We start from the raw sequence: 72,089 nt of genomic DNA, 5'->3' as shown, positions 1-72,089 counted from the left end.
GTATTTTGTAGTCGCTATACAACGTGTTTGTAAAAATATTTTGGCTGTGTTTGTAAAAGTTTAAACTTAAGATTCCGGTTATGTAAATATATATATGTTTATAATGTTTAATAATTCCAATCAAAATTTTAATTTGGCATAATTTTTGAAGAAAGATCCTTGATTAGCACGGTATTATATTAATTAGAAAATCACTGTAGCATGCCTAAGTATCATGGTATCACACTTTTGCAAGTGCAAGTTGTTTTTCTTGATGAGGAATTTGATTTCTCATTTCAGATTATTGCACTCGTTAGTATCATGACCGTACTCTGCATGGAAGTGACAGTATTTGGTGGTATCTCTCTTGCTCATATCTTTCTTCATGGGAGAAGGTCTTTTGTACGACACCATAGAATGGTTTCCATTATTTGACCTTTTACCACTTTGACCCAAACTGTTATTATTTTGAGAATTATGATTCTGTTGGATGGATGTATTGACGACAGTGGTGTGTGGATGGCTCTTTTTCTGACCTACTGTGTCTACACACCGAACCGCTTCTTTAAGCTTTATAAATCTGTATGCTTGGTCTAAGAACTCTCCCATTTATCCTATAGTAAGCCTTTTAATGTTTTTTCATAATTCTCCCAAAGGTTCAATTCCTCTTATGATGGCGGCTAGCCTCACTTCTTTTGTTAGCCCTTTCACCTTTGTGGCCTTAGTCATAAATATGTTAATATAGTCCCTCGAAGGTTATGTTGGTATTTATTTTACTTCGACCAGGTCTTCTAAGTGAGAAGGGAGTTGCGTAGAAGAGGAGAAATGTGCGTGTAACTATGCCATGAAAGAATTCCATGAATTCAACTTTCCTAGAGCTAACTTGAAATACCACTGTTGGGCAGCCTCCGCCAAGGTAGCAAGAAAGGTTCTACGCCGTACATCACCCTTCACTGCCTGCAAGTCCATTTCCATTTCAAATTACTTGATGTGGGAAAGAGAATCTTCCTTGCCCGTGTACATTTTCCATGTTGGCATTTTGAACTTTGGCGTCAGATTGAGGGAATTAATTTTTGGTGAAAAAGGTGATCCCCTAGTTTGGTCATGTTCTTAGTCTATGAGTTTTGGGTGGTTAGGCTTTGTAAAAGGCTCTCAATCTATTTGGGCTTGCACCACTCGATCAACTTGACTTACCTGTTGATCGACTTGTGTCACTTATGGATCCCCTAGAACATTACCAAGCACATAATTTTCCACATTGATTGTCTGAACATTGGGAGGGATGTATTGTCTATCTTTTCCCCTTCTGTAATTCAAATTATCACTCAAATCATGTATGGGGCCCAATGTGCTAAAGACTAATTCACCTAGAGGTCTCCTTGCTCGGTAGTTATCAGCAGTTGACTGGTTTGGTATATCCGTCTAAGGACAGATGTTATACTGACTATTCCCCCGAGATAATGAGCTTGTAATATTTGCTCATCTACCGTGTGGCCCACAATTTGACTCTGTGACCTTGGATTGGACAGCCTATTTCCTTGGATTTGTTGAGTGTTACTAGCCAGATGTTCTTCTGGCCCGTTCTGTGGTTCGTTAGGGATATTGATGTCTGTTCTTATGTTTGAATCCTTCATAATCAGAGTATTTCCTACTGGTTGCTTTCTAGTTAGCTGATAAGCTCGCCTGATCAGCACGGTTGCCTGCCTTGAGCGATTGATAATTGCTTCATGTTGGGCTCGCATGATCTCCATTTGTTGATCCATCCACTCCTAGAATTGGTGTTTTTACTGCTCGAAGGCAAAATTCACAGTTGCTCGGGTATCGTGCTGATTGTGGTGAAGAGTGTTTGTATGCTCTTGCATCTGCCCTAAAGCATCTCACAAATTTTGCAGCTCGGTATCATTGCCAATCACCACTTGAGGATTTCCAATAGATAGATTTTTAGTACATGAGCCAGTCTTCTCAGCATGCGTACTAGTAGTTCTAGCTTCTTGCATGCCCAGAGTGAATCTAGTTAGTGGGGTTGTCACCCCATGCCCTACTGATTAGGGATCTATTAGAGGTTGAGTAGTGGTTGGATCAGGATCTGTCCTCACTAGATCTCTTCGATTTGGTGGAGTTTACACATTGGGATTCGTAATTATCGGATCCGTTGTCTCATTAGGATTTCCCCTCCTTGTAGTTATTCCCATGTTCTTGTGACTTAAAGAGAATCATAACACAATCGTGTTCTTTTTGCTCTTAATGAAAGCACTAAAATATTGACCTCAATTTTAGCCAACGATACTGAGTCATTTAAAGTGATTAGAAATAATAAATAAAAATAATTAAGCAATAAGAACACGAATTTCCTATAGAGGTTTGTCCCCGTGATAATGGTATTACCCTACTTCCCTTTTTCTTGTATTAACTTGTAAGAAAAGAAGCAAGAAGTTTTTGATCTTCCTCGGAAGCTTTTACAAAGGTTTTAGCAGTATAAGTGCTCTATTGAATGATACGATTTTGGATTCCTGAATTGTGAAATGGCTCTACTATTTATAGGAAAAAGTTACATTAGTTTAATTTCCCAAAATAATTAAGAAATCAATGAGAAACTTATTTACTTTCCTAAATCAAGAGAAAAAAAAGGAAACTAGGTAGGTTTCCTCTTCTTTCTTGTCAGTGCGTATCTATTCCAAAAAATTAGGGATTTGATTGATGTTTAAACGATTGAACATTTAAAGTATCCTTGAAGATATTCTAGCTGCATTTACTCTGGCCAACGTATGCGAGCTGGTTGTGAGGTTGATGCTGGTTGGACGGTGTAATATACTCTGTCCGGATATTCCAACTCCTTCTTCAAATAAATTTTCCATGAGTAATAAATCATTTTGGACGGTACATTATGGAGCATATTGCCCGTCTAGTTTATAAAACATTCTTCACGAGTCACTCAGATAGATGCTACATTATCCCGTGTGGAAATTGAGATAAAAGTTTTGCTAATGACACAACCTTTATCTATTGTTTGGGCCTTGGCATTCCAGACCTTCTCATTTCTATGCTTCCATAAAGACTGTAACGTCCCCGCTTCAAGCCTCCATTGGGCCCTTACACCCACGGACTAATGGCTCTTATACACGAGTACGACACTCTGGCTGCTTCATGGACTGATGATTGACCCTACAGACCAACACGAGTGTTTTCAGCGTGCTTTGTCCTCACTCACACGCATCTTAGGAAAACTTCCCAGGAGGTCACCCATCCTTGAAATTGCTCCAAGTCAAGCACGCTTACCTGTGGAGTTCTTTCGTGATGGGCTACCGAAAAACAAGATGCACCTTGTTGATATAAGTAGTACCAATCAATCCATTTAAGTTCTCTTCAACTGTGTAGTCCCATACCTACACAGTCTCAGAATCATCCCACTTGACCTTCCCCAGGCGGTGTGGGATTGCACAGCTTACCCGGTATTTCCCCTTACGGATCACGGGACTACTGACTGTCACAATCACCCCCCTTACGGGGTCCGACGTCCTCGTCGACCACACTTCCGGCTGGGTCAAGGCTCTGATACCATTTGTAACGTCCCCGCTTCAAGCCTCCATTGGGCCCTTACATCCTCAGACTAATGGCTCTTATACACGAGTACGACACTCTGGCTGCTTCATGGACTGATGACTGACCCTACAGACCAACACGAGTGTTTTCAGCGTGCTTTGTCCTCACTCACACGCATCCTGGGAAAACTTCCCAGGAGGTCACCCATCCTTGAAATTGCTCCAAGTCAAGCACGCTTAACTGTGGAGTTCTTTCGTGATGGGCTACCGAAAAACAAGATGCACCTTGTTGATATAAGTAGTACCAATCAATCCATTTAAGTTCTCTTCAACTGTGTAGTCCCATACCTACACAGTCTCAGAATCATCCCACTTGACCTTCCCCAGGCGGTGTGGGATTGCACAGCTTACCCGGTATTTTCCCTTACGGATCACGGAACTACTGACTGTCACAAAGACCATCATATCATTCCTACTTGTGTAGCATCATCCCAAGTGACCAAACCATGTTGAAACCAGGCTAGGAAAACAAAAAATATAGCAGATGAATCTTCAATTCTCACCCTAGTTCTTCGCTAGCACCCTTGAGTCACTTGGCATGACACAAGTGGATGTAATATGGATTTTGGGGCAGAATTACACCATGGGCATCGAGTATCTACCTGAAAATACTTTATACGAAGTTGAGTACGTGTAGGCAAGCAACTTGAAAATCATTCACTTTTGGAAGAATTTCGAGTTGCCACAACTTACGCCGAAAACTAGAATTATCATTTGCCATCCAATTACGCTTTAGCTCCTGGATCATTGAGTATGCAATTTGAAGCTCCGAGTTTTCACTTCCGCAATACCAAGTTTCTTGTTGAATGTTGTTAAAGTGATTAACTCTTTTTTTTTTATCAATGTGGACACTCACTTGTAATGTTTGTGAAGACTATGCTTTAACATATTACATAACATTTAAGAATATTTAGTAAGATTTAGTATATTCAGTATCAGTTTTTTTAGTTAGTTTAATTGATTAGTTGGTTATAACCGTTATTCTTGTTAGTTAGCCTATCAGTATTGCTAACCAAATATTGGTTAGCTTATTTTTTATTTTTTCCTTGAGCTGATCTCTATATAAACATCTCACTACTCTGTATTTTCTTAAATTAATTCAATACAATCTTTTACTTTTTCTCTCTTTAGCAATATGGTATCAGAGTGGGAAAGTCATCCTTTCTTTCAATCATAACTCTCTCTTCCATTCTCACCGTGCTCTCCTCTCCAGCGACGTTCTTCCAGATCTTGTGTTCTCAAGATGAATAACAAATGAGTTGTACCTCCTTCATATTCTTTCTCCCCTATTACTTTTTCGATTACTCTTTTTTATAATCTATTTCTCTTCCAGCAATGTCTTCAGGAGATCAACTAGCACACACTAGAGACAATGTTCTAGCTCAAGTTGCCATTGACAATTCATAGAATCCAGGTGCCCAGAACAACCATGGATTACAAGTTATGGAACCAAGAAATCCCTTAAAGGCCCTACGAATCCCTACTATCTGCACCATGGAGATAATCTAGGAAATGTGCTAGTTTCACAACCATTTACAGGTCAAGACAACTACATTTATTGGAGTCGAGCTATGCAACTTGCCATTTCAATTAAGAACAAGCTTGGTTTCATGGATTGTTCTATTCCTAAACCCCCTCCTTCTCATCAAATTTTATATAGTGCTTGGATACAAAATAACAACATTGTAATTTCTTGGATTTTAAATTCAGTTTCAAAAGAAATTTCCTCTTGTATATTGTATGATGAATCTGTTGTAGCTATTTGGAATGACTTGAAAGTACATTTTCATCAAATAAATGGTCCTCACATCTTTAATCTAAGGAAAGAATTAATGAATTTGAAGTAAGATAATCAAAGCATGAGCATGTATTTCACAAGGCTGAAAACTATAAGGGAGCAACTTTTAAATTACAGACCCATATGTACTTGTAACAGGTGTACATGTGGAGGTGTTAAAAAGATGCAAGAATACCATCATATGGAATACATTATGTCATTTCTTATGGGGTTGTCTGATTTCTATTCTCAAGTCAAAACCAGTGTCCTTCTCATGGATCATTTACCTAAGGTGAACAAACTTTTCCATCTCATTTCTTAAGAAGAAAACCAAAGAGGGAATCTAAACTCAACCATTGATCCTATTCCCAATCTAACGTTTGTGTTCCAAGGCAGCAAACCTCCAAACAACAAACCAGATTCTCAAGCTCCAAGAAATCATCTACTAAAAAAGGAATAAACCCTTTTGTACCCACTGCAACATACATGGCCACACCATAGAAAAGTGTTACAAGATACACGGGTATCCTCTAAGGTATAACAAGTCAGGGAAATTAGAGGATGCTACAGTCAATCAAGTGGAAACTCACAGTAAAAAATGCACAACATCAATGGACAAAAATACTTTGCTTCCCAACTCTCAAGCACTCAGTACCAACAGTTGCTAAATCTCCTTACAACACTATTGGGTTTTATGCCCTAAATAAAACTCATTTCAATATAATCAGATTTACTTATTAATATAGATCAGAAATAACATTTAATGTTGCATGGTTCGCATGATTTATTTCATGATTATATGTACATAATGTATAAATTCATCTGAAACCCTTTTCACATACTTGATCCTGTTTATTGTGCCGTCAACACATTGGAAAGTAAACATGACTATGTGAATAAAGTTTCCTAGATTTATCAGACATAGGGTTTTACTGATATGATAATCTACAACAGAGTTTACTTGCATTTGGAGAAGTGCTATGTTCTTTCCAGAGCATTGGTTAAAGTAAAGCTCAGGTTGGATGCATGAAGTATGCATCGGAAGGGACCGATATTGAACTTTGACTTAGATTTATTAAACTTACCGTAATATCTATTCAAGTCAATATCGCCTAGTTGATCCTAGATCAAATGATCTTAATCCTGATATGATTAGGCTCAATCTTGAAAGGCTATTCGTGTTCTTTGATTTGTTAGTTAAGCCTACTTTTAGGTCAGGGTGATACGTACATTTTGGGAACACGGTAGTGCAATTGAGTGAGAGCGCTATCATAAACATGAAATCTATAGCTTCTATCTGGCGAATAGTAAGCAAAGGATGATCTCCTTCGAGCTTGACCAAACGAACATAACTGGTGGAGTACTCATTTCACATAAGCTGAAATATCATTTATATGGGGTCAAGTGTTTTAAGGAATAAATACATTGTAGGGTGTAACGGTAATTTAATCCCTTTACAGTGTAGATCATTCATATAGAGGATCATTGATCACATTAGGATTATAACAATGGATAACTAATGATGCGTCTATATGGTGGAACATATAGAGCATTCTATATAATTGAGAGTGCAATTCTAAGTTCTATGCGTGGATTCAACGAATAATTAATAAGTTAGTGAATTTTAGTGTTAAATTCTTGATCTACTTATTGGAAGCTCGGTTATATAGACCCATGGTCCCCGCACTAGTTGAGATAATATTTCTTGTAAGACTCATGTAATTGATTTTGATTAATCAATTATAATTCTCAAATTAGACTATGTCTATTTGTGAATTTTTTCACTAAGTAAGGGCGAAATTGTAAAGAAAGAGTTTTAAGGGCATATTTGTTAATTATGATAGTTTGTATGGTTCAATTAATAAATATGATAAATGACAATATTATTTAATAATTATTTATAGTTATTAAATAGTTAGAATTGACATTTAAATGGTTGAATTAGAAAATTGGCGTTTTTGAGAAAATCAGATGCAGAAAAGATAAAACTGCAAAATTGCAAAAAGTGAGGCCCAAATCCACTATGTAGGACCGGCCACTTTTGTAGGGTTTTTCCCTATGATAATTTCATTATTTTAATCCCAAATAATTCAAACCTAACCCTAGTGGAATGCTATAAATAGATAGTGAAGGCTTCAGGAAAATTACACTTTTATCTGACACTTTCTGAATCAGAAAAATCTGAGCCTTCTCTCTCCCTATCTTTGGCCGAACCCACTCTCTCTTTCTTCTTCCTTCAATTTCGAAAATCTTAGTGTATGAATAGTGCCCACACACAGCAAGTGATACCTCAATCATAGTGAGGAAGATCGTGAAGAAAGACTTTCAGCAAGAAGGAGTTTCAGCATCAAAGATTCAGAGAAAGAGATCCTGGTTCAGATATTGATAATGCTCTGCTACAGAAAGGAATCAAGGGCTAGATATCTGAACGGAAGGAGTCATTATATTCCGCTGCACCCAATGTAAGGTTTACTAAACTTTATAAGTGTTTATTTCATCGTTTTAGAAAGTTCATATTTAGGGTGTTAATAAACATACTTGTGAGTAGATCTAAGATCCTGGTAAAATAAATTCCAACAAACACAACATACTGGTCTCCTGCCACTGATCCTAACACATCAGGAGGTAACATCGGTATTGTAATGACCGCTCTAGTATGTGGATTAGTAAAGGCAATTAGCACTAAATTATATTATTTTATTATTATTTATGAATTTATTTATTTGTGGACCCCAATATTTAGAAATAAATATTAGAGTTATAATTTCTCAATTCCGGAGATTTTATTAAACTCTAAGGGTATTATTTAGTTTATATGTGAAATATGTTAATTTTGTAATTTTTGCTCGGCGACAACGGAAAATGCGATGGATGGCTAGATTGATCACATGGGTAAGTTTGGAACCCTATTTCATAGTGGGAAATATTTTAGAGAAAATATTTTATCGGGATTGAGCGAGGTTATGGAAATTGACCATTTTACCCCTAGCTTTAGAAATGCTTAGGTTTTAACCTCAAGGGTATTTTAGTAATTTTGTTTGGGGTTGGGTGGCTGCCTAGAGGTGTGGCACGTGGCCACTTATGTTCAGCCAAAGGAAAATTTAATTTGGAATTATCTCATTTTGTTTGTAAAAATAAAGAAAAAACCAAAATAGGAAGAACTCTCTCTTCTTTCTCCTTTCCCTCTTCGAAACCAGCAAGGCTAAGGGAATTTGCTGCTGAATTTTTGAGTTTTCAGCTAAGGATTCAAGCTAGGTTCAGGTGGAGGTAAACCCTAAACCATTAGTTGCATGTTTTTAAGCTTTTTCTTTGGTTTGAGTATGTGAAATTTTGTTATAGGAGCTGTTAGAGTTTGATGTTGGTTGGGTTTGAATTCTAGGGTTAGGTTGAGTTGAATTTATGCCATAGTAGCTGGTTTAGAGGTTGATTGTTGGTTTTATGCAATTTTAGGTTTAAAATTCAAAGCTTTGAGCTTTAATGGCATAATTGGATTTATTGGTTTGTTCTTTGAATTACTGCTTGGATTCTATTGTTTATACATTGTATAGGTATACTGGAGAGTTTGGTAAGGTTTGGGATTGAATTGAATCAAGGGGGATGATTTTTGGTTCCCAGCAGTAGAACCGGAATTCCGGCCTGGGGTGGCTCGTACCAACCGGTCGACCGGTTGGTGACCCGAACCGGATGCGGTTGGGAACTGTCCGCTTTGTTGGGGGAATTTCCAGAACCCTAGTTTTGGCCAATTTTGAGATATTTAGGGTATTGCCATGAGGTTTATCGATAGGGAAACTTTTAGTTTCAAGTTTTAAGTCCCGGAAAGTGATTTAGCGAGTCACTCATCTGTATTACTATTATTGTGATTAGGGCATCCATCTAGCACGTGAATTCCGTTCAGGTCGGCCAACACACTTGAATTCGGAAAACAGGTAAGAACTGTGTATAATGTGTGATATGAATATTCGAATGTATGTATTTGTTAATATATATGCATGCTTATTTGTTGTGATTCATACACTACCAACACTTGTACGGTTGCGATACAGAGTGCATTGGTAAGGTGTATGATGTTTATAAGTACATCATGGTGTTACCAGCACTTGTACGGAAAAGTACAAGGTGTCTGTGGTACAACACTTAACGGTACTCAATGTGCGGTCCATACCCTACCTACACTAGTGTACGATGGTATACTGAGTGCATGTGGTACATGGTACATGGTCGTATCCTAGTTAGAACGTTCATACTCATCTGTTAAGCTCTGTAAATAGGTGTATGGGCGCCTATTTACAGGTCGGAAATTATATGATGTGTTATATGCATTTCTTACTGAGTCTGTTGACTCACAGTTTCTACTTCTACGTGTAGGTAAAGGAAAGGCTATGACTGAACAGGAGTGAACCCGAGCTCAGATGGGATTGTACATGTCAAGCAGCGCGACCTGGAGTGTTCGGTCTCGGGACATCTGGGAATTGTATTTTGAAAGTCGCTGTGCGACCTGAAAATTATGGATTTTGAAATGTAAAGTTTAAAAAGTAAATTTTACAAAGTTTGAAATCGGGATCCCGGAATTTGTAAATATTATATTATATTACAAAGTTTATTAATTAATATAAAAGTTTTAAATTGACACGTTTTTTTCAAGAAAACTCTTCGATTAGCGAAGATTGCACTGTAATTGAAAAAGCACTGTAGCGTGCCTTAGCATTAGGGCGTTACAATTTTGGTATCAGAGCCGCCAGGTTTGTCTACCGAAGCTTGCTATGACATGTACAATCTTCATCAGAGAAAGCTCGATTCACGATTCAGTAAGCCCGTACTTGTCTAGTATTTTAAATAATTGTGAATGTGAGAGCATGTTAGGAAGCATATTAGATTTTAATTAATTATTTTAAAGTGCGTTGCCTTAGAATCCATAAGTGCGGTAGAAAGTTTGTAATGGGATCGTTGCCTGACCAGACTGACTTACTAATTGATAGGTTTGTCCTATAGTATGGACACCTGGTGCAATATGGGGAGTCTGGATAGTGTGGTCAGGGCTAGTAACGGTTGGAGAGAATGGAGTTTGAGTTCTCCCCGCAACCAAGGTGAAAGCCTTTGGATGGCTTCTAATGGGAGTGATGGTCGTTCGTCACAGGCTCCGTGGGGGTTGGAGCAAAGATTCGCAGAAATGGAAGCGATGATTCAACGACACGATGAGGAGATTCAGAGGTTGAAACAACAAAGGTTTCCTGTACTATCTTTACCTCATATGCCAGGCATTCTCAATTCGGAATTACCAGCAGAGCATAGTATGGCTGATAATCAAGTGGGATCATTGCATGGGAAAATTTGGATAAATGAACCTACAGTCCTTCAGGGAGATTCAGATATGAAGAATGCTCTCTGGACTGGGAGCCCTAAAGAATGTATTTTAAGACCTCAAGAGATTATGCCACGAAATTTGGATACCGCTTGCTATATTTCTAGTTATGGCAGAGGTGGTTGGGACTCCATGGTAGAGCAGAAGAGTAAACCTACGTCGTCAGTGGTGGGTTTAAAACGAAACAAGCGGTTCCGAGGAAATCAAGGCAAGGGTGTACGCCAGGATTATTCTTACCCTGAGTGCCCGCGATGCAAGAAACATCATCCCGGAGAGTGCAATCGAAAAGCATGCTTCCTGTGTGGCATGGTTGGGCACTTTAAGAGAAATTGCCCTCAGGCAAAGAATAATAAGCAGAAGCTGGAAGTAAAGCCTGTACTTGCTCAGATGTAAAGCCCGCTTAGTTAATTTGGAAATTAGCAGTTATTTATGATTAATCAGGAAATTAATTATAGCTATTTAAATAATTTATCATTGTTATTTATGGAATTCAGATATGCATAATTATGTCATCAGCAGTTTTTATATTTCGCATTTCCGGTGTCCGGTATTTTGGAACTCGGCGTTTGGCTCAGTAGAAATCACAACTTAGTATGTTAGTATTTTGGGGACGGGTTTTAGACATTGGGAATGTCGGGAATGGCCGGGAATTTAGAATGTCCCAAAAATACCCCTTTAGTATGATTTTAGTGATTTTATGGTGGAGGGGCAAAATGGTCTTTTTGCCCCATTAGTATTTTTGTCTTATGTGAATTAAATGAATTAAATGTTATTTTTTTTAATAACCTTTTTGGCTGAAATGATTAAGTGTATATGTTGAATGTTATTTTCCTTTTTATCAAAAATCATTAAGTTTAGAAAAAAATAGAAAATTGGAAGCTTTTCTCTCTTTTCTCTCTCTTTTTTCGGCTGAGAACTTTGGGGTTCAAGAGCTGGATTTTGTGGTGATTCAAGCTTTGGTTTGCAAACTTTATTGATCTCTTGTGTGGTATGTGTTTCCTAGTCCCTTTCTCCTTAAATTCTTGAAGAAAAAATGATGAAAATGGATGAAATTGCATGTGATTGTGAAGTGTTCTTGCTGCTGTGATTTTGTTGTTAATTTATGGATTCAAAGCATGATTTTTGATGTTAAATGAGTTGTTTGAAGCATGAGTAGCTAGGTTGTTCAAGCTTTTAATTTATATGTGAAAATAGGTGATTTTGTGAGAAAAATGCTTTGTTTAGTTTCTGTGTTATTGCTGGATGTTATTGTTAGTTTGCAGAGGTGTTTTATTGCTTAGTTAAGTAGAATTAACTAGGCTAGGGTGCATGCTAGTGGGTTTAACCAAGTTTGAGTTCTTGAACTCAAAGCTTGGTCTTCAATGGTGAAATTTGCTTGTGAGGTTTCTGGGTAGGTTTGAGGCCTTGGAATGGTCATTTGGGACCTATAGAGCAGGTCTGGAAAGTTTGGGATCAATTGGGTTCGAATTGGTCAAGATATGTGAATTTTTGGTTGCTGCCTGCGAGGAACCGGAATTCCGGTTGAGCATCCGGAATTCCGGATGGGGGTTCAGATTTTTCCAGAACCGGAATTCCGGTTGGGCAACCGGTCTTCCGGTTGGGGATTTTTCAGAACCCTAGTTTTCCTCGTTTTTGGGTTTTTAGGGGTATTGCCATGCTTTTTATCGATAGGGAAACTTTTAGTTTCGAGTTTTAGTCCCCGGGAAGTGATTTAGCGTGTCACTTATAGTGTTGTGATTTTTATGGTTTAGGAGCCGATGTCCGTCGTTCGGCTTCGGTTCCGGTCGGGTTGACCAAGCACACCCGAAATCGAATCCGTGTAAGATTAGTATAACAGTATGCATATGTAGTTTACATGTTTAGCGTGCATGTAGGAAGCCTGTTAGTTTACATTAGATATGTATTTAGGCTTCGAACCACCCAACCCTGTCACGTCGGTACGGTGGAGTATGACCAACGGCGGAGTATGACCGGTTCGACCGATCAGCCGACACTTGGTTGGTGGTTCGGTGCTATTGACCTATCCCGTCGGTACGGTGGAGTATGACCGGCGGCGGAGTATGACCGGTTCGACCGATCGGGAGGATACTTGTCAATAGTACCGTCCCCCGAACGTTCAAAACTCGCACCATGTTGGACATGGCGGTAGTGCTCGGTACCATGTTGGACATGGCGCATAGCGGGACTCGCATCGTGTTGGACACGGCAGTCAGTTTTATGTATGATATTAGTATGCTTTTCTTACTGAGTCTGTTGACTCACAGTTTACGTTCATGTGTAGGTAAAGGCAAGGCAGTTGCTGATGGACCGTGAGCGAGCTTATGAGGTTGTACATGTCGGGGCGGTTAGGCCTGGAGCGTACGATCCTCGGGACAGCAGGGCTGAGATTTTTGTAGCGGTCGTTAGATGACCTTATTTTGATGTAAAAGTTGAATAGTAAAAACGTTTGTAAATATTTTAATAAATCGGGATCCCGAGACTTTTTGGTAAAATGGTTTATAAGTTTAATGAAAAAGCAAAATTTTAATTAATCACGTTTTTCCATAAACCTCGTTGATTAGCAACGAGCTGCACAGTACGTTTAAAAAATCACGTAATACGCCTAAATTAGTTAGGGTGTTACAACTTGGTATCAGAGCCGCCAGGTTGTCTTCCGAAGATCGTCACGACATGTACAATCATCATCAGCAGTTAGCTCGGTTCACGGTTCAGTAAGCCTTTATTGCTTTAGTAGTTTATTTTATTCAGTTATGAAAAAAAAAGAAAAGCCTGTTAGGAAGCATGTTAGTAGCCTGATAGTAGAATAGGCGCATGTTTCATTTCTAATTTCCAAATTAAGCGGCATTAGTAAGCTCGCCTTGAATACGACCTGATATGCCAACTCTTGGTTTCGCAGGCGGTTCTAACTAGATGGACGCCAGGCGGACTACCAGGAGTCGAGGCAACTCCGTGGGGTCGAATCAGGGAGAGGGAGCTCGGTTTCCCCCACCTGCTCGGGGCCGAGGTAGAGGTCCCCGAGGCAGGGCTCGTGGTCGGGGTGATGAGAACCCGCCACAGGCTGCCCAGGCTCCTCCAGCCGATCAGGGAGCCCCAAACTGGGAGTTGCGGTTTGCGGAAATGCAAGCCCGGATCGAAGAGCAAGACCTCGAGATTCAGAGGTTGAGACAGCAGGGTGCTCCTGCAGTTCCAGTGCCAGTAGTTCCAGCGGCACCAGCCCCTGCTGCCCAGGCCGAGATGGTAGTGGCGGCCCACAGATTGGAACCTTTATATGAGCGGTTCCGGAAGCAAGCACCTCCGGTATTCCTGGGAGGTCCAGATGTGTCGAAAGCCGAGCAGTGGCTTACGGTGATCACCAGAATCTTGAACTTTATGGGTGTCACCGGCAACGACAGAGTGGTGTGCGCCACATTTCAGTTCCAGGAGGACGCCCTGGTATGGTGGGACATGGTGTCTCAGATCCATGACGTCACCGCCATGACTTGGGAGAGGTTCCAAGAACTCTTCAACGCGAAGTACTACAATGAGGCGGTTAGAAGCGCCAAGAGGAAAGAGTTCGTTCACCTGATCCAGCGGGAGAACATGAGCGTCACTGAGTATACTACTCGGTTTGACCGGTTGGCGAGGTTAGCCTCGGGAATTGTGCCAACCGACTTCAGCAGAAAGGAGAAGTATCTGGACGGGTTGAATCCCAAGATCAGGCATGACCTGATGATTACCACTGACGACGGCACCACCTACGCTCGGATGGTGGAGAAGGCACCGCGAGCCGAGGGCGCAAGGTGGGATGTATGTCGATTCGGCCCGGTACTCGGTTGGTGGCGGAGCTCCTACCCCTCCCGCATCGGGATTTAGCGGGGAGTAGTGGTTCGGCCATTGATCGAGGAAGAGGGCACCCATCGCTTCCGGCGGCTCGAGTCGAACAAGAGGTTCCGGGGAACCGCAACGCAGGGAGTCGTCCTGGTGGTAATGAGACTCGCTTCTCCTATCCTGAGTGCCCTAGCTGCAAGAGGCACCATCGGGGTGAGTGCAAGGGGCAGGGATGCTTTCATTGTGGCATGCCCGGGCACTTCAAGAGGGAATGTCCCCGGGCCCGGCCGAAGCACCGAGAGCTCCGGCCGATACCCACTCCACCTGGTATTCGCGATCACGCAGCCGATGGAGATGCCACCATCGGTTGTTACAGTCGATTCTTATTAACGACTCGCTTTATTCAAAGGTCCGTTTGATTCGGGGCTACACGTTCTTATGTGGCGGCCGAGTCTTTAGTAAGTTGGGTAGACCCTTTGATAGATATGAATCGGGGTTTGGAACCCCGTTACATTGCACAGGCGGAGAATTGGTTATCTCCAATAGGTGGATTAGGTCTATGCCGATCAGGATAGATGGTAGAGAGTTGAGCGCTGATCTGATAGAGATGAGCTTAGTCGAATTTGATATTATTTTAGGAATGGATTTCCTATCTAAATATTCGGCGAGCATTGGATCGTAAGAGGAAGATGGTGGTCTTCCAACCGGAAAGTGAAGAACCGTTCGTATTTGTGGGTTCGGTTCAGGGATCTCGGATCCCGGTGATCTCGGCTATGTCAGCGAGAGAATTATTGCACGGTGGGTGCTTAGGGTTTCTGGCCGTGGTGGTGGACACCACTCGGCCAGACACCATTCGGCCAGAGGACATCAGTGTGGTTCGGGAATTTTTGGACGTTTTTCCCGAAGAACTTCCAGGGTTACCACCTCAACGGGAGATTGACTTCGTGATTGACTTGGCACTGTGGGTGGATCCGGTTTCTAAAGCCCCGTATAGGATGGCTCCAGCTGAACTTAAGGAATTGAAGATTCAGCTCCAAGGGTTGCTTGACATAGGGTTCATACGACCCAGTGTGTCACCCTGGGGAGCCCCGGTTTTGTTCGTGAAGAAGAAGGATGGATCTATGAGGATGTGCATCGACTACAGGGAGTTGAACAAGCTGACGGTGAAGAATAGATATCCATTACCTAGGATCGATGACTTGTTCGATCAGCTTCAGGGGAAGACGGTCTTTTCTAAGATTGATCTCCGTTCGGGTTATCATCAGTTGAGGATCCGAGAGGAGGACATTCCAAAGACGGCTTTCCGCACTAGGTATGGACACTACGAGTTCCTGGTTATGTCATTCGGACTAACCAACGCTCCTGCAGCATTCATGGACCTGATGAATAGAGTATTCAAGGATTTCCTCAATATCTGTGTAATTGTGTTTATCGACGACATCCTCGTGTACTCTCAGTCAGAAGAGGAGCATGAGTTACATCTTCAGATGGTACTGCAACGACTTCGAGAACATAGACTCTACGCCAAGTTCAAGAAATGTGAGTTACGGTTGTCTCGTGTGTCCTTCCTAGGACACATTGTGGGTAAGGACGGGATCAAGGTGGATCCCGGAAGATCGAATCCGTCGTGATTGGCCGAGGCCGAAGACAAGTGACGAGATCGAAGCTTTTGGGATTAGCCGGGTACTACCGTAGGTTCGTGGAGGGGTTCTCCAAAATTTCTATGCCCCTAACCGAGCTTACAAAGAAGAATCGCCGATTTATCCGGACAGATAAATGCGAAGCTAGTTTTCGTGAACCGGCGCAGATTGATTACTGCACCGGTACTAGCTTTGCCTTCGGACGAGGAGAAGTTCGTGGTCTATTGTGACGCATCCAAACAGAGTTTGGGGTGCGTATTGATGCAAGCCGATCGGGTTATCGCTTATGCCTCCCGTCAGTTAAAGGATTATGAACGGCGATACCCGACTCATGATTTAGAATTGGCCGCAGTGGTTTTTGCACTGAAGATTTGGCGGCATTACTTGTATGGGGAGAAGTGCGAGATCTATACCGACCATAAAAGTCTCAAGTATTTCTTTACTCAGAAAGATTTGAACATGAGACAAAGGCGTTGGTTGGAATTAGTGAAGGATTATGATTGTGAGATCCTTTACCATCCCGGGAAAGCCAATGTAGTGGCCGATGCCCCGAGCGTAAAGGGTCCCGGCAAGTGGCTAGCATGGTTCAGGATCTCACCTCGCCTAGCGAGAGGATATGGTTAGATCCAGCATTGAGTTTGTAGTAGGTCAGCTTCACAACTTAACGCTGCAATCTGATCTGTTAGAAAGAATAAAGGTTGCTCAGACGACAGATCCGGAGTTAGTGAAGATCCGAGATGAGGTATTGGCTGGTCAAGCCAAAGACTTTTCAGTGTCAGCTAGTGGAATGCTTTTGTATAAAGCCAGGGTTTGTGTCCCGAACAAAGGTGGACTTGAGGAACGAGATCTTTGAGGAGGCTCATTCTACTCCATATTCTCTACATCCCGCACCACCAAGATGTACCAAGATTTGAAACCGTACTTCACGGTGGAGCGGTATGAAGAAGAATTTGGTAGAATTCGTTTCGAGATGCCTCACGTGTCGCAGATCAAGGCCGAACATCGAGACCAACAGGGTTGTTGCAGCCTCTAACCCTACTCAGTGGAAATGGGAGGATATTACGATGGATTTTGTGGTCGGGTTACCTAGGACCACGGGTATGTACGACTCCATCCGGGTAGTGGTGGATCGATTTACGAAATTCGCTCATTTTCTCACGGCCGAACAACGTTTACAAAGTGGATCGGTTGGCGAGTTATATGTCGTGGAGATAGTGAGACTTCACGGGTACCGAAGTCTATAGTTTCGGACAGGGATCCGAAATTCACCTCCAAATTTTGGCAAAGTTTGCAACGGGCAATGGGTACGAAGCTAAAATTCAAGACGGCATTCCATCCTCGGACGGATGGTCATCCGAAAGGACAATTCGGATATTGGAGGATATGCCGAGAGCCCGTGTTATGGACTTTGAGGGTTCATGGAGTAAATACCTACCGTTAGTGGAATTTTCATACAACAACAGTTACCAGAGTACGATAGGGATGGCACCCTACGAACTGTTGTACGGTAGGAAGTGTAGATCCCCTATCCACTGGGATGAGACAGGGGAGAGGAAATACCTCGGTCCAGAATCAGTCCAACGGACCAATGAGGCAATAGAAAAGATCAAAGCTAGAATGCTTGCCTCCCAGAGCAGACAGAAGAGTTACGCAGATCCGAAACGTAGGGATGTTGAGTTCCGAGTAGGGGACCATGTGTTTTTGCGAGTATCTCCGATGAAGGGGATCAAACGTTTCGGGAAAAGAGGCAAGTTATGCCCTAGATTTACAGGACCTTTCGAGATTCTCGAGAAGATAGGTCAAGTGGCATATCGGTTAGCATTGCCTCCAGCTTTATCAGCAGTGCACAACGTATTTCATGTCTCAATGTTGAGAAAATACGTTTCAGACCCCTCTCATATACTCAGTTATGAGAGCCTTCAGCTTCAGTCAGATATGTCTTATGAGGAACAGCCAGTGCAGATCCTGGATAGAAAGGATAAAGTCCTTCGGAATAAGACCATAGCGTTGGTCAAGGTTCTCTGGAGAAACAGTAAGGTGGAAGAAGCCACCTGGGAGCTAGAATCAGATATGCGAGCTCAATATCCAGAGTTATTCAGGTTAGATTTCGGGGACGAAATCCTTTTAAGGGGGGAATAGTTGTAAAGCCCGCTTAGTTAATTTGGAAATTAGCAGTTATTTATGATTAATCAGGAAATTAATTATAGCTATTTAAATAATTTATCATTGTTATTTATGGAATTCAGATATGCATAATTATGTCATCAGCAGTTTTTATATTTCGCATTTCCGGTGTCCGGTATTTTGGAACTCGGCGTTTGGCTCAGTAGAAATCACAACTTAGTATGTTAGTATTTTGGGGACGGGTTTTAGACATTGGGAATGTCGGGAATGGCCGGGAATTTAGAATGTCCCAAAAATACCCCTTTAGTATGATTTTAGTGATTTTATGGTGGAGGGGCAAAATGGTCTTTTTGCCCCATTAGTATTTTTGTCTTATGTGAATTAAATGAATTAAATGTTATTTTTTTTAATAACCTTTTTGGCTGAAATGATTAAGTGTATATGTTGAATGTTATTTTCCTTTTTATCAAAAATCATTAAGTTTAGAAAAAAATAGAAAATTGGAAGCTTTTCTCTCTTTTCTCTCTCTTTTTTCGGCTGAGAACTTTGGGGTTCAAGAGCTGGATTTTGTGGTGATTCAAGCTTTGGTTTGCAAACTTTATTGATCTCTTGTGTGGTATGTGTTTCCTAGTCCCTTTCTCCTTAAATTCTTGAAGAAAAAATGATGAAAATTGATGAAATTGCATGTGATTGTGAAGTGTTCTTGCTGCTGTGATTTTGTTGTTAATTTATGGATTCAAAGCATGATTTTTGATGTTAAATGAGTTGTTTGAAGCATGAGTAGCTAGGTTGTTCAAGCTTTTAATTTATATGTGAAAATAGGTGATTTTGTGAGAAAAATGCTTTGTTTAGTTTCTGTGTTATTGCTGGATGTTATTGTTAGTTTGCAGAGGTGTTTTATTGCTTAGTTAAGTAGAATTAACTAGGCTAGGGTGCATGCTAGTGGGTTTAACCAAGTTTGAGTTCTTGAACTCAAAGCTTGGTCTTCAATGGTGAAATTTGCTTGTGAGGTTTCTGGGTAGGTTTGAGGCCTTGGAATGGTCATTTGGGACCTATAGATGCGTGTCCGGAAAGTTTGGGATCAATTGGGTTCGAATTGGTCAAGATATGTGAATTTTTGGTTGTCGCTCGCGAGGAACCGGAATTCGGCTGAGCATCCGGAATTCGGATGGGGGTTCAGATTTTTCCGAACCGAATTCCGATTGGCAACCGGTCTTCGGTTGGGGATTTTTCAGAACCCTAGTTTTCCTCGTTTTTGGGTTTTTAGGGGTATTGCCATGCTTTTTATCGATAGGGAAACTTTTAGTTTCGAGTTTTAGTCCCCGGGAAGTGATTTAGCGTGTCACTTATAGCGTTGTGATTTTTATGGTTTAGGAGCCAGTAATCCGTCGTTCAGCTTCAGTTCCAAAGTTGACCAAGCACACCCGAAATCGGAATCCGTAAGATTAGTATAACAAGATGCATATGTAGTTTACATGTTTAGCGTGCATGTAGGAAGCCCGTTAGTTTACATTAGATATGTATTTAGGCTTCGAACCACCCAACCCCGTCACGTCGGAGACAGCCGGGAGTATGACCAAGAATGGAGTATGACCGGCTCGACCGATCAGCCGACACTTGGTTGGTGGTTCGGTGCTATTGACCTATCCGTCAGTACAGCCGGAGTATGACCAAGAATGAGTATGACCGGCTCGACCGATCAGGAGGATACTTGTCAATAGTACCGTCCCCTGAACGTTCAAAACTCGCACCATGTTGGACATGGCAAGAGTGCTCGCACCATGTTGGACATGGCAAGCGGGACTCGCATCGTGTTGGACACGGCGGTCGGTTTTATGTATGATATTAGTATGCTTTTCTTACTGAGTCTGTTGACTCACAGTTTACGTTCATGTGTAGGTAAAGGCAAGGCAGTTGCTGATGGACCGTGAGCGAGCTTATGAGGTTGTACATGTCGGGGCGGTTAGGCCTGGAGCGTACGATCCTCGGGACAGCAGGGCTGAGATTTTTGTAGCGGTCGTTAGATGACCTTATTTTGATGTAAAAGTTGAATAGTAAAAACGTTTGTAAATATTTTAATAAATCGGGATCCCGAGACTTTTTGGTAAAATGGTTTATAAGTTTAATGAAAAAGCAAAATTTTAATTAATCACGTTTTTCCATAAACCTCGTTGATTAGCAACGAGCTGCACAGTACGTTTAAAAAATCACGTAATACGCCTAAATTAGTTAGGGTGTTACAACTTGGTATCGTAGCCGCTGTGTTGTCTTCCGAAGATCGTCACGACATGTACAATCATCATCAGCAGTTAGCTCGGTTCACGGTTCAGTAAGCCTTTATTGCTTTAGTAGTTTATTTTATTCAGTTATGAAAAAAAAAGAAAAGCCTGTTAGGAAGCATGTTAGTAGCCTGATAGTAGAATAGGCGCATGTTTCATTTCTAATTTCCAAATTAAGCGGCATTAGTAAGCTCGCCTTGAATACGACCTGATATGCCAACTCTTGGTTTCGCAGGCGGTTCTAACTAGATGGACGCCAGGCGGACTACCAGGAGTCGAGGCAACTCCTGCTGTCTCAACTCCGTGGGGTCGAATCAGGGAGATGTATACTCGTATGTAGTATCGAGAGTATTTAATCTTTTAGATAGACTTTATGATTTTCTTATAAGAGGGTTTGGAACCCTAATGCCTAGCGGGGAATTGGTTATCTCTAATAGGCGCATTAGATCTATGCCGATTAGGATCGAAGATAGGGAATTGAGTACTGACCTTATAGAATTGAAATTAACTGAGTTTGATATTATACTGGGAATGGATTTTCTATCCAAGTATTCGGCCAGTATAGATTGTAGGCGTAAAATGGTGACTTTTCAGCCGGAAGGTGAAGATCCATTTGTTTATGTTGGGTCAGTTCAGGGGTCTCGAATCCCAGTTATTTCTGTGCTGAGGGCTAGAGATTTACTATGCGATGGTTGTGTAGGATTTCTAGCAGTGGTGATTGACTCCAGCAGACCTGAAACATTTGGGCCTGAGGTAGTCCGGGTGGTGAAAGATTTTCTTGATGTGTTTCCCGAGGAGTTGCCGGGATTGCTTCCACAGCGAGAGATTGATTTTGTGATTGATTTGGCACCTGGAGTCGAACCTGTTTCTAAAGCTCCATATAGGATGGCTCCAGCAGAACTCAAGGAGCTTAAGTTATAACTTCAGGGGATGCTTGATATTGGGTTTATTCAACCCAGTGTGTCGCCCTGGGGAGCTCCGGTTCTTTTTGTAAAAAAGAAAGATGGTTCCCTCAGAATGTGTATTGATTATCGGGAACTAAACAAGTTGACGATTAAGAACAAGTACCCGTTGCCCAGGATCGATGATCTGTTTGATCAGTTTCAGGGAAAGACAGTGTTTTCAAAGATTGATTCACGGTCAGGTTATCATCAACTCAGAATTCGGGAGGAGGACATACAAAAAAAAAACTGCTTTTAGAACCAGATATGGGCACTAGGAGTTTCTGGTAATGTCATTCGGATTGACTAATGCTCCTGCGGCCTTTATGGATCTCATGAATAGGGTGTTCAAGGATTTCCTCGATAACTGCGTTATAGTGTTTATCGATGACCTTCTTGTATACTCTCAGTCAGAAGAGGAGCACGAGCATCATCTTCGAATGGTGTTACAGTGACTTAGGGATCACAAGTTGTATGCCAAGTTCAGAAAGTGTGAATTCTGGTTGTCCGAAGTGTCCTTTCTAGGTCATATTGTTGGGAAGAATGGAATTATGGTTGACCCAAACAAGATAGAATCAGTGAAGAATTGGCCGAGGCCCAAGTCTGTGACAGAAGTTTGAAGTTTTCTCGGGTTAGCAGGGTATTATCGCCGTTTCGTCGAGGGATTTTCCAAACTTTCTATGCCCCTAACCGAATTGACCAAGAAAAAAAAAATCAGAAATTTGTGTGGTCAGATAAGTGTGAAATAAGCTTTCAGGAGTTGAAGCAACATTTAATAACAGCTCCGGTGTTAGCTTTGCCATCAGATCAAGAGAAATTGGAAGTTTATTGTGATGCGTCCAGACAGGGTCTGGGATGTGTTCTGATGCAAGCTGACAGAGTCATAGCCTATGCCTCTCATCAATTGAAAGGTTATGAGTAGCGTTACCCAACTCATGATTTAGAGCTCGCTGCTGTGGTTTTGGCTTTAAAGATATGGCGATATTATTATTATGGTGAAAATGTGATATTTATATCGATCATAAGAATTTCAAGTATGTTGTCACCTAGAAGAACTTAAACATGAGACGGAGAAGATGGCTGGTTTTGGTTAAGGACCACAATAGTGAGATTTTATATTACCCCGGGAAGGCCAACGATGAGACCGATGCGTTGAGTAGAAAGAATTGCAGGCAAATTTGTACTACTGTTTTGATAGCCCTTAACTAGCCTCTGAAATGGTTAACGCAGGGATTGAATTCGTAGTTGGAAAGTTACACAGTTTAATACTTCAATCTGATTGATTAGAAAGGATCAGAAAAGCGCAATGAGAATACCCTGAGCTAGTTGAAGTTCGAGACCATGTAATGGTCGGTTGACCTAAAGACTTCTCGAACAGTGGAATATTGTTATTTAAAGCTCGAGTTTGTGCTTCTAATGTTGAAACGATCAAGAAAGAGGTACTTGATGAAGCTCATACCACACTTATTTAATGCATCCAGGAACCACCAAAATGTATCAGGATTTAAAACCCTATTTTTGGTGATATGGGATGAAAAGAGAAGTGGTAGATTATGGTTCAAATGTTAACCTGCCAACAAATTAAAGCTGAACACCAGAGGCCGGCGCGGTTACTGCAATCTTTTGTCCTTCCTAAGTGAGAGTGGGAGGACATTGCAATAGATTTTGTAACTAGAATACCTAGAACTAGGGGAATGTATGATTCAGCAAGGAACATAGTGGACGGATTCACAAAAATCAGCTCACTTTCTACCAGTGGCAGCTACATATTCAGTGGATTAGTATGCTGAGTTGTATGTAAGGGGATCGTTTGTCTCTATAGGGCCCCTAAATCTATTGTGTCAGATAGGGATCCAAAGTTCACATCAAAGTTTTGGGTGAGTCTTCAGAAGGCTATGGGTACCAAGTTAAAGTTTAGTACAGCCTTTCACCCTCAGACTGATGGTCAGTCAGAAAGAACTATCCAGATCTTGGAAGACTTGTTGCGAGCCTGTGTCATGGACTTTGAGGGTTCATGGAGTAAATACTTGCCTTTACTTGAATGCTCCTACAATAATAGCTACTAGAGTACTATAGGGATGGCTCCCTATGAAATGTTGTATGGTAGAAAATGTCGTTCTCCTATTCATTGGGACGAGACAGGAGAAAGAAAGTACCTAGGTCCAGAGTTGGTGCAGAGGACCAATGAAGTTATTGATAAGATCAAGGCTCGGATGCTTACTTCTCAAAGCAGGCAGAAAAGTTATCCTTATCCGAAGCGCAGAGATGTTACATTTCAGGCAGGGGAACATGTTTTCCTCCGAGTTTCACTAATGAAGGGTATTAGGCGCTTCGGGAAGAAGGGTAAGTTAAGCCCTAGGTTCATTGGGTCATTTCAAATACTCGAGAAGGTTGGGCAGGTAGCATATCGGCTAGCCTTACCACCAGCATTATCAGCTGTTCATGACGTATTTCACATCTCTATGTTAAGGAAATACGTGTCGGACCCGACTCATGTCTTGAGTTATGAAGCCCTTGAACTACAACCAGACTTATCCTATGAGGAGCAACCTGTTCAGATTTTGGATAGAAAAGAAAAAGTTCTTCGGAACAAGCTTATTGCACTGGTTAAGGAGCTCTGGAGGAACAGTAAGGTGGAAGAAGTCACCTGGGAGTTGGAGTTGGATATGAGGACTCAGCACTCAGAGCTGTTCAGGTTAGATTTCGAGGACGAAATCCTAATAACGGGGGGATAATTGTAATGACCGCTCTAGTATGTGGATTAGTAAAGGCAATTAGCACTAAATTATATTATTTTATTATTATTTATGAATTTATTTATTTGTGGACCCCAATATTTAGAAATAAATATTAGAGTTATAATTTCTCAATTCCAGAGATTTTATTAAACTCTAAGGGTATTATTTAGTTTATATGTGAAATATGTTAATTTTGTAATTTTTGCTCGGCGACAACGGAAAATGCGATGGATGGCTAGATTGATCACATGGGTAAGTTTGGAACCCTATTTCATAGTGGGAAATATTTTAGAGAAAATATTTTATCGGGATTGAGCGAGGTTATGGAAATTGACCATTTTACCCCTAGCTTTAGAAATGCTTAGGTTTTAACCTCAAGGGTATTTTAGTAATTTTGTTTGGGGTTGGGTGGCTGCCTAGAGGTGTGGCACGTGGCCACTTATGTTCAGCCAAAGGAAAATTTAATTTGGAATTATCTCATTTTGTTTGTAAAAATAAAGAAAAAACCAAAATAGGAAGAACTCTCTCTTCTTTCTCCTTTCCCTCTTCGAAACCAGCAAGGCTAAGGGAATTTGCTGCTGAATTTTTGAGTTTTCAGCTAAGGATTCAAGCTAGGTTCAGGTGGAGGTAAACCCTAAACCATTAGTTGCATGTTTTTAAGCTTTTTCTTTGGTTTGAGTATGTGAAATTTTGTTATAGGAGCTGTTAGAGTTTGATGTTGGTTGGGTTTGAATTCTAGGGTTAGGTTGAGTTGAATTTATGCCATAGTAGCTGGTTTAGAGGTTGATTGTTAGTTTTATGCAATTTTAGGTTTAAAATTCAAAGCTTTGAGCTTTAATGGCATAATTGGATTTATTGGTTTGTTCTTTGAATTACTGCTTGGATTCTATTGTTTATACATTGTATAGGTATACTGGAGAGTTTGGTAAGGTTTGGGATTGAATTGAATCAAGGGGGATGATTTTTGGTTCCCAGCAGTAGAACCGGAATTCCGGTTCTGGGTGGCCTGTACCAACCGGTCGACCGGTTGGTGACCCAGAACCGGGATGCCGGTTGGGAACCGGTCTGCCTGTTGGGGGAATTTCCAGAACCCTAGTTTTGGCCAATTTTGAGATATTTAGGGTATTGCCATGAGGTTTATCGATAGGGAAACTTTTAGTTTCAAGTTTTAAGTCCCGGAAAGTGATTTAGCGAGTCACTCATCTGTATTACTATTATTGTGATTAGGGCATCCATCTAGCACGTGAATTCCGTTCAGGTCGGCCAACACACTTGAATTCGGAAAACAGGTAAGAACTGTGTATAATGTGTGATATGAATATTCGAATGTATGTATGTGTTAATATATATGCATGCTTATTTGTTGTGATTCATACACTACCAACACTTGTACGGTTGCGATACAGAGTGCATTGGTAAGGTGTATGATGTTTATAAGTACATCATGGTGTTACCAGCACTTGTACGGAAAAGTACAAGGTGTCTGTGGTACAACACTTAACGGTACTCAAGGTGCGGTCCATACCCTACCTACACTAGTGTACGATGGTATACTGAGTGCATGTGGTACATGGTACATGGTCGTATCCTAGTTAGAACGTTCATACTCATCTGTTAAGCTCTGTAAATAGGTGTATGGGCGCCTATTTACAGGTCGGAAATTATATGATGTGTTATATGCATTTCTTACTGAGTCTGTTGACTCACAGTTTCTACTTCTATGTGTAGGTAAAGGAAAGGCTATGACTGAACAGGAGTGAACCCGAGCTCAGATGGGATTGTACATGTCAAGCAGCGCGACCTGGAGTGTTCGGTCTCGGGACATCTGGGAATTGTATTTTGAAAGTCGCTGTGCGACCTGAAAATTATGGATTTTGAAATGTAAAGTTTAAAAAGTAAATTTTACGAAGTTTGAAATCGGGATCCCGGAATTTGTAAATATTATATTATATTACAAAGTTTATTAATTAATATAAAAGTTTTAAATTGACACGTTTTTTTCAAGAAAACTCTTCGATTAGCGAAGATTGCACTGTAATTGAAAAAGCACTGTAGCGTGCCTTAGCATTAGGGCGTTACAGGTATTGTGTCATCTTGCAATTCTCTTCTACCAAAATTAGATTCTTGGATTCTAGATTCAATTGCTACAAGACATATATATTCTACTATTTAGATGTTTCAATCTATTATCCCTTTCAGTTCTACCAAACTAATACTTCTAAATAATGACTATATGTTGGTTAATCATAGTGGTACAGTGTCCGTATATGATGATCTTGTAATGACCGCTTTAGTAATTTAGATTAGTAAAGACAATTAGCACTAATTTCTGTTATTTTATTATTATTTATGAATTTATTTAATTGTGGATCCCAATATTTAGAAATAAATATTAGAGTTATAATTTCTCAATTTTGGAGATTTTATTAAACTCTAGGGGTATTATTTAGCTTATATGTGAAATATGTTATTTTTGTAATTTTGGCTCGGCGACAACGGAAAATGCGATGGATGGCTAGTTTGGTCACATGGGTTAGTTTAGAACCTTATTTCTTAGTGGGAAATATTTTTTTTTGAGGATATAAAATATCGGGATTGAGCGGGGTTATGAATTTTGACTATTTTACCCCTAGCTTTAGAAAAACCTTAGTTTTTGGGTTAAGGGCATTTTGGACATTTGGGTAAATGGGGGAATAGGTGGCTGCCCTAGCTTAGTGACACCTAGCTAGATTAATTTCAGCAAAGGAATTAATTAGTTTCATTTACCCCATTTAGTTAATTAGAGAGAAAACACTAAAAATCAAGAGAAACTCCTTCTCTTTCTCTCTTTCCCTTCGAGCTGCACCAAACCAAGGAGAAACCAGCTGATTCTTTGCTTCTTTTTTTGGAAATTCAATAGACATTCAAGGGTTTTTGAAGCTAAGGTAAGCCCTAGTAGCATCCCTCTTTATTTCTTGAATTTTATGAGTTGTTGAGTATGTGATTCTTGGTTTTGGTGGCTGTTAGGTTTAGATAGTTTAGGGTTCGATTTTTATGCTCAATATAGGTTAATTAAAGGTTCTAGTAGCTGATTTTGGTGCATGGAATTAGTTTTAAGCAAGCTTGAGTTTTGAAACTCAAGCTTTAGCCTTTAATGGCAAGTTGAGTTTCAATGGTTTGTTCTGTGATTTTCTGGCTGGAATATATTGTGTATACCCTTATTAGGTACTCTGGAAGGTTTCATTGCATTTGGGGGAGAATTGAGCAATGAATGAAGGGTTTTGGGAACTCTGGTGCAAACCAGCTAGCCGGTTTGTAGAGCCTCAAAAACCGGCTAGCTGGTATTGGCAGGGTTCCCCGGGTCTTTCATTTTCTCAATTTCCGTCTTTGCGGTGCCTTGGTTGGGTGTTTCCCCATTTCCAGAGTTAGAATAACCTATAGAAAGTATAACAGAACCTAGGGTTTTGGTTTTGGGTTTTCCAGGATTAGGGTTTTAATCATGTAACTTACCCGATTTTAAAATGTGATTAGGGCATCCATCTAGCACAAGATTTCCGTTCAGGTCGGCCAGCACACTTGAGTTCAGAAATAAGGTAAGAACTGAATATAATGTGTGATATGATTATCTGAATGTATGTATATGTTATGTGTATATGCATGCTTAAGTTGTTAAATGCACTACCAGCACTTGTACGGTTATGGTACATAGTGCGTTGTTATAGTAAATATTATTTGTGAGTACAGTACAGTGATACCAACACAAGTTCGGGAAAGTTCTAAGGTGTGTGGTATTGTAACACCCTAACTATCTTAGGCGTATTACGTGATTTTTAAACGTACTGTGCAGCTCGTTGCTAATCAACGAGGTTTATGGAAAAACGTGATTAATTAAAATTTTGCTTTTTTAATTAAACTTATAAACCATATTATAAAAGTCTCGGGATCCCGATTTATAAAATCATTTACAAACGTTTTAACTGTTTAACTTTTACATCAAAATGAAAGTCGTCTAACGACAGTTACAAAAATCTCAGCCGTGCTGTCCCGAGGATCGTACGCTCCAGGCCTAACCGCCCCGACATGTACAATCTCATAAGCTCGCTCACGGTCCATCAGCTACAGCCTTGCCTTTACCTACACATGAACATAAACTGTGAGTCGACAGACTCAGTAAGAAAAGCATAATAATATCATACATAACTGACTGCCGTGTCCAACACGATACTGAGTCCCGCTACTGCCATGTCCAACATGGTACTGAGCTACTACTGCCATGTCCAACATGGTACTGAGTTTTGAACGTTCAGGGGACGGTACTATTGACAAGTATCCTCCTGATCGGTCGAACCGGTCATACTCCGGCTGCTGGTCATACTCCACCTGTACCGACGGGATAGGTCAATAGCACCGAACCACCAACCAAGTGTCACTGATCGGTCGAACCTGGTCATACTCCGCCGTCGGTCATACTCCAGCCTGTACCGACGTGACAGGGTTGGATGGTTCGAAGCCTAAATACATATCTAATGTAATCTAGCAGGCTTCCTATATGCACGCTAAACATGTAATCTACATATGCATACTGTTATACTAATCTTACCTGGATTCCGATTTCAGGTGTGCCGGTCAACCTGACTGGAACTGAAGCTGAACGCTGGACATCGGCTCCTAAACCATAAAAATCACAACGCTATAAGTGACACGCTAAATCACTTCCCGGGGACTAAAACTTGGAACTAAAAGTTTCCCTATCGATAAAAAGCATGGCAATACCCCTAAAAACTTAAAAACGAGGAAAACTAGGGTTCGGAAAAATTCCCCAACCGGCAGACCGGTTGCCCAACCGGAATTCCGGTTCTGGGAATTTCTGAACCCCCATCCGGAATTCCGGATGCTCAACCGGAATTCCGGTTCCTCGCAGGCAGCAACCATAAAAATTCATAACTCGACCAATTCAACCCCAATTGGTCCCAAACTTTCCAGACCTGTTCTATATGTCCCAAATAACATATCCAAGGCATCAAACCTACCCAGAAACCACAGATACAAAATTTTCCATTGGAGCTCAAGCTTTGAGTTCCAAACTCAAGCTTGAGCAAAACCACCTAAACATGCATTCCACTAGCTTAATTCTACTTAACTAAGCATAAAAACACCTCTGAAAACATACAAGAACATCCAGCAATTCACAGAAACAAAACATAACATTTTCTCTCAAAAATCACATTTTTACATAGAAAAATCAAAGCTTGAACAACCTAGCTAACATGCTTTCAAACAACTCAATTATCATCAATTAAACATGCTTTGAATCACACAAATTAACCACAAAATCACAGCAGCAAAATCAACTAAAAATCATGCATGCATCATCATTTTTCATCATTTTTTTTTCAAGAAATTTAAAGAAGGAGAGACATGAACCAACCTAGCTTGCAATGGACCTTAAAAGATGATGAATTAACAAGCCAAAATCAAAGAAGAATCCCCCTCCTTGCTGCTCAAAGCTTGGCCGAAAATGGAAGGGAAAGAAAGAGAGAGTTTGAAAGTTGTAATTTTTTCCTAAGTGTTTTGTTTTGAAAAGTCAAATGGTGAATAAAGCCACTTAATCTCAATTCATTTCAGCCAACATTTAATCAAAATAAACATTTAATTTCCAAATAAAAACTCACATAAGACAAAACACTAATGGGGCAAAAAGACCATTTTGCCCCTCCACCATAAAATCATGAAAATCATACTAAAGGGGTATTTTTGGGACATTCTAAATTCCCGGCCATTCCCGACATTCCCAATGTCTAAAACCCGTCCCCAAAATACTAACATACTAAGTTGTGATTTCTACTGAGCCAAACGCCGAGTTCCAAAATACCGGACACCGGAAATGCGAAATATAAAAGCTACTGATGACATAATCATGCATTTCTGAATTCCATAAATGACAGCATCATAAATTATTTAAATAGCTATAAATAATTTCGTAATTAAACATAAACAACTGCTAATTTCCAAATTAACTAAGCGGGCTTTACAGGTATATCACTCAGTGGTACTCAGGGTATGAAACAAACCCTATCAACACTCGTACAGTGAGGTATGTAGTGTATGTGGTATAGTGGCTATACCTTAGTATTGAACGTTCATGCTCATCTGTTAAGCCTTGTGAATAGGTGTATTGGCACCTAATTACAGGTCGAAAATTATATGATATGTTATATGCATTTCTTACTGAGTCTATCGACTCACAATTCTGCTTCCATGTGTAGGTAAAGGAAAGGCGAAAGCTGAACAGGATTGAACCTGAGCTCGGATGGGATTGTACATGTCAAGCAGCGCGACCTGGAGTGTTCGGTCTTGGGACATCTGGGGATTGTATTTTGGTAGTCGTTGTGCGACCTGTAATAAATGTATTGTGGAATATTAACTTTTAAAAGTTTGAAAATGGGATCCCGGTACTTGTAAATATTATAATATATTATAAAGTTTAATAATTAATATAAAAGTTTTAATTTGACACGTTTTTCGAGAAAATTCTTTGATTAGCAAAGATTGCACTGTATTTGAAAAAGTACTGTAGCGTGCCTTAGCATTAGGGCGTTACAATCTGATTCTAACAGATGTTCTTTATGTGCCAACTTTCAAATACAATATCATCTCAGTAAGCTGTCTAACTAATAATGATTCTATTAAAATTATCTTTCACACTAATAATTTTTGTATGCAGGACACCACCAAGAAGAGGATGATTGGCAGAGGTGATTCCACTAATGGTCTCTATATTTTGGATCCCACACCAGCATCTTCTTATGCTCTTACTGTCTCTGCATAAGCCTTTAGCTTCTACCACTATAACATCACACTTAACCAAGATGTTTATTCACGATATCTATAGTCCATCTTGTTAGATAGTCCCACATCGCTAATGTTTGGAAAGATAATGAAATATATAAGAGGAATGGACTAATCCTCTCATTGCCAATTGGTTTTGAGATGGAACCTCATTCATCTTTTTCCTAAATTCTTACATGGTATCAGAACAAAAAAAAAAAACTCATGACTATCCGACCCAAAAAAAACTGATCTAAGTAGAGCTAAAAAAATGAGCCACCAAAAATTCAAAAAAAGAAAAATTGATCCAAGAGCCAAAGTCAAAAAAGTCACTTGTGATTCGGGAATAGTAAGCCAAAAAATAAAAAGAGCTTGATGTTATTTAAGAGGACCTTCGGGCCGGGACCGAGGGACTCATGGGTATGAGTCCCGAGGGACCTTGTTAAGAACTGCACTGAAATACTTGATGCAACGAAGTTCAGACAAGAAGGCTCTGGTGTGTTGATGTTATTCAAGAGGACCTTCTAGCCGGGGTACGTTGAAAAAACTACCTGTTTAACACAACATGTAATAAAATCTGAACTGCTTTTAAAGAGAAAGAAGACTGTTAACAACAACCTTAGTTTACTTGCAGTACGAGTAAGGTAGTGATTGAATGACCCAGCGTATAGCAGACCGAGGGACTCATGGGTATGAGTCCCGAGCGTCCACAGCTCAACTCATATTGATTTCGTCTGAAGTCAAAGAGATGAGCAACGAAGTTCAGACAAGAAGGCTCTAGTGTGTTGATGTTATTAGATAGGTCTCCCCTTACTCTTTTTCCTGCCGGAAATAGCGGGGAGTTCTCTTCATCGTGTTAAGGTGTTGAGAGACCCCCTTGAATGCAATGCACATTGACATGAAAATCGCGAGGTGTTACTAGTTTCTTCCAATCACAAGATACGTTAGAAGGACTACAACGCACTGAAACGACGTAAGTGACCAGAGAAACTGAAAGCGTCCACAGCTCAACTCATATTGATTTCGTCGGAAGTCAAAGAGATGAGCAACGAAGTTCAGACAAGAAGGCTCTGGTGTGTTGATGTTATTCAATACCGATAAAAAAGTAGAGCAAAAAGAACCACTTGTGATCCGAGATAGTGAGCTAAAGAAAGAGCCACTTATGATTCAGGCTTCAGCTGTCCAAGATGGTGAGTAAATAAAATAGCTACCATCTTGAGGGGATGTTAGATATTCTCACATCGTTAATGTGTGAAAAGATAATAAAATATATAAAAAGAATGAGCTACTCATCTCATTGCCATTGGTTTTGAAATGAAATTTTATTCATCTTATTCTAAATTCTAACACATCTTGAGGGAGGTAATAATATTTAGTATACTAAGTATCAGTTTGTTTAGTTAGTTTAACTAATTAGTTGGTTATATATAACCGTTATTCTCTTATAGCTAGTCAGTCTACACTGCTAACTAAATATTGGTTAGCTTATTTCTTATTTTGTTCTTGAACTGATCTCAATATAAACAGCATTCTTTATTCAATTTAAGACAATCTTTTTACTTTTCTTCTCTTCCGCAATAACATATATTGTTGTTCATTTTTTTTTAATGTGTAGAACCATGTATTAATTTGAGGTTTCTACTTTCCAATGTACGACCAAAATGTATAGATTTTTTAGTACAACAAAAGTGTGTAAATGAAAATTACGGTCATTTTCTTATCATTATTGTTTTTATTATTATTTGAATGGACTGTTCCTTTTTTTTTTTTTTTTTGAATAAAAATAAATAATTAGAGAAGATTCCAATGAATTAACTATTCACTACTCATGAGTCATGACGTGAGTATAGTAGCATTACAAGAAAATCTGGCGAATCTGTAGGAATGGTCCTACCAATAAAAAATCAAATCTATTACAAAAATGATATCAAACAATTATATTCCTCTCTCTCATTTTATTTATTTATGAAAACTAAATTAAATCTTTTACATTAAAAAGACATGTAACAATCTCGATCTTAGATATGTTGGGTCCTCACGGCGCACCCACACCAAGTATTAATTTCATTTTTTTGTTCCAACCGACACTACGTACTCATGTCATGTATAGATGAGATGGATATTTATATATAATATATGTTTATGTATTATATTGTATAATGTATTGGAAATTTGTGTAGTAGTGTTTTTGTTTGATTTTTTATTTAATTAGTTTATTTTTTTTTTATAATCGTATACGTTGTAATTATTTAAAATTATTTGAAAATTTTTAGAAAATTTCCAACAATTTACAGTGCTAAAAATTAAATCTAAACAATTACTTACTATGCATATAAAAAAATAGTCATAGATACAATAAAATATAGAAATTTTATTTTGGGTATTATAAATTAGAGGTTTTTTTATTTTTACACTTCAAAATAATTTTTTTTTTCTACAAATTTATGGAATTCCACATAAAAATTCATATAGCAACTAACGGAACAACTTAAATCGCAACTAAAATTTATATAGCAATTCATATAGAAATTACGAAAGAAACTACTAGAGCAACCCAAACCATAAATTTAGAAAAAAAAATTAAAAATAATATATAAAGTAATTTTCCTGTAGGCAGACCTATTAATTTTATTTATTGGGGAAAAAATAAGTTATAAACGACGTAAGTGTAGAAAACAAAAATACAAAATGAAAAATAATTTAGGGAAAAGGTACAAAATGTATAAGAAAAAAAATGAAGCATAAATGTTAAAATATTTACAAAAATAGAGGCTGTAAAATATTTTACAAAACAAGAGTATAAATGTAAAAAAAACAAAGACTAAATTGTTACAAAAATATATAAATAATGGACAGGTTTGGTAGTGTGTAACAGGAAAGAAGTTCTTTTTGGAAAGAATAATAGTAATGAAGTTAGAATTTAAAATTTGGTTTAGTGGATTATTATTATTTTTCTCTTATTTTTGAGTTAAATTATTAAATGAATTATAATATATTGGAAAAATAAAATAATTTTGCATGTAGGTCCTTGTCTGTATAATAAATGACGATATAATGTAATTTGATTTAATTACAATTAAAGTAATAATTTACCTACATGGGTAGATATTTTCTCGAAAAGAGAAATATATGTATGTGAAGCCAGTTAATTCAGTTGAAGTTAGTTAGAGTTTGTTAGTGTGTATTCGATTATTCTTGTTTTGCTTTCTGTTGAATCTGTTATGATCCTTTGCCATGCATATAATCCTTTCCAGCTCACTTAAATGAAGAGTAACATTTTCATGCCTTTCAATTCTCTTTCTTTCTCCTTTCTCTTTTGGTTACTTGTTCTTGATACTCTGTATCAATGGTGAGAAAAGCTTCCAACACTACCATGGTATCAGAGCCTTTCCCACCATTTGGGGCGAATATGGAAAATGTTGGAGCAACAAACTCGAGCTCTACTTATCCAGGACCTCCTTCAGGCTTCTATGCTCCAAATCGAACCAGAACTAGAGATGATGATATTTCTCTGGTTCACTTCAATCACACACTGTCGATTAGGCTAATGACCACAACTTCCTCCTATGGAAGCAACAAGTCTTGGCTGCCATTAGAGGTAACAGGGTTCTGAAGTACATTCAAGATTATGCTCCACCACCTCAATATTTGAGTGATGCAGATCAAGCAACTCGTGCTCAAAATCCTAAGTTTTTAGAATGGGAAGTTCAAGATCAGCTTTTAGTGTCCTGGCTTCTCTCCTCCATGACTGAAAGCTTGCTAACGAGAATGGTTGGTTGTAATACTGCTAGACAGATATGGAATGCCCTAGAGAAACACTTCACTCTGCAAGTCTCATAAAAAATCTTGGAGTTCAGAACCAAACTTCAAAATCTCAAGAAAGGATCTCAATCGCTAAACGAATACCTACTCAAAGTCAAACAACATGTGGATCTGTTAGCTTCAGTTGGGGAGGTTCTCTCAGATCGTGATCATATAGCTGCTATATTAAAAGGATTGCCAAGTGAATATGATACATTCATTATCTCCTCGAACACTCGAAATGAAGGATATTCAGTAACAGAAATTGAAGCCTTGCTCCTTGCTTCTGAGTCAAGAATCGAAAAAGATAGATCAAGAAGTTGATCTGAATGTCAATCTTGCTGCTATGAATCAAGGAACAGATCTGGAGAATCAATGGTCCTATGAAGCTTTTCTTGCACACTTCAATCAAAATTTCAAAGGTTCTAATCCTCCTCGAGGTCAGTTTTCCTTCCATCCCTCCCAATATCCCTCCTCTACTTTTCCTAATCAATATTACAATAGAGGATATAACTCTGGCTTCACTCCTCGAGGACCTTCAGACAACTACAATCCTGGAAGAGGACACTTTACAAATCAGTTTAGAGGCAAATCACAACCAGCTCTTAACAAGCCTCAGTGTCAAATCTACCACAAGATTGGACACTTGGCTCTCGAGTGCTTTTATAGATTTGACAAAAGCTATACTGGTGTTCTTCCTGGCCAAGACAGTACCAAACCTATCCAAGCTCATGTTGCACAAGCTTCAAACTCAGCACAAGGATCAGACACAAAATGGTACCCTGACTTAGGCGCTACTAACCACTGTACACCAAACATGAACAACTTTGCTCAGCATGATGATTACAATGGCCAAGAAAGACTATATGTGGGAAATGGCTCAGATTTGGAAATTCAACACATTGGTTCTGCTTTCTTTAAATCTCAAAATTCAGATAAAACTTTGGTTCTTAAGAATCTGTTGCATATCCTAGAAATTACCAAAAACCTCTTAAGTGTGTCTAAATTTGCTCTTGATAATAGTGTTTTCTTTGAATTTCACCCATTTGTGTGTTATGTTAAGGATCTGAAGACCAAAGCCATAATCCTGACTGTGACTCTCCACAATAGCCTATATACTTTTGATCTAGGCCAATTTCAGGTGCAATTTCAACCTGCTCCTCCCTGTTCAACTTCCAACTTCAAAGATCAAACTCATGCCTATCTTGTTACATCTAGTAATAGCAATTCTCATTTTTCCAGTGACAATTGTAATCCCTATAATAAGCCATCTATGTCAATCTTTGACTTATGGCACAATAGGCTAGGACACCCAAATGAAAGAGTGGTTCACTCTGTGATGAAATCATGTAATATTTCTGCTAGTAATAAAAGTGAAAGTTCTATTTGTGATGCCTATTTTCTTGGGAAAATTCACAAAATGCCTTTTCCTAAAGCATCTAAAACTGTCTATACTGAGCCATTACGACTTATAGTGTCTGATCTTTGGGGGCCTTCCCATATTACTTCCTATAATGGTTACATGCACTATTTGAGTTTTGTTGATGCCTGCACTAGATTTTCTTGGATATATTTACTTAAACACAAGTCTGAAGCTCTCAAAACTTTTCAAAATTTCAAAATTGAAACTGAGCTTCAATTAGGCGAAAAGATCAAAGTCTTACAAACTGACTGGGGAGGGGAATTTAAAACATTTACTGAACCATTAAAACAGGTTGGAATCTTGCATTGACATCCATGTCCCACCATACATGAGCAAAATGGTCTTGTTGAGAGTAAACATAGACAAATAGTTGAACATGGTTTAAGTTTACTTGCTCAAGCATCTATGCCTCTCAAGTTTTGGGATGAGGCATTTAGATCTGCTGTTTATCTACACAATAGACTTCCAACTCCTATTTTGCAACAACAATCTCCTATTGAATTGTTGTTTCAAATCAAACTTGAATATACCAACTTAAGGACCTTTGGGTGTCTCTAGTTATCCCAATATAAGACCTTATAACAGGCACAAACTAGACTTTAGGTTCTCTCCTTGCACCTTTGTTGGATATAGACTAAACCATAAGGGATATAAATGGCTTGATGCTTCTGTTAGGTTATACATCTCTCGAGATGTAATTTTTGATGAGACAAAGTTTCCTTACAATAAACAGTCTATCCAATCTCCATCTATGTCTAACAGTTTTGAGGAACCTTTGCCCCTTGCCACTATTCCTAAATCATCTCATATGTACACAGCTAAGTCCATCTATGTCTAACAGTTTTGAGGAACCTTTGCCCCTTGCCACTATTCCTAAATCATCTCATATGTACACAGCTAAGTTCTTATTTCCTAATGATATCTCATCACCAACTCCTCAAACTCCTGTGTTTCACCCTGCCACAACTGTTAAGCCTCAAACTATTGCTATTCCACTTGTTCCAAATCTCTCTTCTGAGTCTAGCAACCTCCATAACTCAGAGTCATTTGAGTCTATTCTTATACCAAAACCATTATCTCTTTCTCCACCTGTGTCTACACATACTGTGACACAGCCTAAAGCCCCTGTCACAAACAATCATTCAATGAAAACAAGAGCGAAATTTAGGATATACAAGCCTAAGGTTTATTTGACTTTTCAAGAACCAACCAGTGTGAAAGTGGCCCTTCAATAAGAAAAATGGAGACATGCTATCTCTGATGAAATAGGAACCTTGAGGAAAAATGTTACATGGACTTATGTTCCTTTACCTGATGGAAAACACCAATTGGCTGCAAGTGGGTATTCAAGATAAAACTCAATCCATATGGCACAATTAATAAGTTCAAAGCCAGATTGGTTGCAAAGGGATTTCACCAGCAACTTGGCTTTGACTTTACAGATACTTTTAGTCCTGTTGTTAGACTAGTGACTATTAGAATTGTACTGTCCTTAGCTTTGGCAAAAGTCTTCTACGTTCAGTAGCTAGATGTTAATAATGCTTTTTTGAATGGTGATCTGAAAAAAGAGGTATGTATGACATAACCCCTAGTTTCGAATTACCTGATGCTCCTCACTTGGTATGCAAATTAAATAAGGCCATTTATGGTCCGAAGCAGGCCCCCAGAGCCTGTTTTGACAAGCTGCATCAAGCTCTTCTGTCTTTTGGATTTGTGTCATCCAAATCTGATCACAGCCTGTTTATTCAACACTCATCCACATCCATGATTCTTTTGTTGGTTTATGTGGATGATATTATCATCATAGGTAGTGATGCTGGACAAGTTAACTCTTAGATTCAAGCACTTGCACTAAGTTCTCTCTCAAGAATCTTAGGAAGTTACATTACTTTCTCGGAATAGACGTCTCAGGGAAAGTACATTCAAGATTGTTAGAACTATTATTTTCTGTAGTGACAAATTATGTCCAGTTGCATCTGGGTCTCGTAGTGTTTTGTCTGGGGTTCGTACTGTTAGTGTTAGTCCACGTCAGCAAAGATATTTTAGGTTTTAATTGTTCAGATGGTAACAGCTGTCTATTTCGAGTTTCTTGGTTTAGCTGGGTATAAATACGATTTCTGGGTATTTTGTTGACAAACTTTTTGATCGGAGATTTGGGATTACGTTTCTTTCGTCTTGTTTCTTCTGTATGTTCCATGGCAGGTCAGATCTTGGAGCTTGAGGATGTTCATCAATGGCGGAATGATCTGAATCTGGAATTGCTGAGTTCAAACTGAAGGGATTTCAGTGTCATCTTCATCATCAGATCTGAAGGGATTTCAGGTTGAAGACATGTTGAAGAAGAGCTGGTTGCGAAAGACAAGGGATTGTGCATTAACAATCAGTGTTCTTGATTGTTGTTGGTAATTCATTACTAATTGCTGTTAAGGTTGTATTTGATTCCTTTAGAGAGAATTGGAAATTGTAATATGAACCTTTGAGAATTAGTGGATGAATTTACCCTGGTTCGGGGAACCCAAGCACTAGTCGGCTGAGATGTGTTCTCAGTGCAGATGAAGCTTGTAAAATTCTGGTGTTGAATCTTTGATTTTGTTCTTTTTATATTCAAGCTTAAATCAAGATAAAATCAATCTAAATATGAAAAAGATAGTCTAGACAAGAACTTGGGCTTACATTTGGTACCAGAGCCAGCTATTTTTGTTAGAAATATTGATCCTTAGGGTTCTTGCAAGATTCGTTATTCTGAAATTTATTGTTGCTGCAATTCTTGATTTTTCTGCATTTTTTCTTTCTGCAACACCCAGTTGGAACTAACCCCCTCTCCAGACACGACTCTGGGAGTATACTGCTCTCTATCTTTGTTTTGTTTTTCCTTGTTAGTACAGGAATGGAGATGTTCAAAGAAGGAGGGTCCACATCACGACCCCCAATGCTGGAAGGTGCTAATTACCCTTACTGGAAAACCAAAATGCGAGCATTCTTGAGGGCGGTGAATGAAAGAGTTTGGATGGCCATAGAAGATAGTTGGACATGCCCAACGATGATGGATAACAGTGTCACCAAACCAAAACCTACGAGCTTGTGGACTCCAGATGAGATGGAGAGGGCCAATTTTAATTCGAAGGCCATGCATGCTTTGTTCAATGCAGTGTCCACAAATCAATTGAAGGTCATTGCAATCTGTGAGATGGCCAAAGAGGCTTGGGAAAAACTACGAATTAAAAATGAAGGAACGGATGCTGTAAAGAAATCCCGTCTTCGTGCTTTGGCAAAAGCGTTTGAAGATTTATCAATGGAGGAAGAAGAAACGGTGGCTGAGTTCCATGCTAAATTGTGTGACATATCAAATGAATCTTATGATTTGGGAAAGACTTATTCTAATGCAAAGCTGGTTCGTAAAGTCCTTGGAGTTCTACCTAGGAGATTTATGTCTAAAGTAACCTCCATTGAAGAAATGAGAAACGTGGAGGAACTGGATCTTGATGAACTGATTGGATCCTTGCAGAATTATGAAATGTCATTAACAAGGTGGAAGAAGGAAAAAAAGAAGATGGATGTGAACAAAGAAAAAGGGGACAACAATATTGCGTTCATTCACAAAGAAGAAAATAAGTCTATCTCAGATTTGTCTGCTGGTTTCTCAGATGAAGCTGTAGATTTGCTGAGCAAGAACTATGCAAAATTCTTGAAAAAGAATTACAAGAAACTGTGTTCTGAAGGTAAGGAAAATGCTTCTAAAAGAAATCCTCTTGGGAACTTCTGGCATGGTCAGCAACCCAGTGACAATAAGAGCATGGGCATTCAGTGTAGAGAATGTGATGGGTTCGGACACATTCAGGCCGAGTGTGCTAACACTCTCAAAAAGAAGAAAGCCCTTGTTGCCACCTGGAGCGATAGTGACGAAGAAAAAGACTCTATTGCAACCAAAAGTTCTAATGAGGATAAACAGGTAGTGGCTTTCATGGCTCAAAGTCATCAGTCTGTTGAATCTGAGGATGATGGAGTCTCCACTGTGTCTGAAGTCGACAGTAATGGAAGACAAAATGCATATGAAGAGATGTTTTCTCAATGGCAATATATGACCAAGCAGATTGGAGGTCTAAATAGTGCCAAGGAACAGATAGAGTCTAAAAAAGTCAAGCTGGAGGACACTGTTAAGAATCTCAACAAACTTCTTGATGAGAAGGACAATGAGATCTACAAGCTTTCAGCTGAACTCATAAGAGCTAAACAGGCTTTAGAGTTTATCCCTCCAGGAACGGCTGCCATCAATCAAACTCTTCAACTTCAAAAACCTTATGGTGATCGAACCTCTATCGGATACAAGATGTTGTATAAGCAAGGAGATAACTTGGGGGTAGAAGAGTCCATTACACCAGTGATCAACCTAGACAAAAAGGATGACAAGCAATCATCATTTCCCTCGACACCTCAGTCCTCAGACCCCACTAGAAAATTCCATGTTCCATCTGGACCTACTAAGGTGAAGTTAGAAGGAAGAAGAATTGCCCCGGAGAATATATCTCAGATGGAGAGATTCATCCCAGTGTATCACTTCTGTAATAGGAGGGGTCATATTCGACCCAGATGCTATAAGCTGCAGAACTACTTGAAAGTTATGATCAATCGACCTATGAGTTTTCAAAAACCCAATAAAACTCGAAAGGAAGGATCTCAATGTGAGTGGAGATTGAGGGCTGATCGTGAATCGAATGTTGGGTTTATAGCTCAAGTTTCACTGTCTGCATTTCTAGAAGGACAGTGGTACTTGGATAGTGGTTGCTCTCGACACATGACGGGCAACAAGAAATTGTTAGTCAATTACAAAGAAGCAAAGGAGGGAGTTGTCACTTTTGGTGATGGAAATAAGGGCCATATTATTGGAAAAGGAGACTTGGTGATGAGTAAAGCTGCACCTCTTACTGAAGTACTGTATGTGAAAGGACTCAAGGCAAATCTGATAAGCATCGGTCAACTTTGTGATGCAAATTACACTGTAAGTTTTTCTAAAACTCATTGTTTAGTTTCATTTGATGGGTGCTCAGTCTTAACAGGGAAGAGATCTAGTGATGGTAGTTATTTGTTGGACAATGTTGTCCTATGTAATAGTGCATCATTGGATAAATCAGATATTGGAGACTTTACTGCTATTCCAAAAGTTTTAACCAAAAGAAATAAGAGTGTTAAATCATCACCTCGTCTTTCAAGAGCTCATTCACTATTATTAGTGCTATGGTATGGTCTTCTAAACCTTATACTGTTGAATCTTGGGGTTAAACAAAGAAATGATGATGTTTTTGTCCTAGTGTATGCTGGTTTTGATCATGTTGTACATCGTACTCCCTTGCTTCAAAAGAAATATGATACACACATGATATGTTGTCTAGTGTTCCTCATTGCTTGTTTATGTGTCTTCATGTGTGATAATGAAAGTTCCACAAACATTTCTCAAAATGCACGTTGACTCAAAATATATAGATAACGGATATCATTTTTTAGAATTGGTTGAGTAAAAATACATTGGATAATCACATATTATTCTTGATGCTCTCTTGGATTTTTGTTTAATAAAGCCTTGAATTCTCATATTAATGTGTGCAACTTGGGAAGTTTTTTTTTATGTGTTCTATTTGATTAATTCGTTGTGGTATATGATCATTATCTTTCTCTGTTTGTTTAGCTAAGCCTTGATTGCTATCATTTTTTTTCTATGAGGCACTTCATGTCCCATCTACAGGTTCTCCAGTTCTATCGAGGAAGCTCTAAATAGGTGAATTTTTCAGGATCTTTTGAACCTTTATTTTTCCCAGCTAAAAATGCTACCTCTTTTAGATGCAATGGGAAGAGCTTTCTTTAGTCCATTTACTAATAAGTAGTATGCTCCTTCTATATTAGTATTTCTGATTAAAAGAGGACGGCTACATCTCTGAGGGAGAGTGAAAGCCGTAGCTGGTTGCAAAAGAAAGAGCCGAAGTGTCTAAAGATAAAAAAGGCAAAAAAAAAAAATGGGCAGCTTAATAAAAATTTTGAGAGAGTGAGCCAATGTTCTCACATGAGGTCACTTGCACACACTGAAGAAAAATCTTGGTTCAAAATCCTGCAAAAAATTCCTTGTTTATTGTCTTTCTCATGTGTGTGTGAATATGTGGATTGGTAGAAATTGTCTCATCTTTTTATTAAGTATGGCTCATTGTGAAGTTGAATGAATTTGTTCTTTGCTCAAATGATCATTGCTCACTTGTTAATTGATTAGGCCACTGATTTTGTTTCCTCTTTACAAGTTGAACATGTTAATTCTTGAGATATATCATTTGGCATGTTTTTGATTGAAATAAAAATAAATCTCATTTGTAGCATCATTCGTAATATTATGGTGATCTGATTGTTTTGCTTAGTCAATCTCTCATTTTTTTTTATATCTAATATCCATATGTTTTAGGTCATGTTGTGAGATGGTTTGTCTTTCTTCTTTAATGTTGTAATAGATACTTTGGAATTTCTTTGCAATGAGGAGTCTATGTTGCATTTTCTGTCGCCATTCAGGGGGAGCTCTTTGATAAACTTCTTATTTTCTTAGGGGGACAATTTGACATGGATTATGCTCAATGAAGGGGGAGAAATACTTATCCTTTGTGTGTAAAGTGGTAGTGGTGCATTTGTTGTTTGGTTGTTTAAAGTGTTTGCTTTTCTGTTTGTTTAGACTCTGTTATATTTTGATGGTTGCTTTGTTTCGCATTGGTATTATTGTCATTGACCATAATTTGTCAAGGGGGAGATTGTTAGAACTATTATTTTCTGTCGTGACAAATTATGTCCAGTAGCATTCCAGTTGCATCTGGGTCTCGTAGTGTTTTGTCTGGGGTTCGTACTGTTAGTGTTAGTCCACGTCAGCAAAGATATTTTAGGTTTTAATTGTTCAGATGGTAACAGCTGTCTATTTCGGGTTTCTTGGTTTAGCTGGGTATAAATACGATTTCTGGATATTTTGTTGACAAACTTTTTGATCGGAGATTTGGGATTACGTTTCCTTCGTCTTGTTTCTTCTGTATGTTCCATGGCAGGTCAGATCTTGGAGCTTGAGGATGTTCATCAATGGCGGAATGATCTGAATCTGGAATTGCTGAGTTCAAACTGAAGGGAGTTCAGTGTCATCTTCATCATCAGATCTGAAGGGATTTCAGGTTGAAGACATGTTGAAGAAGAGCTCAGTTGCAGCAGAAGGGATTGTGCATTAACAATCAGTGTTCTTGATTGTTGTTGGTAATTCATTACTAATTGCTGTTAAGGTTGTATTTGATTCCTTTAGAGAGAATTGGAAATTGTAATATGAACCTTTGAGAATTAGTGGATGAATTTACCCTGGTTTGGGGAACCCAAGCACTAGTCGGCTGAGATGTGTTCTCAGTGCAGATGAAGCTTGTAAAATTCTGGTGTTGAATCTTTGATTTTGTTCTTTTTATATTCAAGCTTAAATCAAGATAAAATCAATCTAAATATGAAAAAGATAGGTTAGACAAGAACTTGGGCTTACAAAGATCTCTTATGCAGAGCTTAAATGCAGGATGCTAAGCCGCTCCTACTCCTACTCCTATGACTAGTGGCTTGAAATTATCTGCATATCAAGGGGATCCTGTGGAAAATCCACAACAGTATAGATCAATAGTGGGTGCCCTGCAATATTTGACAACTACTCGACCTAAGATTTCTTATAGTGTCAACAAAGTTTGCCAGTTCATGGCAAATCCTCTTAATACCCACCGAAATGCAGTTAAAAGGATTCTAGGATATCTAAGGGGTACTGTCTCTCATGGTTTGTCTCTGCAAAGGCTATCTGATCTTGATCTCACTGCTTTCTGTGATGCAGATTGTGCCAGTGATCCTTATGATAGGAGATCAACCTCTGGTTTCTTCATCTTCTTTGGCTCCAATCTTGTTGCTTGGCAATGCAAGAAGCAACATACTGTCTCCAGGTCAAATATTGAAGCTGAATACAGGAGCCTTGCTCAAGTTGTGTCTGAAATCACCTGGATGCATTCTCTCTTCACAGAAATTCATGTCAAGCTTCCTCGAACACCTGTAATATGGTGTGACAACTTGAGTACTATTCTACTCACTGCAAATCCAATCCTTCATGCAAGGACTAAACATATCGAGATGGACCTATATTTTGTTCGAGAAAAGCTATCTCAAAAGCTTGTAAGAATTCAACATGTATCTGCATCTGATCAAATTGCAGATGGTTTAACTAAAGCTACTTCAATTTCTAGATTCGCTCTGTTCAGGAACTAACTTGGCATTGGTCCCAATACCAATTCCAAGTTTGAGGGGGAGTGTGAAGGCAGTTAATTCAATTGAAGTTAGTTAGAGTTTGTTAGTGTGTATTCGATTATTCTTGTTTTGCTTTCTGTTGAATCTGTTATGATCATTTGCCGTGTATATAATCCTTTCTAGCTAACTTAATGAAGAGTAACATTTTCATTCCTTTCAATTCTCTTTCTTTCTCCTTTCTCTTTGTCTTACTTGTTCTTGATACTATGTATCAATGGTGAGAAAAGCTTTCAACACTAAGAATGTAAAATAATATTTATCAGTTGGTGTATTAAATATTCTCATTCTACTTTTTTTTTACGAGTGACGTGATAGATTTATGTGTAACTTATCTTAGCTTAACTTTTTCCTTGCTTCTCATGTGTCTCATCTTACTTATAAAGGTTTGAACTGCCAGCTTTACTCTCTAATTGTGTTGTGACTCTGGGCAGAATTAACAAGATGTTTTTCTCTCGTCTTCATTATAAAATTTCTTGGGCTAATGAGGTAAAAATATGTATATTATTGGTAAAAATTAGACTGCCAAAGATCTAAATCCTCTTCAAAATGTCCAATTGAATGTGATCGATGTGGGGGGAAATTGAATAATTAGAATAAGGAGATTCACAAGAGACATTGAACTGCCATTAATAAGAAACTTAAAAAGTTCTTCATTGTGGATGCATATCTTGATAATGTTAGTTGTGAAGAGCTCCAAAAAATTAAAAAAGAGCTTGATGTTTTACATGAGAAAGAAGAGAATTTTTCGGCGTCTCAGGCCATGAATGATTGGCTCAAACTGGGGGATAATAATGTTGCTTATTTCCGCAAGTGTACCTATGATCATCGAGCTAAAAACAAAATCCTAAAGCTTCTGGATGGGACGGGTATAGAGGTTACATGTCAATCGGAGATGGGGCAGTTTTTAGCATTATTTTTGCACTTTCTTTACGTCGGACCGCCCATCACACGAAGCATTTGCCAAAGTTATTGATTCGATTCTAAGGAATATTTTTGCGGAGCTAAACCAACGCTTGACCCAAGAATTCTTTAGTGACAATATTAAAGAAGCGTTGTATCAAATGGACCCATCTAAGAGTCTGGGGGATGGTTTTACTACTTGTTTTTATTAGAAGAATTGGGCTACAATTGGTCGAGACATCATTGCTGCTGCTTTGGCTTTCCTAAATGGAGATTCTAGTTTGAGAGGTATTAACAAAAATCTTATTTATTTGATTCATAAAATTGATAATCCCATTAGAATTGTTGATTTTTGCCCCATTAGTCTTTATAATATCTTTTATAAGATTATTACTAAGACCATGACTAATTGCATGTGTGAGGTTCCGGGTCATATTATTTTTGAAGACCAAAGTGCTTTCCTTCCTAGTTTTCTTATTACTAACAGTGCACTTATTGGATTTGAATGCATTAATGCTTTGAAAAAAAAAAGAGAGAGGTGATGCTTTTCTTGTCCTAAAACTTGATTTGTCCAAATCCTATGATCGAGTTGACGGTGAGTGGGTCAAGAAAATCATTGATTGTATCTGTTCAATGGAGTATTCAGTGTTATTGAATGGGGAGGTTGTTGGTTCTATTATTCCTGAGAGAGGACTTAGACAAGGTGATCCCATGTCCCTTGTCTTTTTTACTTTGTGCGGAGGGTCTCTCAAGTTTGGTGAGAGGAGATTGTAAAAATAACTTATTTCTTGGCTTTCCTTATGGTAAAAGTGGTCCTATTATTTCTCACCTCTTATTTATTGATGGCAGTTTGTTCTTTCTCAAAGCTTCTGCTGTTTGTTGTGTGAGGTTCAAACTGCTGTTGAGTTGGTATAGGGTAGCCTCCGGTCAGTTGGTAAATTTTGATAAGTTTTGCAGTTTGTTTTAACCCAAACGTGTTGTGCTCTGATCAAGAAAGACAGGTGGATTTATTAGGTGTGAAGGGGTAGATTGTCATGAGATTTATTTAGGCCTCCCTTATTTTGTGAGTCATAGTAAGGCGAGTTTATTTGATTCTATTCAAGATAGGATTTGAAAAAAAACTTAATAGTTAGAAATCAAAACTTTTCTCTATGGTGGATCGTGAGGTTCTTATTAAGGCTGTCATTGAGTCCAATCCTATGTTTACTATGAACCTGTTCAAGCTTCCTAAAGCATTTATGACAAATATTCATCGTATGTCTGCTCACTTTTTGTGGTGAGAGAATGATTTGAAGAAAAATATGCATTGTGTACTTGGGATAAGCTTTGCTTGCATAAGGAAGATGGTGGCATTGAATTCTAGCACCTTCATTTTTTTAGTCAATCTCTCCTTGCTAAGCAAGCTTCTCATATTTATAATGTTCCTTCTTTTTTGGCTAATCAAGTGTAAAAGGGGTTGTACTTCAGGAAAAGATCCTTCACCGAGATAAAAAAAAAAATCAAAACGAGGCTCATTTGTTTGGAAAAATATTTTATGGGGTAACGAGTATTTTATTCAAGGGCTATTTGGCGTGTAGGGAATATAAATGTGTTATACCCAAAATTCAGTTATACTCCAGAAGCTGACACATGTCCTAGAGAAGGAATATGAATCAATACTGATGATATAGTAATGTTATATCATTAAATGCAGATTAAATAACTCGTTACAATTAAATAAAAGTTTAATAGATAATATTCAAACTCTTTGACTGTGTAGTCTTAAGTGAGACAAGGATAGTAACTATTAAACTGATATTGACGAGACATATGTATGACTCGAAATATATACAAGTAAATAGACAAGAAGGGAATATTCATCCACTCGAGTAGAATAAATGTAATAACACACAACAACCTCGCATTACACATAGCGAGACGATCACCTCGCAATATTGCTTCGAATGAAGAGATGTGACGAGGTGAACTACCTCCCAACACTTAGCATTTTTTCTTATCAATATGAACAAGAAGGATAACTTATGCCAGACGAGACATAACCTTCCAAGTCAGCATAAGCGTCTAATATATAAAAATAAAGAGCGGTTGGGTAGTTATTGGATACTATCCCATGTGTGATTAAATGAAACGTGGGGATTATCCACGTTTCATGAACAATTATATTTGAATCAATTCCAAAAAGAGTAAATGCCTACCTATATTCCTATAAATAGGGACAAAATCCATGGGAAAAGGGATAGCAAATTTGAGAGAAAAGATTACTTATTGAAAAATTATTATTGTATTCTGTACTCAAAAATATCCCTAATAATTTGGACTCGTGGAGTATGTAGATTTTAACTACAAAACCACGTAAAAATATCTGGTGTTTATTAATTACGTATTTATCTCTATAGTATATTTATTGCAAAAATGCTGTTTATTTTGGTTTACAAAAATATGCATTAATAGTTTGGTGCTTTCATTGAGAGCCTTGGTGATAAAAACTCAGAAAAAACCCCTCCTTACAAACATTATCTACACAAATTCAATGGCTAGTGCTGATTAATGCCACAATAATCAACCTGAGAGCAAAGAGCCCATGGGATCTCAAAGACCCAACACCTCTGAAATGCCACGTTCAAGAAGGAACGATGGCAATAATGGTCAAAACTCAGAAAGCATGAATGAGGATGCCAATGACTCTGCCAGATACGTGTTTAGGAGCGAGGATGCTTATCATCCAACCAGGTATGTACCATTGGTAGAATTTGAGAATAGACAACTTCGATAACGACTGGCTGAATCTAACTGACAAAACGTTGAGTTGGAGAGAGAGGCTGCAGTAGCCAGGGCGACTGAAGGAACAGTTCCTCAGGACCAACCTGATCCTACGGTAAGAAGACCACGAGGAAGACCTCGAGGCTCCAGAATCAAGAGGCAGAAAACAAACCAAGGGAATCCCCAAAACACCAAGGAAGAACAATCTGGGGATACAATGAATGTCCCAATGGATAATGAAACCAATCCTAGTAATACAAGGAATCAAGAACATCGACGAGATGTTCCCCAAACTTCCCATGGATTTTCTAACCAAGGGAACGAACGAACTGATGTGCCAGAAGCATCTCACAGGAATGAAGAAGCAAGGTAGCCTCGACCAAGGAACTAGGAAATCCCACGTACTAATAAGAGAAACCCTGGAAATCAACTAAGGTCAAGCAGGCTTCCTTCCACACATCCTCAACGTCATTCTCGAGCAAATAGAGAAAATGTATACACGTACTTGAATAGATGACGTGTATCTAATCTTTTCTAAAGAAGAAGGTCGGTACAAGATGAAGCAAGTTTAAGCTTGGGACATTCAAGGTCTCGAGGGCATAGTTGATCGAGTAGGCAAACATGAGAAGGAAGTAGATCTCGGCATTATTATGCTAACTAAGAAAGCATAAGTAATTCACGAAGTTATCAATTCGAGAGTTACTCGGAGACAAGATCTGTAAGTAATTATGAGTGAAGGTAGCCTGACCTTCGTGAGCATATAAATCGAAGACAGACTGACCTTCGCAAGTGTCTGAACCAAAATGCACCTGATTTGTGTCATCAACTTAATCAAAATACAAATCAGCAACAAGTGGACCCCATCCAACTAAGAATAATTGAACTAGAGGTTAAATTTAGAAAATATCAAGATGGAGAACATCATAAATTGCCAGGCTACGACTCAAATGAAGAAGTCGAGCAATTCCATACAGATATCTTAAATTCAAAGTTTCCTCAGGGATTTAAGAACCCACATGTCTTGCAGTACGATGGGACCACAGACCCAGTCGCTCATTTAAACAACTTTGACACTATCATGCGAGCCAGCAATGTCTCGAATAATTTGCATTGCATTTTATTCCCAACCTCCTTAACAGCAGCTGTGAGCAGCTGGTTCGATAAATTTACCCATCATTCTATAACATCCTGGGAACAGTTATCCAGGGACTTTAAAAAGTAATTTCAAGCTGCAAGAGACCGTCTACTTGAAGCATCATCCTTAACCAATATAAAACAACAACTTGGTGAGTCTCTTAAGGCATATTTAAGTCACTTCAATATGGTTGCTGCAGAAGTCAGAAACCTGAATGATAGTATTCAACTAAAATCACTTCAGGTAGGAATCACAATTGATTTGTCCACAACTGGAGGTGAATTATGTGATCACCAAGGTCATCTTGTGAGGAACATTAATGAGTTCAATGAACAAGCACAAGTCTTTGTGCGTAAAGAGGAAGCGAGAAACAAAATGAAGTTGTTGAATACAAGCTCGAGAAGCAAACCCAGCACAAGTACGACAATAGTGAGCATAATAACGACAAAGGTAGACAATCCTAGTGGATCGATCACGAAAACAAAGGATGACTCGAAAGAATCATCCAAAAATAAAAAGAAATAGAAAAAACATGACAAGTATGTATCAATTTATTTGGTATATACTGAGTTGAATGAAACTCGCGAGAATATATTCCTTGCTAATGAAAACAGGATTGCGTTCTGCAAACCCGAGCCAATAAGGCACGCGAGGCATAAGCGATATTAAAAAAAATACTATTGCTTCCACAAAGATATAAGGCATACCACCGAAGAATGTCGACAACTGAAAGATGAGACAAAAAGCTTGATCTCGCGGGGATACATTAGGTAGTAAAATGTGAGAAATCAAGGGAACGAGCCTAACCAGCCTAACAACCCTAATAACACGAACAACTAGAGAACGCAACCTCCTCCAGTTGAGGGCGAGGATATCTTGGTAATCTCAGGAGCGCCACACCTCGCGGGAAATAGTAATGATGCCCAAAAAAGATATATAAATGAAGTGAAGAGTCGAGATACTGGGGGCAGAGTCGAGATACCCACCTCTGGAAAAACTTGCATTATGCCTAATTCATGCATCTCGCAAATTACAGCCATATTTATAGGCGAATCTAATTAAAGTCTTAAACAAATTAGCCATTAAGGCAAGTTTTATCAAAACATGATGCTTCAGGAATATTGATAAAATGGTTAATTGAGTTGGGATAATTTGACATAACTTGCCACCCGAGAGTGTCAATTAAAGAACAAGCTCTAGCTTACTTCCTAATTGAAGGAATGAACTCTGAAAAAGACCCAATGTTGAGCGTGAGGTGGAAAACTGGAAATTATATGTTGATGGGGCTTCAAATGAGAATGGCTCAACAATAGGAGTTATAATAATATTGCCGAACAACTTCAAATTCCACTACGCACTAAGAATTCAGTTTGATACCTTGAACAAGGAGGCATAAAACGAGGCCTTATTGGCATGTTTAAGAATAGCTAAGGCACTAAAAGTCAAAAATATAACATGCTATAGTGACTTGCAACTAATTGTAAACCAAGTCTTGCGAGAATACCAAGCGAAAGGTTTAAAGATGGAAAACTGCTTAGAGAAAATTCGAAAGAACTTGGAAAAGTTTGATTATTTTAAAATTGAACAAATTCCAAGAGAACAAAACTCTAATGCAGATGCACTAGTAAAGCCAGCATCCCAATTTGATATCAATAAGTTGAATTTGGTACCGGTGGAAGTTTTAGACGACCCAAGTATATGTGAAGAGGAAGAAATCAAGATGATAGATACTTCACCAGCATGGATGACACCAATTATCAAGTATCTAGTTAGTGGAGAACTTCCTACAGACAAAACCGAGGCACACAAACTCTTATACTCAATACCTCGCTATATAATGGTCGAGGGGAAGTTATACAGAAGACGTTATTCCATGCCTCTCTTACGATGTGTGTTACCAGTAGAAGCAAATGAAATAATCAAGGAAATTCATGAAGACTTCTGTGGGGATCATGTAGGTTGGCAGAGTTTATGGAAGAAGATTATCCGTTAAGGATATTACTAGCCAATAATCAACAAAGACACACACGAATTTGTTGAGAAATGCGATATGCCAAAAGTTTTCACATATACCTTGCATACCACCAACCGAGTTGAGAATGATGACCTCCCCATACCCATTTATAATATGGGAGATTGATCTGATTGAGGCATTACCCACAGGGCAAGGAGGAGCAAAGTATGCAGTTGCGGCAATCGACTTCTTCACAAAGTGGACAGAGGTCGATCCTCTAGTTTCCATAACTTGCAAAAAGTTCTCGATTTTGTTATCAAGAACATCATTTGCAGGTTTGGCATTCCTATTAAAATAGTATCTGACAATGGAACTCAGTTTGATAGTGAATTATTCACTGAGTTTTGTTAAAGGAATAAAATTATTAAGAGATTCTCATCGGTATCAAGGCCTCAGACAAATGGACAAGAAAAAGTCGTTAACAAAATCTTAAAAGATACTATTAAGAAAAAGTTAGATGCTGCCAAAGGAAGATAGGTTGACCAGCTACCACAAGTGCTTTGGGCCCATAGAACTACAGAGAAAACAACAACGGGACACACTCTGTTCTGATTGGCGTTTTGCTCAGAAGCAATGTTACCCGTAGAGGTTAACATCGTGACCCACAGGCGTGAATTTTAAAATCAAGAGGAAAACCAAGAACTTTTAAATGTGTCCTTAGATGTACTTGAAGAAAAGCAAAATGAGTCGCAAATAACCAATGCAACTTACCAACACCGAATAACAAGATACTTTAACAAGAGAGTTAGAAAAAGGTTGTTTAAAGTAGGAGATTTAGTGTTAAGACGTGTATTTACAAATACGCGAGATCCATCTGTAGGAGTGTTCAACCCAAATTGGGAAGGTCCTTATGTCATTGAAGCTGTCGTGGGAACGGGAGTTTATAAATTAGCTTGGCTTAACGACTCGCTAATAAAAAATCACTAGAACAATGAACATTTACGACTATATTACCAGTAGTGTTAATATGTAAATATTGTATTTATCTATGTAATGATTAATAAAATTAAATTTGTTCAAGCAATTACAAAGTCTATTTCCTTTAAAATTACTTGGGGGCATATATATGTATAATAACTAGAGTCCACCTAGAAATATATACTGTATTGTAAAAACCTAAAAATTAAAAAAATTTCATAAAGGAAAGGATAATTGATTAAAATTGCCTTTGGACAGTATAAATTCATGAACTGAAAAACTTTTTCTTTAAAAGAAAGAATTGAAATAGCAGTTGTAAATGAGATTTCTTCTCACAAAAACAACAGAAAGCTATATGCAAGCTGAGTGGATAACGGCTCGCATTATCTTAGAAATGTGTCTTGAAAAAAAATACTTAAACTAAAAATATGAATATAGGATTAACCATTCATATGAGCAATCAAAGGATATTCAAAATCGTTACTAAAGTGAATTATTCAAAATATTTAAAGTTTTCTCTAAAAATGTAGCAGATTATAAGCAGCTCGAGTAAAACATAGCAGATAATAAACTGCTCGTGTATAACATGGCAGATTGTAAACTGCTCGCGAAAAATATGGTAGATTATTAACTACTCATATGACAAAGAAAATGACATTAGAAATGCATAAAACTCAAAGTATCTTAAGCTAAATCAAGAGAAAAATATTTAAATTGTGAATTGAAACGCAATAAATAAACCTATATAACTCAAAAGCAAAATGTGAGACATAAAAAGTAAAAATATATAAATAAGATATGTTGGCCATCCAACACATGAAAAGTTTTTCACAAGCCACAAAGGGCAAACAATGTCTCAGCCAGAGGACCATTATTCTGAAATAATATATATGTATATATATATCTAAATAACCAAGCCTATATAGTTGGGGACTTGAAAAGTTCTTCTTCTTCTTCTTCTTCTTCTTCTTCTTCTTCTTCTTCTTCTTCTTCTTCTTCTTCTCTTCCTCGGCATCAGCAACTTTATCTTTTTTGGTTTGCTCGAAGAAGGCCAGCATCTCCGTGTCTCCTTCTCCCAAAAAGCTTAAATCTATGTTTGGATTAGCCATCCAGGCACAATAGATAGACCTTTTAGCCATAGAGTTAACTCTGGCTATGGCATTCTCCTCAGCCCCTTCAAGTTTTTTATTGGCCTTGTTAAGCTTTTGGTTTGCCTCATCAAGCTCCTTACTAACTTTCTGATGAGCTTCACGGAGATCATTAGCCTCTTTTTGAGCACCTTCAAGCTCAGTCTTAAGGTTTCTCTTTTTGACATGGCATCATACTGGTAAATCAAAAGATGATGGGGTGATGCAACACCCGGTCGATGGTCTTGCTTGGAAAGACTTTGATGCAAAACATCCTGAGTTTGCAAGCGACCCAAGAAATGTTCGACTGGGGTTAGATGCTGATGGATTTAATCCATTTGGCAACATGAGTCTTGCATACAGTATGTGGCCAGTGGTGTTGGCTAATTATAATCTACCACCTTGGTTATGTATGAAAGATAATTATTTTTTGCTATCCGCCCTTATTCATGGTGCAAAATCTCCAGGTAAAGACATAGATATATTTTTAAGACCGTTGGTGGACGAATTAAAGGAGTTGTGGAATAATGGGGTACCAACAAGAGATAGTTCGACCAACTCGATGTTCACCATGTGTGTTGTGCTTTTGTGGACAGTGAATGATTTTCCTGCTCGTAGTAGCTTGTCTGGATGGAGTGGTCAAGGTTATAAAGCTTGTCCTACTTGTAATGAAGACACAACGTCCATTCGAGTAATCAAGAAGACATCATATGTTGGTCATAGAAGGTTCTTGCCAAGTAATCATGCAATGAGAAGGGATACTCGATTTGATGGTAAAGTTGAAAGAAGACCTCCTCCAAGATGATTTACTTATGAAGAGATATTATCACAAGTTAATGCTCTCGAACCGTAAATTCTCGGACATCATGAAGATTTTGGGGGCATGAAACGTAGAAGAGTTGCAGAAACTTCTAATTGGAGGAAAAAAAGTATTTTCTACGAGTTGGAGTATTGGAGCACGAATTTTTTAAAACACAACCTTGATATCATGCATGTTGAGAAGAATGTGTGTGACAGTCTCCTAGGAACCATCTTGGATAATGATAAATCAAAGGACACAACCAATGCGCGACATGATTTAAAGAAGATGGGTATTAGAGAATCGTTGTGGATTTATGAAGATGGGAATGGGAGGCTAATGAAACCGCATGCTCCTTATGTTTTGACTCGTGAAAAAAGACAACTATTTTGTCAGTTTGTTAAAGGAATAAAGTTTCCCGATGGCTTCTGTTCAAATTTAAAGAGCAAAGTTTCTCCGGATGAGTCGAATATTTTGGGTTAAAATCCCACGATTGTCATGTCATTATGCAGCGAGTACTATCGGTTGGTGTCCGTAAATTTTTACCTCGTGATACTGCAACCACTATTACTCAACTATGTAATTTCTTTCGACAATTATGTTCGAGAACTTTAAATGTAAAATATATGGAGGATGCTCAAAATAATTTAATTCTGTTATTGTGCAAGATGGAATTGATTTTTCCTCCAGCTTTTTTTGACATAATGATACATTTGGTATTGCATTTGCCTGAAGAAGCTATACTGGGTGGCCCTTTATTTATGAGGTGGATGTATCCTTTTGAAAGGTACATGAAAAAATTGAAGAATTATGTGGGAAACAAGGCACGTCCTGAAGGGTCAATTGCAGAAGGTTATGTTGCTGATGAGGCAGTAACCTTTTGTTCAATGTACTTTAAAGGGTGTGAAACAAGATTTAATTGTCTTGATCGAAATGAAGATGCACCTTCTGTCTCTCGCTATCTCTCAGTTTTAAATTCTCAATCTCATCCTTTGACTAGCGGAACTATCAAGCCTCTTGATCATATTAGTCGTGAAAAAGCTGAGTGGTACATTCTTCAAAATTCTCCTGAAATTCAAGCTTATTTAGAGTAAGTTTGTTACATTCCTATAAATTATTTTATTAAATTTTTAGTTTTTTGTCTCTCTTTTCGTCTATCGTACCTTGACATTATCATACTTCACAGTGAACATTTGGAGAAGATAAGGCATAAATATCCTAATGGTAACCACGATGTTTTGCATAGGCAAACTTTCCGTCCGTAGTTTCATAAGAAGGTATGATGACAATATTTTAAAGTTTTAATTCAAAAATCTATATTCCTCTCATATTAATACATTTTATGTGTTTAGATATATGAATTTCACAAGCTTGGAACTTTACAAAATGGTGATGAGTTACTCGCTCTAGCTTCAGGCTCCGATTACTTAGCAACCTTTTACGAAGGTTGTGTAGTGAATGGTGTTCGGTTTATTGCGTCTAAAAGAGATAAAAAGCGAAAGACACAAAATAGTGGTGTTACTGTTGCTGGAATTGAAGGGTTTAATTACTACGGCACACTTGAAGATGTAATCACTATATCTTATACTGGTGCATATACAGTGACATTTTTTGAATGTAAATGGTATAACACTAATCCTATAAGAAAGAAGACAATCATTGAAAAATAATATAACAGTATAAATATACGTGGATTTTGGTATCAAGATGAGCCGTACATCCTTGCTAACCAAGCCAAGCAAGTTTTCTATCTTGAAGATCCACTCAGAGGTCGCAATTGGAAGGTTGTTGAAGATATTAGCCATCGACAAATTTGGGACATTAATGACAATGAAGATGAGACATATGTTGATGTTGTAAATGATTCTAACTCTTAAAATTTTGTGTTGACGGTTGATCTTGGAGAGTTGATTTTGCAATCGAATGAACCTCCAGTAATTGTTGAATCGATCGATCAGTTAGTGGATTCTGAGATAGAAAATAATGAATCTGATGAAAATTATGTTGCTGAAGAAGTAGATGATTTACTAGTTGAACATGTTGAGGATGAAAATGCAAACTTGGTGAATGATGGAAATGATAGTGATTCTTCGGTGTAACTTTAATTTTACTATTTTTTGTTAAAAAAACTCTATATAATTAAATGACATTTTATATTTTTTTCGTATTAATATTTGTGTCAACTTTGAATTATGTGCTTCACATTTTGTGAATTTTTATATTATTTTTATTTTTCATCTTCAAAGTAAAGTACAATGTTAGCTAGTCTAGCGAAATACCACGGTGGGGATGGTGATGGTAGGGATCCCCTTGATCCTTCTAGGGTACCCTCGTCCTACGAATCAGGTTTTCATATTTTTTTCAAATCTAACATTATTCTTAATATGAAAGGTTAATGTTCAATGTACTAATAAAATAATTTTTCTCTCGAATAAATAAAGTTCAACCTCCAGTCAGAAAGGGTCGGGCTTGCAGCAAACACTAAACTTGAATAAAAAAGGAGAGATGCTGGTAAGCCCTTAGAGGTTGAGGTAGATCTTGAAACTGGCAAAGTAGTTGGCACTGAAGCGAGCGCTTATGTTCGATTTATGGGCTAGCAAGCTCGCTTCAGTGCCAGCAAGTAACCATGTTGTGCCCAGGTCATCATTACAATTTTTCCGATGTACCCCAACAATATAATGATCAAGTGCTCAATCGAATAAGAGTGAGTGATTTTTAATTATTCATGGTTGTAATTATTTTATATCCTTATTTATAAATTAATATAATATTTAAATTATTTTATTACATAGTACTATTTTGGTATTGATGGGAATCCCCACCGAGACCTACTTATGGGGACTTTATATTCAAAGATGGCGGAGAGGTATAGTAAGAGAAAGACAATCAGACACAAGTATTTTAAACAACTTTACACTAAACCAGAAGATTGGGAAAAAGTTCTGGGATTGCCTCCTGACCACTTGAATACGGACACTTGGAAGCCGATTTGCGAATTGTTCATTAGCAAAAAAATTTTGAATCGCTCAAGTAAAAATAAAGCAAATCGGCAACAAATGAAATATCCAGCAACGCAAGCACAAACTCGTTGGCTTCGATACGCCACGGAATGGTATATATTAATTCTTAAATTGTTAATATATTTTTTCTTTATAATAAACTAACTTAATTGTTTATGTTCGTATAGGGGGGTCATCCTGAAGAGCATCTAGTTGATGCATGGAAGGAGGTTCATTTGAAAAAGCCGTCTGGCACTTTCGTTAATGAAGCTGCTGCAAAAGATTATGTAAGTGAATAAAATGATTTATTATTAAAATTTATATTTTATATTAATTATATATTCTAATGATTTTTATTTAAATAGGAGGAATTGTTGAAGGAGCTTGATAGGAAAAGACTTGAACGACAATCCCAGAGCGATACATCTGGTACTGAATCTGACACTGGTTATTAGTTCGACGTTCTGGAAATAGTTCTAGGCGAAAGATTTGACTATCAAAGAGGCGTGGGTAAAAGGCTTAAGGGCAAAGGAAAGAAGTCATTCACTCAAAGTCAGTCGACAGTGCCTCCTCCACCAACTACTGAAATGATGAGCACTGTGGCAGAAATATTCTGAACTATGCGTGCCACATGGGAGGTAATTTGACGCCTCAACAACGTGCTCATTTATATAACCACGATTTGAGAACTTTATTCAAATTTATAGTCAGTCGCAGTCGTCTAGTGGTTCGTCTTCTCAGAGTTATGCCGCTCCTCCACAACAGCAACAACAACCTCCTCAACAACAACAGCCTTCTTCGCAGCAACAATTCCAAAATTTGTCACAGCAGCAATTTGAAAATTTTTTGCAGCAACAACCCCAATCTTTTCCTCAACAGCAACAACAGTCTGGTCCGCCATTGGGAAATTAGTTCTTATATAGAACACCATCAGAGTCTTCTCCGCTCGGCTCAAATTTTGCTGATTTTGGATTATTTGGGAGTTCATCGCAGGAGCAACAATTTTATTCAACTCCCATTTTTAACCAAGCTGAGCTCGGGTATTTAACACTGGGTTTATCATCAGATCAAGCATATGTGCCTTCTCCGCCACGGGCTTTGGGAACTCGTAACGATAATAATCCGGATCAAGACTTTATAATTGGAGACCTTAATGAAGATGTCATGGAATAATTTGTTTATGTTTTTTAATAATTTAGTTTAATTTTGAGACAATATTGTAATAGGATTAATGTTAAAGTAATTTACTTTGAGACATTTTTAAATTATTAAATTATATTAATTGTAATTTTATTTATTATATATTAATATATAAATAATTATTTATATATTTAAAATTATTTGTAAAATATATATTTTTTTTTATTTTTAATTGCAATTAGCGGCGGGACCCCGTCCCAATGCTCTTTGTTTGTCTCGAAACACGAAACTGACAAAGAGCATTAGCGGCGGGGTCCCGCCGCTAAGGTTATTAATAACGGCAGACCCCATTTCGGCCGCTAATACTATTAGTAGTGGCCACGCATTAGCGGCGGATCAATACCGAAATCTGCCGCTAATACCCTATAACGGCCGATTTAGGGGGTATTAGCGGCGGAGTTGTCCGCCGCTAATGAAGTCAAATGTTGTAGTGAGATTACCTTGGAGACTTTCAAAATAAAAAGCAAAGGACGGTGATTCCTTCTTCTTCAAGCCCAACAGTGGCTAGTTCTTTTTCTCGATCGGCAGTGTGTCCTGAAGCATCTTCGACGGGTCATAGATGGTTGAGTCTTTCTCTAGGTAGCCTTAAAGTCAACACCGATATTGCCATTGATTTGGTTGCAACTGTAGTGGTTTGGGTATGATAATCTGTGATGAGTTTGGTGCAGTTCAAGCTTCGACAAGTTGGAGATTGGAGGACCGCTTTGACCCTGAAGTGGCAAAAGCTTTAGCTATCCGCCAAGCATTGGCTCAATGCCTGATATGACAACATTATTATTGAATCTGATTGTTTGAGTGTTATTTTTAAAATTAAGAACAATGTGTCTTTTATTACTTCTTTGGGGCTTGTTTTAAATGATATTTTGGTCATTGCAATAAGTCCAAAGATGTTAATTTTGTTTATTGATTTAGAAATTGTAATGTTGTTACTCAATTTTTGGCCAAACTTATTTTGTAGTAGTAGTATGATTGGGGGCCCAATAATCTTATTTTTATCCATGAACTATTGATAGCTGATGTTATATCTGAATAAATCCTCACTCCTAACTTTTTAGAGTGCTTGCTGCTCTTAATATTTAGTGGTTGAGACTTTTTACTAAAAAAAAACTTATCACTTGGTCCACGGGAAATTCTTTACATATTGCAAAAACCTTTTTTTAAGTTTTATTATTTTTTTTTCCATGAGTTATAATTAAGTAGTTGTGATGGGAGCAAAGTGCAAAAAACAAAATGATGGGGTCATTAAATAAATTTTGAATAAAAAAAATTACAATAACTAAAAATTCTGAAGGTTCCAGGAAACTATATATATTGTACTTTTTAACCTGTTACACATGTGTATTGGTTATATTATAGAGAATAAAATTGGCTTGTTTTATAAATAACTGAAAATGTATTAATTCTTCACTAAAAATGTATATAATTTTTGAGCATTGATATTAGACACCAGTAGTGGCTAGCACTTTCTCGACATGTTGCATTGCGAATGACTAGCGATACTCTCTAAAAGTTATTATATTAAATTATATGAGATCGGATAGTTAATTAGACTAATAATAATAATATTAACACATAAAAAACTACTAGATACTACTAATACCTTCTAGCATTTATACACAAATGATTGTGAATTATTATTGTATGCCATTATGACAAAACTATAATAACTATTACTTCATCGTCACTTAACTCTCCCTATGTTGGGACTTGTGAAAAAATTTAATAATAATAGTTGCTATTTTTCGCTTTTTTGAAATGGGGTAATTGTTACTGATTAGTAGTACTAGTTGTTTCTATAATAGATAAGTAATATAGCATTCATTTATCGAGTCATTGACAAATTAATGCATTAATTTAATGTTGCGTGAAGCATGGTACGTCGTTTCTTTCACCCTTTAAATGGGTTTTGACTTTTTTCTTTCACTCCCCCAATAATAATAATAATAATTTATTTGAATTTGATAAACTCAACCAATAATAAGTTGTAATAAAATTAAAAATATATTAGTACAGAAAGACAAATGTCAAATAACACGCCTGGTCTCCGGTTACGTTTTCCATAGAAACAAGGCTTTTTCAATAACATGTTTCAGTTCCATAATACTGTTTTTTTGCCTCCCAAATCTAAGCTCTCTTGTAGGTTAGTTGTCCCAACGAAAAATGTATGAGTAATGAGTAGTATATAGTTTACAATATTAGATTATGTATAACAAAATAATAAAGTGACACTTTGAAATTGTTTTCATCCATGTGATGAAACCATGCCTTAAGACCAGGAAGAAATGAATGTGCAAATGCAATAATGTATAAAGATCATGTTATTAGGTATTTATAGAGTACAATAATCTTATAAAGTGGCATTTACAAGTAGGTAAGGATTTTGAATAATAATTATTAAATTAAAATATATAAAATTTTATATTAAATTATACTAATAATATAATAGTACCTTTTAGTGGTGTTGGACTGTGAAAATATATTTTAGTGTATATTTTTTAATAATTTATTATGGGCCTACTTTTACTAATAGACTCTTTCATTTTTGAACATCTAGATAGTTTTAATAATAAATTTTTTATATAACAGTGTATATCATAGTTATTTAAGATATTATAATATAACGCGTATTAAAAATAAGGTTTAAATAAGTTGTCGCGCAAATATCTCTTTTAATTTATACATGCGTGAAATAGACAGCTTGAACCTTATTTTATGTATTATAAATTATTTTAAATTTTTTAAAATTCGATAAAATATCTCAAATAACCATAATTTAAAGTGTTATATAAAACATTAATTTTAAAACTATCTAGACGTAGGTAAGAGAGTACAAAAAAAATTTCTAATATTATAAGGGTTGGCGGCTACTTGATGATGATGATACTTGGTTAGAGAGTTAGGAAGAAGTAGCCAATTATATTATAGTGTAATTAAAGAAAGAAGGGGGTTGGTTAATTGTTATGGTTAAAATGGGGTTTGGAAGACCAAAACGAGACATTACCCAATACCTAATTAAAAGGATGCCATAGCGGCAAATTGGACCAACTTTCCCGCCTAAGCATTCATTGAATTTAACATTTTACACCATTATTATTATTAATTTCTTTCTTTCTTTCCTTTTTTAACTCACAAAACAATAAACTGATAACGAAACGTAACTTGTCAGCAGTAGGTGATATAGGGATACCCTTTTCCTATTGTTTTTTCTTTTTGTTGGATTGGATGTACTTTGGTTTGGATATGGAAGTGTGTATATATGTCAAACTACCTAGTTGTAAGTTAACGCATACACATGCTTCTTTCTTTACAAGTTATAGTGAAAGTGTACGTCCCTCTTTAAATTTGTAACGCTAACGGTACATACTACGTATCGTTCTTATATGGTAACACCGTGGAATATTTAATTTCATATTTTTTTCTATGATGGTATTCATAGAAAATTTTGAATATTTTAGGGTATGAAAATAAAGTTTAAAATTTTTGTTGTATTGATGTACTTTTTTGTGTTTTATTTATTACATATGTGATATATTCATATTTCCAACAACTATAATATGGTAATGACACGTATTAAAAAGCTAGAATATAAAGGAAAATTTACATGGTATACTAATTTTTGTTATTTTTTTTATAAAAATACTGTCAGGCGGTATTTTTTACTTTTTTACTATATTTTTTATAAGTTTCATACTGCAGTATACTGTATTAAGTTTTCAGTGGTGTTCTACTGGTGTATTTTAGTTGTTCTACTGGTGTTTTGAGTTGTTCTGTTTTGTGTTTTACTGGTGTTTTATAAAAACACAGTATTTTTGTAAACTTTTCCGTGTGACAGTATTTTTGTAAAAGTTATCCCAAATTCCAGTATTTTTGTAAGTTTCCCAATATAAACCAGCTCGTGTTATGGAGCAATAAATGCGCTCAATAAATTTATTTCAGAAAATACAATCAGTAAAAATATTTGAACTCATCTTTTGAAAATAATGGTGAGCTGTAAATATTAACTACTGATTAATAAGACCGACGAGACGAACAATCAATGAGATCCATCTCAGGATACACATAATACTCAACAGAAAGTATGTTTTGAAAGGATAGATAATGAATTCTTTAAAAACTTGCAGTTCATTGATCAACATACTCGTGAGTATGTTGAAAGACTAAGGGAAGCACTCCCAGTATAATTTATCTTAGAATTGTCACACTATGATAGTATCTCGCATTTGCTTCTCTCATTTATAGAAAGACGCGAGAGGTACTACCTAGGGAATACTTAGGCACAGAAAGCCATCTTCAGAATAAAGCATTATAAGAGGATTGTTTATATTGCGAGATGAATCAATATAATCAACATAACTATTTATAGATAAAGACAAGAAGTGGTTATGTAGTTATTATATTATTACCCCATGTGATATAAATATAAATCGTGGGGATTGTCCACATTTCATGAACGGTTACAAGGATAAGATCTCAATGGAATAAGTGTCGCCCTAAAACTCCTATAAATAGGGATAGAACTCAAGGAACAGAAGATGTCCAATTTGAGAAAAAGTAAAAATCATACATATCTTTTCTTGTATTCTGCATACACTTTATAAAATTCCAGAATAAGATGAACTCGTGGAGTATGCAAATTTAATTTCAAAACCACGTTAAAAACTTTCTTGCCTTTTATTATTATTATTATTATTATTATTATTATTATTATTATTATTATTATTATTATTATTACTACTACTACTACTATTATTACTATTGTTATTATTTAATTCTAGAGTTCATTTATTACTTTAAGGCTCATTTACTGGTTAATAAAAATCTGTGTTAACAGTTTGGTACTTTCATTGAGAGTCTTGTAAAAAAAACTCAAAAAAATACCCTCTATGAAACATAGTTGATCCTTCCATCCATGGCAGACGACACTCCTCAAAACGAAGATATACTCAACCAGGAGAAACAACTCAGCGTCCTGGAAAAGAACATCAGAGTTTCCATAAGACAAATGCGACTGAGACTCCTCGCTTTGGGGAGGAAATGGTGGAGGATTTGAACAAGCTGGGGATGAAATCCCAAAAAGACCTAATGAGGATGCTTGCGATCCCACTAAATACGTACCATTAGTGGAATTAGAAAATAGACAACTCTGGTAAAGATTTGCAAAACGTATTAGCACTTAACGGATTTTAATCATAGCTTTATTCTCAGCGTTCATAACTCCTAAAACACTCATTTATGTGCTGATAACAGCCATGGAGTGATATGAGTGTTGGATTTAAAATTGTTGTTACCAAAACATTATAAATAGAGATTTGTGGGATTCATATTAAGATACATTAATTTTTATTAAGAGAGCACATTGTTAAAAACTCTCTTTAGATATTTTTATAAAATTATTTTTATTACTCTAGCTTTTTCTTAAGTGCTTATAGTGTAGGAGCAATAATTTTTTAGATAAAGATGTTAAACCTAGTTCAAGTTTAGTAATTATTATATATTTATAGTGTATGTGGTGTTGAGATTATTATAACATCTCTTGTATATATATTATATATATATGTTCTATTTTGCATTCTGTTATAACTTTGAGTTGTAATTCTCCTAACTTCGTATTCTTTATTTAATGTATATTTTTATTATAGAGTTATAATATTATTTAATTTTTCATTTTGGTCTTCTATTATTTTACATTGAGTTTTAATCTTGTGGTTTGATATTTGTATTAGTTACAACACATTTTCCAAAGATAACTAACGGTAAGATTAATTTTGATATATCTATAACATCTATATATAAATAGAAAATAGATGTTATAATAAAACAAAAAAATAATAATAATTACTTGTCTTTGTCGTTTACTTTCTTTTCTTTTTTTTTTTTTTTTACTTTTTTTTGTTTTTATTTTCTTATATACTATTTTATTGGTAAATAATTTTTTGTACTTGCTATCCGCACCTTAAGGTATTCAATATCATATCGATGTACGTGGTACTTAATGATTGGTTAGTAATTCTTTTTCTGTTTTTCTTAATTTTTTTATGAATGATTTTTGTACTATTTTTTTTTTAAATACTTTTTTGTACTATTATTGCTATGTGGTACATTAAATTGCTCAATATCATACCGATTCACATACACAATAATTAATTAGCAGTTTTATAAATCATATTAAATTAAAATTTGTGGAAACTGATATTGAGATGCACCAATAACGATATGTTACCTTTTGTGGTGTTTGACACCTTAATGTGTCCCTTAATATTTTTGTTATTATTATGTATTCTATTAGAATTTTATTTTTTTGTTATTATTATATATATGTTTGTAAAAATATTTCTAATGAGATATATAAAAAAATTGTAAAAACAAAAATTAACAATTATTCATAACAAAAAAAAAAAAATTACATCAAGTTTTGCAAATATGCATTGGAGCATAATGCTAAAAAATTAATGTAATTTTTTTTTTTTTGTTATGAATAATTGTTAATTTTTGTTTTTACAATTTTTTTACAACAACATATCTGGGTTTTTTGTATAATTTTTTGTACAATATTTTTTTTTTCTGATCAATTATTTTTATTATTAATAGAACATTATTATTTGCCGCCTTAAGATACCTAACACTATACAAATATATGACACTTAATAATTATTGGTTAGCAGTTTTCTATATTATTCACTAAATCAAAATTTTTTGAGACTCGATATTCAAATATACTAATAACGATATGCCATAATTTATAGTGTTTACCACCTCTCAAAGAATTTTCCTTATCATCTCCAATGGATGATGTATAATTTAAGCTAAAAAATGAGCCAATATTGGGTAAAATTATTCCTTTTTGATAGAAATGTGTTAAAAAAAATGTCAACAAAACCAATAAATTTTTATTAAAAGTATATAAACATTCTATTAAATATATAAGTAAAATTTAAAAAATTATTAATTACATTAATAAGTGGTAAAAGAGTAAATAAAAATGTAATATTTATTGTGTTTAAAATTTGGTCCATGTTATATTTTGTTCCAAAATTAACACAATTTTTAGAATATGTAGATATCCATGACATAATATTTAATATGTATATATCTTCATTCACTTTAGTTAGAATTTAAATTTTTTTTTCCAATTATACATAACTTTGTATGTTTTTTTTACTTGTTGCACACAGGTTAGGTGAGATTTTCCTATGGTCTTTGCTCTGTTGTATTTTCTCAAACTAAATAAAATTCTTCGTAATTTGTGGCTTTTTTGTCATGTTTAGAATTGTGTCTTTTGTTTTGTTTGTACTAATTATTAATATTTTTATTTTTTTTAAAACTCACATTTTTTTCTATTTTTCAAAAAAATCTCATATTTTTTACACTATTTCTTTTTTAAAATATATTTTTTCAATCTTTTCTACATTTTCTTACCATTTTTTCTCTCATGTATTTTTTTTCAATTTTTTTTTTTAATGTTTCTTCATATTTGTTTATTAGTAAATATATAATAGTATAGAAGACTATACAAGCATATATATGATATTAATATTTTTTGTGTTGTTATTTTTTTTTATTAATTTTTGTAAATTATTATTTTATTTTTTGTTAGAATTTGAAGATAAGATGAATGGGTTCCATCTCAAAACCAATTGGTAATGGGAGGAGTAGCTCATTCCTCTTATATATTCTATTATCTTTCCACACATTAGCAATGTAGGACTCTAACATTTTTCTTATAAACTTTAATTATTAGTAGGTAATAGTAAAGCAAATTACAACATTTAGATATAACGACTGGTGATCTTGTCTTTAATAAGTGAATTTACATCATACTATGTCTTTGTTTAAAAATAATTTTTTTAACAAATATTTAAATATAATTAATAAAAGTAAGATATATGATTATAACTAAGTTTTGACGGGGGTTACGTGTTTGTGGCGCGTCCTCCACACGCCTAGTATATATCTATTCTATATAAATATGTTTTTTGGTTTTCTACAAGTTTAACAGAATATTATCTTAATTACTTAACAAAATATTTTTTATTAATTTTATAATATTATTATATGTATTTAAAAATGAAAATTATATAAATTTTTGAATGTTAACTTTTTTGTCAAATTTAATTAACAGAGAAAATAGATGTCATTATGTAAATATAAACAAACACTCGGTACTTAGTTTAAATCCAAAGATTAGGGTTAATCGTCTTTTAAAATTTAAATTCTCAAACTCTTTACCGTAAATCCCAAGATGAGGACCTACTTTATCAAAATCTCCTTCACTATAAATATTATAGGACGATTAACCCATATGAGTGATTTTTGAACGTACACTTGGGATTAGGAATCATATTGTTCTGATCACAAAATAATAATGATCATGATCAATCGGCACAAAAAGATAGATTTTAGATTGGAGACTCAATAGGTATAAGTTTATCATGCCTTACAAGTTAGCAATGGTAGGTGGAATACTCAAGACAATTCAGATTTTTGGAGGATGTTTTGGAACTTGAAGTTGCCGCCTAAGGTGAAGAATTTTCTTTAGCGGGGTCTTACCAATTGTCTCCCTACTCTTGTGTCTCTGCAGTCTAGAAGGGTCCACGTGAGTGGATTGTGTCTGATGTGTCATCGGGAGAATGAGACAATTTTTCATTTATTGGTTAGTTATGCTTTTACTAAGAGTTGTATGGAGGGGGCTGGGAGGAACGGTTGGGGGGAGTAGTGAAGCTGTAGTGTTTGGCAGCTAGTTTGATAATGTTTGTAAGGTGCAGCCTATGGATCGTATTGAGAGGCTTGCTATGCTTCTATGGGGAGTTTGGGGAGCTCGTAATGACTTGGTTTGGAATAATAAGGCTTTGTCGGTAGAGAGGGTGGTGAATTTTGCAATTACTTACCTTGATTCTTGGAAGAATGCTCAGCTAGAGAGTAGAGGTGTGTTGCCAATTTTTGGTCCGAATACTTTCGGGTGTGAGCAATGGGCTAAACCTTGTTTTGGTGAGATTAAGGTTAATTGTGATGCTGCTGTCTTTGAAGATGACAATATTCTCGGTTTGGGGTGGATTTCTCAGGATCATAATATGGTTCATTCATTGATGCGCTGGAAGTTAAAACTTATGGTCAGCCCGACCCGTTTTTGGCTGAAGCTATGGCGTTGAAGGAGGCACTCGATTGGGTGAAGGGTAGGTGGGTTGAGGGGGGTGTGCCTACTGGTGTGGTTATGGAGGTGGACGCGTTGCTGCTGGTGCGAGCCGTGCAACAGAAGAAGCGTTTGTTGTCTCCGGTGGGGCTTTTAATTTCGGATTGTGTTGCTCTTATGCAATCCTCTCTTTTGTTTCATATTTCAATTAATTTTGTTAAACGGTCCGAGAACCAGGCGGCTAACTTTTTAGCTCGTTCTTCTAGTTCTATTCCTGGCTGGGTTTCTCGCGGGGGTGTTGTCGCTGCTGATTTGGAAGCTATTTTGGTAGCTAATTTGATTTAATAAAGTTTAATTTTTTGATTAAAAAAAAGGTATAAGTTTATCATACATACTTTTTTATTTGTTATTGTTATGAATATCATCCCCTTATTTAATTATACCTCTAAAAGCTCAAAAAGCTCTAGAAAACAATGCCTGTGATTACATGATTTGCATGTCATGAATAATAATCATGTTCTGCTCGCTCCTGTAGTAGTTTTATATGAACCGTTTTTAATACAATATATCATCATCATCACGAAATGAATATTATAGAATATTTTTTATGGCGATTGGAATATGTTGTTTTAACATATATTCTTTCTCATATTTGTTGGTAGTGATATACTGCTATTTCAATATTGCAAATGTTATTTTCCTTTCACTAAAATAAAATCAATTCAAAAGTATCTAACATCAACGTAAAATCAATTTTTATAGTGACATTGATTAATTAGGTATAGTTTTTTTTCAAAATGAAAGCTAATTTACTTTAGTCATTTAGATGACAGATGCTATATTTGAATTTTTTTCGCTGTCCTACATAATTACTGTTATGTTTTTCCTTTAGGGAATGGGACCAGTTTGCATATGACTTCAATAAACAATAAAATCATCATTGATATTTCCATTCAATAACATTTATATATTTAATATTTATTATATATATTTTAATTATAATTAATAATCTACATATCTATTCTATATAAAACTATGTAACGGAATATTTGTTTAATGGTATTTTTTAATTTTTTACGTTAACTTTAACAAAATAGACCATTAGTTAACAGAATATTGTATATTAATTTTATAATATTATTTTATATTTAAAAATAAAAAAAATGTAGATATTTTAATAGAAAATATTATTTTTTGAAATAAGGCCATAAAATTAATTATACTCAATAACATTAACATATATAGTTTTTCAACTAATTAATTAATAACAATATATATATATTCATCTAAGTTAGAATTTGTAAATAATATCACGACATTGCAAAAAAAAATAAACTAAAACTAATAATATTACATAATGTGTGTACTATTTTAGTAAATAAAAATATTATATAATTACTTATATAAATGGCAATATTAATAATTTAATTAAGTTGTTGAAATTATATAAAATACATAAAATATTTAGATATTTTAACCATATTTTTAATTTTATTTTAAAAATAACAAAAAAAATGAAGATTGAAATCTCAACCCTAATTTTAAAAAAATACATTATCTAATTAAAAAAAAATTAAGATTAAAATCTCAACCCTAATTAATTTAAAAAAAAAAATTAATTATACTCATTGTATAATATTAAACTAGTATATATATACATATATCTATTCTATATAAAGTGTGTCTATATAACTGAAATTCTTGGTTTATGAGAAATTTATGGGTGGCTTTTTATTTTTATTTAATAAAATAATAAAATATTATTTATATATAATAAAATAATAATAAAACAAATCCTATTAATATTTGAATTGATATTTAGCATATTTCAACTCTATATAACTATAACTCTAGAAATTATATATATATATATATAACATAATCTTCCATTTTATTTATATTATTTAGAATAATTCATTGTGGTTCAAGATCACAATGAACAGAAAAAGTGGCAAAAACACAAATGTAGTTTAAAATCATAATAAACTAAGAAAGAACGAGAAGAGATTATTAAGCATTAAATATTAAAAATAAAATGGTTTTAATATTTGAATTGATATTTAGCATATTTCAACTCTATATAACTATAACTCTAGAAATTAAAAATATATATATATATAAAATAATCGTCCATTTTATTTATATTATTTAGAATAATCCATTGTGGTTCAAGATCACAATGAACAGAAAAAGTGGTAAAAACACAAATGTAGTTCAAAATCATAGTAAACTAAAAAAGAATGTGAAGAGATTATTAAGCATTAAATATTAAAAATAAAATGGTTTATGAAAAATTCATGGTCACTTTTTATTTATATATAATAGCAGTATCTCTTCTCTTCTTAATTCTCTCATTTTTTTTTTAATTTTTTATTAAGTTTAAAATATCCTAAGTCTACCCTATTATAATTAAAATAATATTCTTAGGAAATATTTTAAACGGATATAAATCTCCATCTATATATTTATAACCCTAATATCATGTATAACCTCTTTAAACCTACAACTCAATATAAATATATAAAAATAAATTTGTCTGATACAAGCTCTCTATCACCATATCTATCTAATATTACTAATATTATTAATCTTTTATCTAATATTTTCACCTTCCTTCTCTACATATTCTAGCATTGTATAATAAATTTGCTATTGATTTATTTTTGTTTTTTCTATTGGATAGCTATTCTCCATGCAACTATAGTACTTTCTTTTTTCTCTATATATTTTTCGGTTGGTTATTTTCTTAAAAAAAATCATGAAATAATAGATTCTTTTCATTTTTTTTTATTTCTCATTGATATTATGCTATAAATGAAATAGTTGTCTCTATTATTTTTTTTTTATTTACCACAGTGATTTTTGCTATAAATTAAATAGTTAAGGTTATGGGTTAATTATGAAATATTTTTTAGTAGAGGAAAAAGAAATTGAAAAGTTTTTGATGATAATTGATAAAAAATGATGACAAAAAGTATTTGGATGATTCACTTGCACTCTATCCATACAATTATTAATAATGTAAACAATATTTTATTAGTTTAATTTAATAAAACAAACTGCTATAGTCATACTTTATTTAGTTACTGAAATCTAAAAAAATAATAAAAAAAAAACATCAAAACCTTAAATAAAACTAATAACAATAGTTTTGAATGATCGAGATATGAAAATAATGCATTATGAGATACAATAATTTTTTTCTATACCATCTTATTTATTTATTTTTATAAAAATAATTTCTTTTAACAAAGCAATTTAAAATACTACATATATAATAAATTTTAAATTTCTTAATAAATAATTCTAAAAAATAATTAATAAAATTGTGCATTTAGTTTTTAATAAATAAATTATTTATAATAATATGAAATGAAATAGTATATTTATAATTTTACTATTCTAATTTTATATTTTTAAGTAACTATTTATTATAATACTAAAAAAATTACATCAGCCGCGCGAAGAGCGGCTATATTCCCTAGTATATATATATATATCTATTCTATATAAAGTGTGCCTAAATAACTGAATTCTTGGTTTATGAGAAATTCATGGGTGACTTTTTATTCTTATTTAATAAAATAATAAAATATTATTTATATATAATAAAATAATAATAAAATAAATCCCATTAATATTTGAATTGATATTTTCTTTTTATAAAACACGAGATAATCGATTCTTCTCTCCCATGCACTAAAATTCCTCTCTTAGTCCTCTGCTTTAGTAGCTCATTCTTGGTATGTTTCAACTCAATTTTAAGATTTGAAGTGGTATTAGTAGCTTGACTATATTTTTATTTTTATTTAAAAGAAGTTGCATAACACAAGTTGCACATATTATATATTCGAGATGATATTGAGCTTAAAACTGAATCATTGGTTATCTAATTTTCCTTTTTAGTAAACAATATAATTTCAAAATGAAAAAGTATGAGTATTTATTGTTTATTATAGGAAAGGCTAAACGAAGTATTTAATGAGAAAAGTTATCATATATAAATATTTATATTAAATGAGAAAAGGAAGCATTTAAGTCCAGCATGGAGATAATGAAATTGCTTCAGATATATAGAATATTTCAGTACTTGTTTTACGACTTAATTTCATATCACAAGATCTACAATTATGCTCTTGGTTTTCAACTGCGGTTCCGTGCATTAATAATTGAAGATAAGAAGGTATTATGCCAATTTTTTAATCACTTTATATTCAACTTATAAAGAAATTGTGAAGTTTTTATTGAACGTTTTTGTAAAACTATCTGGTATTTCAAAAGCAGATTTAGAAGGAGTATCTTGAATCTCTGAGAGAGATTACCAATATTGTGTATTCAAAATAAAAAATTGTCACTGCTAAAGGAAGGAACCCTTACGAGGAGAAGTACTAAGCTAAGATAGCTATGGAGTTGCTTGAACGGTGCCTTTAGTTCAAACTGAAAGTTGAAAAGGTTGAGAAGGAAAACAAAAAGAGTAAGAAAATCCCCTCTCTCTCTCTCTCTCTATA

The 72,089-nt window shown here is 36.2% G+C and overlaps 2 protein-coding genes across 2 annotated transcripts; both read left to right on the top strand.

Annotated features, from left to right (window-relative positions):
• Nucleotides 1-39,161: 39,161 nt before the first annotated feature.
• LOC133032377 (uncharacterized) lies at nt 39,162-41,738 on the top strand. Its single transcript, XM_061106302.1, has one exon. The coding sequence runs from the start codon at nt 39,162-39,164 to the stop codon at nt 41,736-41,738; it is 2,577 nt and encodes an 858-aa protein (XP_060962285.1).
• A 25,481-nt stretch (nt 41,739-67,219) lies between these two features.
• On the top strand, nt 67,220-67,926 carry LOC115695594 (uncharacterized). Its single transcript, XM_061106301.1, has 2 exons — nt 67,220-67,525; nt 67,567-67,926. The coding sequence occupies exons 1-2, from the start codon at nt 67,220-67,222 to the stop codon at nt 67,924-67,926; spliced, it is 666 nt and encodes a 221-aa protein (XP_060962284.1).
• The last annotated feature ends 4,163 nt before the right edge of the window (nt 67,927-72,089 follow it).

This window comes from Cannabis sativa, chromosome X (genome assembly GCF_029168945.1).
Source record: "Cannabis sativa cultivar Pink pepper isolate KNU-18-1 chromosome X, ASM2916894v1, whole genome shotgun sequence".
Classification (NCBI taxonomy): domain Eukaryota; kingdom Viridiplantae; phylum Streptophyta; class Magnoliopsida; order Rosales; family Cannabaceae; genus Cannabis; species Cannabis sativa.
This window is presented reverse-complemented; position numbering and strand designations above follow the sequence as displayed.

Coding starts and splice junctions, on each gene's coding strand:
- LOC133032377 (XM_061106302.1), top strand. CDS start 39,162: ATGGAGATGTTCAAAGAAGGAGGGTCCACATCACGACCCCCAATGCTG.
- LOC115695594 (XM_061106301.1), top strand. CDS start 67,220: ATGGATCGTATTGAGAGGCTTGCTATGCTTCTATGGGGAGTTTGGGGA. Junction 67,526..67,566: donor TTTCTCAGGATCATAATATG/GTTCATTCATTG, acceptor ACTTATGGTCAG/CCCGACCCGTTTTTGGCTGA.